This window comes from Stegostoma tigrinum, chromosome 17 (assembly GCF_030684315.1).
Source record: "Stegostoma tigrinum isolate sSteTig4 chromosome 17, sSteTig4.hap1, whole genome shotgun sequence".
Taxonomy (NCBI): domain Eukaryota; kingdom Metazoa; phylum Chordata; class Chondrichthyes; order Orectolobiformes; family Stegostomatidae; genus Stegostoma; species Stegostoma tigrinum.
In genome coordinates, this window is record NC_081370.1 from 61,528,973 (window position 1) to 61,601,061 (window position 72,089).

The window sequence follows — 72,089 nt, forward strand, 5'->3', positions numbered from 1 at the left end:
CTGAATTCACATACCTCACAATCTGTCCCGGTTCACCCCTGTTGATGCAATGGTCAAGAAAGCACAATATCGCATCTATTTCCTCAGGAATCTAAGGAAATCCAGTATGTCTGTAAAGACTCTTATCAATTTTTACAGTTGCACGATAGAAAGCATTCTATCTGGATGCATCACAGCTTGATATGACACCTGGAACCAGGTTCAGAAGAAACTGCAGAGAATTATGAACACAACTCAGTCCATTTTGCAAGCCAAATTCCATCAATTGACTTCATTTATACCTCCCACTGCCTCAGGAAGGTAGCCAATATCATCAAAGGCCCCTCCCATCCCCGTTATAATCTCTTCCAACCTCTTCCTTCAGGTAGAAGATACAAAAACTTAAACACACATACCAGCAGGTTCAAGAACAGCTTCTTCTTTTCTGGATGTGAGTTTGCTCGCTGAGCTGGAAGGTTCGTTTTCAGACATTTCGTCACCATTCTAGGTAACATCATCAGTGAGCCTCCAACGAAGCGCTGGTGTTATGTCCCGCTTTCTATTTATCTGGTTAGGTTTCCTTGGGTTGGTGATGTCATTTCCTGCATTGGTGATGTCATTTCCTGTTCTTTTTCTCAGGGGATGGTAGATTGGCTCCAAATCAATGTGTTTGTTGATGGAGTTCCAGTTGGAATGCCATGCTTCTAGGAATTCTCGTGCGTGTCTCTGTTTGGCTTGTCCTAGGATGGATGTGTTGTCCCAATCAAAGTGGTGTCCTTCCTCATCTGTATGTAAGGATACGAGTGATAGTGGGTCATGTCGTTTTGTGGCTAGTTGATGTTCATGTATCCTGGTGGCTAGCTTTCTGCCTGTTTGTCCAATGTAGTGTTTGTCACAGTTCTTGCAAGGTATTTTGTAGATGACGTTCATTTTATTTGTTATCTGTATAGGGTCTTCTAAGTTCATTAGCTGCTGTTTTAGTGTGTTGGTGGGTTTGTGGGCTACCCTGATGCCAAGAGGTCCGAGTAGTTTGGCAGTCATTTCGGAAATGTCTTTGATGTATGGGAGAGTGGTTATGGTTTCTGGGCCCGTTTTGTCTGTTTGTTTGGGTTTATTGCTGAGAAATCAGCGGACTGTGTTCATTGGGTACCCATTCTTTTTGAATACGCTGTATAGGTGATTTTCCTCTGCTCTGCGTAGTTCCTCTGTGCTGCAGTGTGTGGTGGCTCATTGGAATAGTGTTCTAATGCAGCTTCGTTTGTGGGTGTTGGGATGGTTGCTCCTGTAGTTCAGTATTTGGTGCGTATGTGGTGTTTTCCTGTAGACGCTGGTTTGAAGTTCCCCATTGACTGTTCGCTCTACTGTGACATCTAGGAATGGCAGTTTGCTGTTGTTTTCCTCCTCTTTTGTGAATGTTATGCCAGTAAAGGGTATTATTGATGGTCTTGAATGTTTCCTCTAATTTGTTTTGTTTCGTGATGACAAAGGTGTCATCCACGTAGTGGACCCAAAGTTTGGGTTGGATGATTGGCAGAGCCGTTTGTTCGAGTCTCTGCATTACTGCCTCTGCTAAGAACCCTGATATCGGAGATCCCATGGGTGTACCGTTGGTTTGTCTGTAGGTTTTGTTATTGAAAGTGAAGTGGCTGGTGAGGCATAGGTCCACTAGCTTGATGATGTTGTCCTTGCTGATGAGGTTGGTGGTGTCTGGTGTATGTGTCTTCGGTTCTTCTAATAGTGTCGTCAGTGTTTCTTTGGCCAGGTTGATGTTGATGGATGTGAACAGGGCTGTTACATCAAAGGAGACCATTATTTCATCCTCTTCTATCTTAGTGTCTTTAATGGTGTTCAGGAATTCTTGGGTGGAGCGAATGGAGTGGTGGGAGTCTTCTACTAGGTGTTTTAGTCTTTGTTTTCAGTATTTGGTCCATATGTGCTGTTTTCCTGTTGTTTCCATACAGATGAGGAAGGACACCACTTTGATTGGGACAACACATCCATCCTAGGACAAGCCAAACAGAGACACGCACGAGAATTCCGAGAAGCATGGCATTCCAACCGGAACTCCATCAACAAACACATTGATTTGGAGCCAATCTACCATCCCCTGAGAAAAAGAACAGGAAATGACATCACCAACGCAGGAAATGACATCACCAACCCAAGGAAACCTAACCAGATAAATAGAAAGCGGGACATTACACCAGCGCTTCGTTGGAGGCTCACTGATGATGTTACCTAGAATGGTGATGAAACGTCTGAAAACTAACCTTCCAGCTCAGCAAGCAAACTCACATCCAGAACCTCAACCTGAGCTACAAATCTTCTCAAAACTTGCTTCTTCCTTTCTGTTATTCGACTCTGAATGGGCCTTGCAAATTTCTAATTTAATGTTGACCTTGCTCTTTGTGCACTTTCTCTGCAGCCAGAAGGCTGTATTCTTTGCTCTGTTCTATTACCCTTATGCACATTGTATGGTATGATCTGCCTGTACTGTACACAGGTACAGTACCTAGATATATGTGACAATCATAAATCAAAACAAATCAAATCAGATCAAACCAAGTGTTGATTAGCTGAGTTGGCTGGACAGCTGGTTTACAGTACACAGTAATAGTAGCAGAATGGGTTTAATTCCCGCACTGGCTAAGGTCACATGAAGGACTCTCCTTCTCAAACCTCTCCCCTGAGGTGTGGTGACCCTCAGGTTAAACCACCACTGGTCATCGCCCTTTAATGAGAGAGTAGCCTGATGGTCTAATAAGGCTATGGTGATTTTACCTTTTAGAGTGGTCATTGTTTACATATGAAAAATGCATGCATTGTTATGTGGCTTTCCAAATGTGAGGAACTCTTCAAGAACTTTACAACCAAAGTGGTACTTTTTGTTTTAAACCCCTGTTGTAATACAGGAAATACGACAGATCTGTTGCATTCAGGAAGATTGTACAAACAACAATGAGGTAAAAATGAGATCATATTTTAATAATAATGGTTGAGGGTTAAGCATTGATCAATATACCAGGCCGACTCCTCTGCTTTTCTTCAATATTGTGGCACAGGACCTTTTACTGAACTGACAGAACAGATATATCAAATGATGGCTGCTCACCTGGGTACACCCCACAGGAACACCACCACCTTCAAGTTCCACTCCACGCCACTTTCCATCCTAACTTGGAAGTACATCGCCATTCCTTCAGTGTCACTGGGTAAAAACCCTACAACTCCCTCCCAAATGGCATTATGGACCTACCTATAGCACATGGATTGCAGCTGTTCAAGGTGGCAGCTTACCATCACCAAGGGCAATGAGAGACAGCCAGTAAATGCTGGCCCAGCCAGTAATGCCCATATCCCACAAATTTGTAAAAGAGAAACCTCCACCTGAGCAGCGTTCCCTCATTATTATTATTCTGGGGCTATCACCCCGCATTGTGTATCCAGGATTTTGAAGTGGAATCAAAAACCACAAGTGCATTATTCTCAAGTCACACCTTAAACCAGAGGGTTTGATTGTGAGTTTCCGAAAATGACTGGAGTTATGTTTGTTGTGTAGTGGGTGGACAGGGGGCTGAGGGGATGATGGTGAGGTGGCAACGGAGAAGCCAGAAAAGTGGAAGGCTCAGCCTAGAGTATTTCTGTCATTGTCTATTTACTTTTGAGCAGATGTCACTGGATAGTGACCAAGAGTGGAATAGTTAGCTGCTGAGAGCTCATATGACTAACTGGGAGGTCAGCGAATACAGCAATGGATCAGAGCTAAGTCATGCATGTTGCAAATCATTATTGGTGCAATGCCCCAGTGCAGTCCAGATTTACCTGTTCATTTTTAATCAGTGAATATGTGTCACATTGAGATGTGGAAACATCGTCATCATCTTCGAAGAATCAAGCATCTTTTGAATAGTTCAAACTGCAAACAAACTAATAATGTCACTCTTCAAGTTGAGGCAACAGAAACATTTTATGAATTTAATTATTATTCTAGCAATCGCATTTGAAGCCTGAAAAGGCCTGAGGGAAAAGATTATATTGCCATCTTTGTGGCTGTATTTCACAAGAATATCCCAGATTGTACTGAATGAATCATCGTGCAGCTTCCTCCTGCATCGCTGAAGCCACAATCAAACACAGACATCACTTCAAATTAGAAAGCAGATTCTTGGACTATGATTTCTTGTTTCATGCCATTTTCCAAAATGGCACAATTTTTCCCACTTGGGCTAAATATTCAGCACTATGTGAGCACAAGGCTTCAAAGAACGGCTATTGGAATTATACTGTAAAGCTGGGCATCTGATGCGGTTTCCTGATCACATGGTGACCAGTTTCTTCTGAACTTGCTCACTGCTGATATAGCTGCCAGATTTTACTGCAAGAAAATCCTGGAGCTTCTACTCTTTTACATTAGTGTCATCAAGAAAAAGGTCAATTAGAATGTTAATAATCCTTTGATCCTTCAGTCGTCCACAGCGTGTGATTTGGAAAGTCATTTTTCACCGATCTTACTGTAGATTTACAATATGCACCACAATGAGAGGGACTAAAAGTATGGCATTTGCCCAATATACACTCGCTGTCAGCTTTCTATAAGAAAATTCTGGAGGTCCAGTCACCTGCATTTAAGTTTTACCAAGAACAAGGAAAATTAACCCTGTGAGGGCCTTCAAAACTGCTTTCTTGTGTTTTGAAGAGGACAATTACTTTCAGAACAATTTGGTCTTATCCATCTCCTTTAATTTAGTTTTTAATTCCACTTTAATAAACACCAATTCCTCCATACTTGCAAAGATGTTATGGATTAGTTTAATGTCAGGATTTTTTTAATGGAATAATCATTGTTCTGTGAACACTTTGCTTTGTTTAAACATGGAATGTCTGGTCAGGACGGAAACAAGAAGAGTGATTGCAAAATGAATGTCTTCCTGTTTAAATCCCTTGCCCAGTCACAGCATCCAGTTGCCTCTGAAATGAGATTTTGCCTCCTCTACTGAACCCGGAAGACCATTCCAAATATTAATTATCCTGTGCAGTAGATGAATGTGATTCAGAGTTCAGGCAGCTTTGTACAGAAGTGATGTTGGGATTAACATCTGCATATATTGGGTATGCAAGACACTACATGAGTTTTAACAACATTCTTTTAACTATTTGTAATTTTTGTATAAGGTCCATGGTACTGGTATTTGCTCCAACTTTCTTAATTTCTGTCCATTGGCTTACTAATTTTCCCATTCTTTCTTAAAGATACTGATTGCTCATGGGTACAGAGTCCCAGTGTCTCAACTGCCTACCAATAAAATGTGAATAGGCTTTTCAGCAAGATAACCCAGCCGAGACTGTTCCCCTTCTCATCCAACAATTCTAGTTTGGCACTGTATGATAATCAACAAGGTCTCTCTGAGTCTGAGGTCGTGGCTTCAAGCCTCAGTCAAGGGACTTGCACTCATCATCTGGGATTGACTTTCTGCTTAACCTCCGTGAAAATGGTTGACTTGCAGCAGCATTAACCTGAGATGAGTTGATAAACTAATTGACCTGCTCGGATGAAATTAAGCTCTATCACAATTGGAAAATGATTTCCTTGGAGTTCCGGCCAATTGACATATCTTAATGAACATCATCAAAAATAGATCAACTGGTCTTTTTCTCATCTAGTTTGTGTGCACGTGTGCAAATTTGAGTGCAAAATGGTATCACATTTGTTTAAAAGCACTTTACCTCTATCTATTAATACAGCAGAGGAACTGACATTTAGTATTTAATAGGAATTCTTACTAAACAAATTGTCTTGTTAAGAAAATATAAGGATAATTTCACTTGTCTTAATTATTCACCCCCTGCACCACCGACTCACAGTGACAGCAGGATGGACCATCAGCAGGTCGAACTGTAGCTACTTGCCAAGTCTCTTCTAACAGCACATTCCAAATCCATGGCTCCTACCACCAGGAGAGAGAGGGGAGCAAGATCTGTGGGGCCACCACCAACTAATTCCCTCAGGGTCAAAATCCTGGAACTTCCTCCCCATCAACATTGTGGGTATCACTAAAGTGGTTGAAGAAGACAACTCACTGCAATCTTCTCAAGGGTAACTAAGGATGGGCAATAAATGCTATAAACAAATTGAATAAAATAAAAACAAACCTGACTTGATAACCAGATTGGGCAATGTGGAGGTCTCTCAATTGGCACTAATTCATATAAATCAAGGGACTCAAACTCGTACTGTAAGACCATTAGATATAGGAGCAGAGTTTGGCCATTCAGTCCTTTATGACTGTTCCACCCTCCCATTCTCCTGCTTTCTCCTGTAACCTTTAATCCCCTTAATAATCAAGAATCTATCGAACTCTGTCTTCAATACACTCAATATCTTGGCCTCCACTGCCCTGTGCAACAATGAATTAAGAAATTCCTCCTCATCTCAGTTCTAAAGAATTGCCCCTTAAGCCTGAGGCTGTGACTTTAGGTCTTAGTCTCTCTTCCATGTGGAAACATCTCCACATTCACTCTACCCAGGCCATTCAGTATTCTATAAGTTTCAATCAGATTCTATGATCTATGATCTATGATCCCCCACATCCTTCCAAACTCTATTGAACACTGACCCAGAGTCCTCAATAGCTCCTCATATGACAAGTCCTTCATTCCCAGGATCATTCCTGTAAAACTCCCCTGGACCCTCTCCTATACCAGCACATCTTTCCTTAGATACAGGACCCAAAACTGCTCACAATATTCCAAATGCAGCCTGACCAGAGTCTTGCATAGCCATAGTACATCCCTGTTCTTATATTCTTGTCCTCTTGAAATGAATGCTAACATTGCAGTTGCCTTCCCAACTGCCAACTGAATCTGCATGTTAGCTTTAAGAGAATCCTGAACTAGGATTCCCAAATCTCTTTGTGCTTCAGATTTCCAAAACCTTTCCCCTTTTAGAAAATAGTCTGCACCTCTGTTCTTGCTACCAAAATGTACAAGCTCACTCTTTCCAACATTGTAATCCACCTGCCAATTCTTTACCCACTCTCATAGCCTGTGTAGGAGAGTGTAACCTTCCATTTCTTCAACACCACCCAACCCTCTGCCTATCTTTGTGTCATCTGCAAACTTAGCAACAAGGCCCTCAGTTCCTTTGTCTAGATCATTAAAGTAAAGCATGAATAGTTGTGGTCCCTACCTGGGCCTATCCGGAATTCCACTAGTCACTGGCTGCCATCCTAAAAAAGACCCTTTCACCTGATGTTTTTCCTTCTGCCAAACAGCCAATCCTCTATCCATGCCAGCAACTTGCCCTAACACCATCTTGTCGTATCTTGTTTAGCAGTCTCCTGTGTTGTACCTTGTCAAAGGCCTTCTGGAAATTCAAACAGATCACATCAACTCAGGAGCACAAAAGCTGACGTTTCGGGCCTAGACTCTTCAGCAGACCCTCTCTGATGAAGGGTCTAGGCCCGAAACGTCAGCTTTTGTGCTCCTGAGATGCTGCTTGGCCTGCTGTGTTCATCCAGCCTCACATTTCATTATCTTGGATTCTCCAGCATCTGCAGTTCCCATTATCACAGATCACATCAACTGGTCTGTTTTGCCCATTACCTCCTCAAAAAATTCTAACAGATTTGTTAGACAGGACTCCAACCACACCGCACGCCCCCCCCCTCCCCGCCCAGCCCTTGAAGCTACGCTGACTCACCTCTATTTTACCATGAGTTTGAAAGTACTTTTGCGACCTGGTCCTTAAAAATGAAGTCGAAAATCTTACCAACGACTGAGGTCATGCTAACCAGCCGATAGTTTCCTGTCTTTTGCCTCGCTTCCTTTTTAGTCAGAAGTCACACAATACCTGAAAAGGGAGCAGAGCTCTGAAAGTTTGTGGTTTTGTATAAACCTATTGAACTGTAACCTGTCACAGAGATAGTGGGAACTGCCGATGCTGGCGAATCTGAGATAACATGATGTAAAGCTGGATGAACACAGCAGGCCAAGCAGCATCAGAGGAGCAGGAAAGAATTACATTCCTGTGCCTCTGAACTATAACCTGTATTGTGTAACTTATTGTCCGCTCTAGTCCAACACCTTTACGTCCATGTCAGCCCTCCCTTCTCAAAAAGTGGGGTTACATTAGAGATTTTCCAGTCGTCTGGGACCCTCCCTGGCTCCATTGATTCCTGAAAGATCACTACTAATGCTTCTACAGTGTTCTAATCTGTCTCCTTCACAGCCTCGGCTGTAAGTCCATCCGGTCCAGGTTATTTAACTACCTTCAGATCTTTCAGCTTTACCAGCACCTTCTCTTTCGTGATGGCCACTACATTCATCTCTGACCCCTGACTCTGGTACAGTTAGGTGGCCACTGAAAGTCACTACCCTGCCCTTATTTGCCACCTTCCAACCCACTTGCCACAATCCCACCCCCAGATTCCACCACCTCCCCACTTGCCCCCCATCCTGTAACAGCAAAAGTCCCACCTGAACAGTTCCTTCTTTTCTCAGCGGTGAACCCCATCTGGTGGCCTATGTATCAGTGTCCCAGACTCTGTACAGAAATAGACTCCACCATAGCTCTCCCCATTATTAGAGATGCTGCATTCTGATTGGCTGACAGCTCCAGGAAGTCACGGCTTCCTGCTCCAGGCTTCTAATTCAGGCAAAATGCCCATTGGCAGCCAATCAGTTGCCTGAATGCCAGAGAATCCTGTGAGCTTTCACAATTGAATCAGCCCAGGATTTTCCCTCCATTTCCTCTCCTGTTTCAGAAATGGAAAATCCTGGTTGTACATCCTGTACAATTAAAAACTCTAGATCTCAATATCTCAATGGCAATTGGTTTGGTTGTTCCCTTGTTGGTGGAGGAGATGTACTTTTTAATTTCCAAGCTTAACCTGTTCCCATTAGATTTATCCTTGATCAGAAACTGAGCTGGACTCACACTGGAAACACAATGGTTACGAAAACAGATTGGAGGCTAGCAACCCTGTAGCAAGTTAACTCATCTCTTGATTCCCCAAAACCTGTCCATCAACTACAAGGCACAAGCCAGGAGTGTGAGAGAATACTCCCCACTTGCCAATATGGGTGGAACTCCAATTACACTCAAGAACTATTCACTCCAGGAATACATGCAACCAAAATTGGAACCCTAGTGATTAAATTGGGAAGGTGGGATAAACAAGAAAGAAAATAGGAATGTAGAAACATTGGAACAGCAGTAGGCCATTCAGCCCTTCGAGCCTGATGTTAAAAGCTGCATTTGCAAAGTACTTAGAAAAAGCTTAGAAAATATACAAATAAATGGTTCAACTTTGAATCAGTTAAACATCTTAAAGACACCAATTGTTTAACTTAAGCATTATTTTGGGGGTCAATATAAACTGGGATTTTAAATTTGAGACTATTTTAAATCTTCCATAGGATGTGGGCACTGTTGGCAAGTCGGTATTTGCTTGTTCTTCCAGAAGGCCAGTTCGGTGTCAACCTCAATGTTGTTGGTCTGCAGTATGTAGGCCTGGCCAGAAAAGAATTGCAAATTTCCTCCCCAAAGGACATTGTGGGGTTTTACTAAAATAGTTTTATAGTCACCATGACTATGTTAATTTTAGATGTTGTAAATTGAATTCCACCAGCTGCCCTGGTGGGCCTTAGAGCTGCATTGCCAGAGGATTAACCTGGACCTTTCAGTTATTACTGAAGGGACTTCACCACCACATCACAAAAAGAACTGCCAGTGCTGTAAATCAGAAACATAAACAGAAGTTGCTGGGAAAGCTCAGCAGATCTGGCAGCATCTGTGAAGAGAAATCAGAATTAACGATTTTGGTCCAGTGATCCTTCCTCAGGACCCTTAATACTATGACAATCCCAATTTATGTTGAGAAAATTGAAATCTCTTGGTATACTTCCCTAGTAATCGCTGTTAGGCACCTCCGTGAACTGTCTACATACTTGTTCCTCTATTCCCCCAGTTTTGAGATAGGGTCATTGGACACAAAACATTAACTGCGATTTTTCTTCACAGATGCTGCCAGACCTGCTGAGCTTTTCTGGCATTTTTTGTGTTTGTTTCCATTATGTTACCACCTGAATATCTGCTTGGTATAAGACTTCCTTCTTTAAATATGTACTTATGTTGCACAATTTATGACTTCAAGATTTCTTGAAGGACTTTACAGCCAGTTAAATACTTTGGCAGTTTAGTCACTGTTACAAAGTAGGAAACATGGCAGGTAATTTGTGCAAAACATGATCCCAAACACAGCAATGAGATAATAGCAAAAGAGTTAAGAGGGTGTAGTACATGTTGGTCCGAATGATATTGAAAAAGCAAGGAATGAGGTCTTGCATCAAGAATTCAGAATCTAAGCAGGACCCCAGTGGTTGTAACCTCTGGATTACTCCCTGTACCACATGCTAACGAGTTTAGAAATAAGAAAATCAGGCAAATAAATGTATGGCTCAAGAGTTAGTGGAAGAGGGAGGATTTTAGATTCCTGGATCACCGGGGCCATTTTTGGGGAAGGTGGGACATGTACAAATGGGAACCACACTGAACCAGAACCACACTGGGACCAATGTCCTTACAGGTACTTTTGCTGATGATGTTGGGAGGAGTTTAAGCTAGTCTGGCAGGTGGAGGGGACACAGAATGTCAATGATACGGAGATGCATCATGCTAAGTCAAAGGAAGCAAGTCACAGTGAGTTCAGCTGTGTTGAGTGTCAAGAGGGTAAGGCAAGGCTGGATGGTCTTTGCTTTAATGCTAGCATTGTAATAGGTACGACTGATGAGTTAATAGCATGGATTGACACATTTATGATATTGTTGCCATCACAGAAACGCAGTTAAGGGAACAGGAGGGCTGGCAACTCAACATTCCAGGGGTATATGATCTTTAGGCTAGAGAGAGGAGGGTGTAAGAAGGGTGGTGGTGTAGTGCTATTAATTGAGGAGTCAGTTATTGCAGCACGGTGGCTCAGTGGTTAGCACTGCTGCCTCACAGCGCCAGGGACCAGGGTTCAATTCCAGCCTCAGGCAACCTGTCTGTGTGGAGTTTGTGTGTTCTCCCTGTATCTGCATGGGTCTCCTCCAGGTGCTCTGGTTTACTTCCTCAGTCCAAAGATGAGCTAGGTTAGGTGGATTGGCCATGCTAAATTGCCCATAGTGCTCAGGTATGTGTAGGTTGGGTGAGTTTTAGGGGGATGGGTCTGGGTGGGGTACTCTGAGGGTTGGTGTGGAATGTTGGGCCGAAGGCACACTGTTGCGATTCTAAGATAGAAAGGACGTAACAACACTAGAGAGGGTACCGAGGTGGCTCACCAGAATGTTGCCTGGGATGGAGAAATTGAGCTGTAAGGAGAGACTAGATAGACTTGGACTATTTTCTTTAGAACAAAGCAGACTGAGGGGGAACATGGTTGAGGTGTATAAGATTATGAGGGGTGCATACAGAGGGAATAGAGAGCAGCGGTTTCCCTTGGTTGAGGAGGCAATCACAAGAGGGCATTGTTTAAGGGTAATGGGCAGGAGATTCAGAGGAAATTTGTGAAAAAAACATTTTCACTCAGAGGGTGGTGAGAATCTGCAATGCACTGCCTGGGAAGGTAATGGAAGCCAGAAACCTTACAACCTTTAGAAAATATTTGAATGAGCACTTGAAATATCATAACATTTTAAGAATATGAGACAAATGCAGAAATTGGGATAAGTGCACTTTTAATCGCAGTATTGCAAGTGTAGACTTGATGGGCCAAAGGGCCTTTTCTGTGCTGTACAACTCTATGACTCAAACTTGATTTTTCAGCAATGATGTTGGTCAAAACTCTAGGCATTGTCCTCCTGCTTTGTTTTAGAATAGTGGCCATGGGATACTTGGTGTGTACCTGAGAGATAAAGCTCATTTTATCTCTGATGGTACAGCACTCCGTCAGTGTTACAATGGAATGTCAACCTCGATTCTATTCCTGTGTATTGAGACCACAAGTTCAAAACACATTATTAAGTAATTGCTCTGCTGCAGTTGCCAATTCTAATGGCATTTTTTTTCCCTGGAGGTCTAATCACTTAACTTATTGCCTTCAAACATCCCATGCAAACAGTCATTGCTTTTCATTGCCTATATTTTTGTAACTAGTAACCCCAAGCATATAAAGAATAAAAAAAATCAATAAATGTCCCTGTGATTTCCTTCTAAATTTGTCTGCAACAGTGCCCAGGAGATAAATCTTTAAATGTTAGAGACCCGAAGACAGTCAGGTAGGGTGGCTAGGTAACCTTGAATTGTGACCATATCAACTTCAATTTGGAGAAAACAGACTTGGAAGGTCTGAACAAGAAACAGAAAACATCCACCTTGCTGATTCAAGGCGCTGTGTTATCAGTGTGTTGTATTGAGCCAATAGAATCATGACTGATGTTATAATGGAGTGAAAGACTGATTGTCAAAAGGTCGGTCAGCACTAAGTAGATCTTTCCTTTCCATGTTTATCTTTGGACAGCTGGCAAAGGTTTCAAGGGAAAAAGAAACCGCAATGGTTTTGTTTGCAATGCTGAAGATGTGGAGGAGGGGTGTAAACTTTAGAAACTTGCAAAAAAAATGCAAACTGACTAGCAGGTACAGCTTACCAGGGACTATACAAAAAGCACCAGTGCCTTGTTCTCTTTTACATGGGAACAATTACATAACGCAGTTCAGAAATGATTTATTTTAAGATATGCTAAAGCTGTGTTTAATCAAATCCTTCTTGTTGCATTAGATCCATTTCTTTTCTCTTGATAAATGTCGTAGTTTTGTGAGATCTGGAAGCTGGGTATAGTCTTCTGTAATTGGACAAAGTGCGTGTGAAACATTCTGAACTCGATGACCTTTCCATGAAATGTTCCAAGAATTGTTGAAGGATTAAAAGAAATAAGATCTAAAGTTAGCTTGAAAACCAGTGCCCTAAGGAGCAGGGAAGAAGGGGTTAATTATACCTGCAACTGCAGCAGGTCGGTTATTGCAAAGTAGATATAGGTCAGTTCTTTTCACAAAAAAAGGGCAGAATTCTGGAAATACATTTGTTATTTCTGATCTAAGTAAGTCAGTTCTGCACTCTCGATGTATTGAGTTCCCAAAGGTTTATAGTAACTTAAGATGAATAGATGTTTTTATATACCTTCTTGACAACAAGTGAAAATTCATAGCATACCTGTGGCTGCCCTAAGCCAGGGAGGGAGTCATTATCAGGCCATGGGAAAACTATAGTTCCACATCCCTCACCACTCCTACTTTCTTCCCATATATGAATAGAAGCACTTTCAACAAGACATTCAAAAGCATGTAAGATTATCAGAATTTACATGAAAGGCTTGATGAAACTGGCCACACTGCCATGGAACTCCCCTTTTCCGTCAGTGTGAAAGTGTCACCTTTACAGCAGATCAACAATAAAAACTTAAAACAAAACAGTAAGTTACAAGATTGATGTGGTTTCTTTTTTTTTAAACTGAACCTTCCATGCAATATGATGAATGATTGATGCATTGTTCCTACAAGGCTCTTTTCTTGCCAGGTGCTTAAATATAAAACAACAAAAATAAGCCCTTGCCATTCTGCTTCTCAAAGCATTTCTTTGCAGCATTTGTTAATGTTATTTTGGTGAACTAATGTTTACAAAGGTTAGTCGTAGCCACACTGCCATTAAAACAAAAGCCATCACTTCTTTGAAATTGTTTTGAAGGTTTAATAGAATACAGCGTGTGGTTTGGTTTGTGTAATGGTCCTGATTTATGTTGTAATTCTGATGACGATGCAATGGTTGGACCTGTTTTAGAAAAGAAAGGATTCACATTCACGTGCAGTTTTCCCTTCCCCTCCTGAATTTCTCACAGCTCCTTATAGCCAATAGAGCACTTTAAAAATGTGGTCACTGCTGTAATGTAGGAAATGCAGCAGCCAGTCTCTGCACAGCAAGCTCTTACAAATAGCAATGAAGTAAGTGGTAACTAATGTAGTGATACACTCTATTCCCACCTAGTGTTTACTGCTTATCCCCTGCCCCCAATCTATTTTCTTCATATAAATTGACATTTTCGGAACTACCAGGAGGTCTGAGGAACAAAGAACAAACAACAAAGAAACCTACAGCACAGGAACAGGCCCTTCGGCCCTCCAAGCCTGCGCCGATCAAGATCCTCTGTCTAACCTGTCATCTATTTTCTAACAGTCTGTGTCCATTTGCTCCCCGCCCATCCATGTACCTGTCCAAATATATCTTAAAAGACACTAACGTGTCTGCATCTACCACCTCTGCGGGCAACGCATTCCAGGCGCCCACCACCCTCTGTGTAAAGAACTTTCCATGCATATCTCCCTTAAACTTTCCTCCTCCCACTTTGAACTCATGACCCCTAGTAATTGAGTCCCCCACTCTGGGAAAAAGCTTTTTGCTATCCACCCTGTCTATACCCCTCATGATTTTGTACACCTCAATCTCCGTCTTTCTAATGAAAATAATCCTAATCTATTCAACCTCTCTTCATAGCTAGCACCCTCCATACCAGGCAACATCCTGGTGAACCTCCTCTGCACCCTCTCCAAAGTATCCACATCCTTTAGGTAATGTGGCGACCAGAACTGTACACAGGAAGGGCTATTCAACCCGAAACATTAACTCTGATCTGCTGAGTTTTTCTAGCAATTTTTGTTTTAATTTCTGATTTAGTAGTTCTTTCAGTTTTTATTTGTTAATTTAGTGGTAGAAGTTTAGGGGTAAGTCTTGGCCAGGACAGCAGTGAGAGCTCTGTTGCTATTCTCTGAGTTGCTTTTATATCCACTTTCAAGCAAAGAGTTGACCTCCAATGTTCCCTCAAAGCTGCATGGCTGGCCATGTACTTCCAGAGTCCATCAACACCATTCCCAGCATTGGTTTCCAGTTTCAGACGTCACTGCTGTGTAGAAGGTAAAAACATGAGAGGGAACTGAGATGGCCTCAGCTTGTCATTACAAGCAAAAGGCAGAACATTTGTTGCAACAGCACTGGGCTGTCAGCCTGGAGCTTGATCGGGAGGCAGGGAGAAAACAAAAAGTAGGAATTAATGGAACTTTTTCAAATTGGCAGGCAGTAACTAGTGGGGTACCACAGGGATTGGTGCTGGGACGCCAGCTATTTGCATTATATATCAATGATTTGGATGAGGGAACAAAATGTAATATTTTCAAGTTTGCAGATGGGTGGGAGGGCGAACTGTGATGAGGATGTAGAGATCCTTCAGCATGATCTGGACAGGTTGGGTGAGTGGAGAAATCAATGGCAGATGTGCATAATTTGGATAATTGTGACATTATTCACTTTGGGAGCAAAAACAAGAAGGCAGATTACTACCTGAATGACTGTAAATTGGGAGAGGGGAGTATGCAGCGGGACCTGGGTGTCCTTGTGCACCAGTCACTGAAGGTAAGCATGCAGGTGCAGCAGGCGGTAAAGAAGACAAATTGTATGTTGGCTTTCATTGTGAGAGGTTTCGAGTACAGGACGGGGGTGTGTTGTTGCAATTATACAGGTTCCTGATGAGACCGCACCTACAATATTGTGTGCAGTTTTGGTCTCCTTTCCTGAGGAAGGATGCTCTTGCTCTCAAGGAAGTGCAGCAAAGACTTTCCAGGTTGATTTTGGGGATGCCGGGTCTGACGCATAAGGAGAGATTGACCACATTAGGAGTGTTTTCACTGGAGCTCAGACGAATGAGGGGATTGATCTCACAGAGACTTATAAAATTCTAACAGGACTGGATGGGGTAGATGCAGGGAGGATGTTCCAGCTCCTCTGATGCTGCTTGGCCTGCTGTGCTCATCCAGCTCTACACCTTGTTATCTCAGGTTGTTCCTGATGGTGGGTGTGTCCAGAACCAGGGGTCACAGTCTGAGGATTTGGGGTCGACCATTTAGGATGGAGATGAGGAGACATTTTTTCACCCAAAGAGTGGTGAGCCTGTGGAATTTGTTACCACAGGAAGTAGTTGATGCCAAAACATTGAACGTATTCAAGAGGCAGCTAGATACAGCACTTGGTGTGAATGGGATCAAAGGTTATAGGGAGAAAGCAGGATTAGGCTATTGAGTTGGATGATCAGCCATGATTGTGATGAATGGTAGAGCAGGCTCAAAGGGCCAAATGGCTGCCTGTCTCTATGTTTCTCTGAGTACTTGGGCCATTCCTATGATAAAGTCAGAAGTTATGCAATGCCAAGTTATAGTCCAATATGTTTATATCAAATCATAAGCATTTAGAATACTGTTCTGTCATCAGGTGAAGGGGCAGTGCTTTGAAAGCTTGTGATTTAAAATAAACCTGTAGGACTATAACCTGGTGTCATGTGATCTCTGATTTTGTCCACCCAATCCAACACCAGCACCTCCATATCATATCTATGATGACAGCAATACATACTCAAAACCAACTTTTCCAGCTGAAGATTTTCAGTTCATTATCACAGTTTTTCTACTGCAAAAACTTTCGTCCATTAAAACCACTTGCTAAACAGCTCTGGATTCAATTCATATCATTGCAGCAACCTGGGTGAAAGATTCCATGGGAGAGTATGTCAGAAATAGCTGAAGTTAAGGAGACACTCCTCATTTTTTCATTCTCCTCCAAGTACTTTATCTTCAATTTTCACTTAAGACAATCAGATACCTTAGATAACAAAGAAAGGCAGTTTGCATAATCATTCATGTCAAGGTGCCAAAATTCCACTGGGGCAAGGTGCAGGGTTGACCTCACATTGTTAATCGACAGTCCAAAGGCTGATGCCTCAGGATTTAAACAGAAGGCTTGTACTGTTTCTATCATACTAGTAGTGCTACACCAGCCAATGTGAGTCTATATCAGCCCATGTACAACTGTCCTTTCACAAGGTAATGAAATTGCTACCCATTCAACCTATTTCATTTTGGATAGAATTACATAGTTCTTCAAAAAAAACTTCTTCCTAATGAAAATGCCATACGTCTCTGCAGGTTGTCACAAAGATGTTTGGAGTTATCCCTGAGAATCCTTATATAGAACACGATACACAATGAAATTAAACTCATTGATATAGAACATAGAACAGTGCATCTCAAGGATAGGTCCTTCAGCCGACCATATATATGCTGGCCATTATTCCATTCTTAACCATTCTTTCCTTGATGTTCCTTAAGGGCCTCATCTGATTGCAGCTTCCTAAACCTTTCATATTCTTCTGTTGTCTTTTTTACTAAACTTTCAATATCTCATCTCATCCAGAGTTCCTGACTCTTGCCACCCTTATCACTCATTCTAACAGGAACATGCTGATCCTAAACTCTGATCAACTGTCTTTTAAATGACTCGCACATGTCAGATAACTATTTACCCAGACAGTTGCCCCAAATCTTCCTAGTTCCTGCCTAATAGTGTTGTAATTAGCCTTCCCCCAATTAGCACTTTCACCAAAGGGCCAGTGTTATCCTTATCCATAACTATCTTAAAACGGACTGAATAATGATCACTGTTCCCAAAATGTTCCTCCACTGAAACTTGGATCACCAGGCCTGGCTCATTCCCCAATATAGGGTTTAAGACAGCCCCTTCCCCAGTTGGACAATCTACATATTGTTTGAAGAAAGCCTCCTGGATACACCTAACAAATTCCACCCTATCTAAGCCCCTGGACTATGGTAGTCCCAGTCAATGTTAGGGAAGTTAAAATCACCCACTGAAACAACCCTGTTGTTTCTTACTTCTTTCCAATGATCTACTTCCATATCTGTTCCTCTGTCTCCCACTGGCTATTGGGAGTCAAATTGAATAACCCCATCACAGTAATTACCCTTTATTTTATCTGATTTCTGCCTATTTGGTCTCACGAGGTGAACCCTTCAATATGTCCTCTCTTAGGGTAGTTGCAACATTCTCCTTAATCAATTAAGCAACTTCCCCACATTTACATTCTGCTAAACTCTGCTTTCTTTCTGTTGATGGTGCCAGACCTGCTGAGTTTCTCTAGCAATTTTCTTGATGTTTCGGATCTCCAGCCTCTGCAGTTTTTATTTGCTTTATTCCTTTTACGTTCCTCTTTCTCATGACTGAAGCATCCAAACCATCTAATAAAGGAAGGATATGATTATACTGGATGGGGTGCAGAAGAGATGTGCCAGGATGTTACCTGGGATGGAGCAGTTTAGCGATGAAGAGAGGCTGGATAAGCTCAGGTCGTTTTCTTTAGACAAGACTGAGGTGCGACCTGATAGAGGTGTGTAACATTATGGTGGGCATGGACAAAATGAGTAGAACGCAACTGTTCTCCTTAGGCGAAGGATCAATACAAACAATCATAATTTTAAAGTGAACAGCAGAGGTTTGAAGGTTTTTGTGGAAAACGCTTTTAGCCAGAGGTTGAAGGAGGTCTAGGCATCATTGCCTGGGAGGGGAGTTGAGGTGAAAAACCTCACAATCTTTCAAAAATGCTTGGATGGGCTCTTGAAATGTTATAACATTCAAGGCAATGGGCCTAGTGTGGGAAAGTGAGACTAGTGTTGGTCATACTATATTTTAGCAGTACAGACATGATAGGTCAAAGGCCTCCTCTGTACTGTATGATTCTATGATTCTATTCTATGAATGGCATATTTAAACGTGGCCTGCACTTTGGCTGGGTGAGGTGCTGGGCGCGCTTTGCAAGATGCATTGGATTTGGGAAATCTTGAACAGCCACCATCATGGAGGAGAGTTTGCTCCAAGGCTTGTAGACGTGGCACTGACTGAGGGCGGAGGTAGCCTGTATCAGGGAGCCACATAGACATTCAGAAGGCAATGGGGTGCCTATGGATATGGTAGGTAATCCCTAAGGGACTAGACACAGCATCCAAAACATTTAAGAACCTTGCACGCGACTTCACGGCCCATGCATGCACCTTCAAAAGCCATTCCCTGCCAACTGCAGCACTGGCCTCAACCAGTCATCAATTTACTCCAGCCCTGTCCCTCACTGACCAACAATCTCTATCGGTTAGGATTCATCCCTGATCATCATAGACATACACAGCCTCCTCAAACATTAGCAGCACTGCAACACACAGTGACACACAGACAAACACACACACACACACACACACACACACACACACACACACACACACACACACACACACACACACACACACGTACACATGCATGCACACTGACATACATACACACGTTTTAGCTTTTATCCACTGCCAGCTATTCAACCATGACAGCCACACCAGCTAAACAGTTTACACAGCACCAATTGATACACAACTCTGGCTCTCACAGAATAAAGTAAACATAATGAGAGAGACAACAGTGCCTGTATATTTTGAGATGTATGAAGAAAGCAATGTTGACTATTATTGGGAATGTCATTTCTGGTGCCATGGCCATCAGAGGCCCTCAAATCATTTCAGGTGATAGCATTCTCAACGCTAATCCTTCCTCTTACATCGTAACTTCCCTTCAATCCACACTTTCCTATGATCTCCAAGCTACAGTTGGAGTAAGCAGGCACCTCTCTCTCCTTCCCTACCTTTCCCATGCCATAACCTTCTCTGATTCTCTTTGCAGATACACAGGCACTGTAATCTGTCTGGAAAACGGGAGGGTAACAAGAAGCTAATAATGATGAAGACATCAGACAGTGGCTGGAATAACAGAGATAACAAAGTGTAGAGCTGGATGAACACAGCAGGCCAAGCAGCACCAGAGGAGCAGGAAGGCTGATGTTTCGGGCCTAGACCCTTCTTCAGAGCAGGTTTACTAGATGAGACCAACAAACTGCTCAGCGGTTCATGGGCCCTGGCAAAAAATCAGTGCTCAATACTGAGGGGCATGAAAATCAGGCACCAACTTGGCATTGAGTTTTTCCCAGGGTTTGGAGCCCATCCTTTCACTTACCGCCCAGTTCAGCATAACACCAGCAGAATCTGCCATGTCTTTGCTTCTGTTCCAGCCAAAACAGCCCCTACTAAAGCTGGAGGAGCTAGTGGCCTAATGTCACTGGGTTAGTTATCTTGAGCCTGGGGATAATGCCCTAGGAGCATGGGTTCAAATCCCACTGTGATAGCTGGTAAAGAAGAAGTTGCTGGAAAAGCTCAGCAGGTCTGGCAGTTTCGACGAAGAAAAAGTCAGAGTTAATGTTACAGATCCAATGACCCTTCCTCTGTTTTGAGTATGCTTTCAATGGTGCATCTGCAGAAGTTGGTGAGGGATGCTTTGGGCATGCCAAATTTCCTGAGCTGCTTGAGAAAGAAGAGGTGTTGTTGTGCCTTCTTGACTGTCGCATCTATGTAGGAAGTGCAACACAGGTCATCAGTTATCATCACTCTAAGGAACTTGATGCTCTTCACTCTCTCAACCTCGGGTACATTGACGTAAACGGGGGGGTGTTCTCTTTCCTTCATTCTGAAGTCAATGATTAGTTCATTACTTTTGCCGACGTTGAGAGAGATTGTTTTCATTGCACCATGTCACCAGGCCCTCTATCTCCCTTCTCTACTTTGACTCATTGTTGTTAGATATCCATCCCACTACGGTGGTGTTATCAGTGAACTTATAGTGTTCATTTGGAACTTGGCAACACAGTCAGAGGTCTAAAGGGAGTACAGTGGGGGGCTGAGGATGCATGCCTCGGGGGGTTCCAGTGTCGAGTGTTATTGTGGTGGTGGCACTGTTACCTTTCCTCATGGACTGCAGTCTATGTGTCAAAAAGCTGAGGATCCAGTTACAGAGGGCGGAGCCAAGAACAGGGTCACGCAATTTTGAGATCAGTCTGGAAGAGATAATGGTGTTGAAGGTGGATCTGTCATCAATGAGCAGGAGTCTGATGTAGGTGTCTTTGTTGTCCAGATGTTCCAGGGATGAGTGTGAGGCTAGGGATATGGCATCCGCTGTGGATCTGTTATAGAACATAGAACATAGAGTTTAGAACATTACAGCACAGTACAGGCCCTTCGGCCCTCGATGTTGTGCCGACCTGTCATACCGATCTCAAGCCCATCTAACCTACACTATTCCATGTACGTCTATATGCTTATCCAATGACGGCTTAAATGTACCTAAAGTTGGCAAATCTACTACCATTACAGGCAAAGCGTTCCATTCCCTTACTACTCCCTGAGCAAAGAAACTACCTCTGACACCTGTCCTGCATCTTTCACCCCTCAAACAAAAAGCTATGCCTCCTCGTGCTCGCCGTCACCATCCTAGGAAAAAGGCTCTCCCTATCCACCCTATCTAACCCTCTGATTATTTTAGATGTCTCAATTAAGTCACCTCTCAACCTTCTTCTCTCTAATGAAAACAGCCTCAAGTCCCTCAGCCTTTCCTCGTAAGACCTTCCCTCCATACCAGGCAACATCCTAGTAAATCTCCTCTGCACCCTTTCCAAAGCTTCCACATCCTTCTTATAATGCGGTGACCAGAACTGTACACAATACTCCAAGTGCGGCCGCACCAGAATTTTGTACAGCTTCACCATAACCTCTTGGTTCCAGAACTCGATCCCTCTATTAATAAAAGCTAAAACACTGTATGCCTTCTTAACAGCCCTGTCAACCTGGGTGGCAACTTTCAAGGATCTGTGTACATGGACACCGAGATCTCTCTGCTCACCTACACTACTAAGAATCTTACAATTAACCCTGTACTTTGCCTTCTGGTTACTCCTACCAAAGTGCATCACCTCACACTTGTCTGCATTAAACTCCATTTGCCACCTCTCAGCCCAGCTCTGCAGCTTATCTATGTCTCTTTGCAACCTATAGCATCCTTCGTTACTATCCACAACTCCACCGAACTTAGTGTCGTCTGCAAATTTACTAACCCATCCTTCTACGCCCTCATCCAGGTCATTTATAAAAATGACAAACAGCAATGGACCCAACACCGACCCTTGCGGTACACCACTAGTAACTGGTCTTCAGGATGAACATTTCCTATCAACTACCACCCTCTGTCTTCTTTCAGCAAGCCAATTTCCAATCCAAACTGCTATATCTCCCACAATTCCATTCCTCCGCATTTTGTACAATAGCCTAATGTTGGGAACCTTATCGAACACCTTGCTGAAATCCATATACACCACATCAACCGATTTACTCTCATCTACCTGTTTGGTCACCTTCTCAAAGAACTCAATAAGGTTTGTGAGGCACGACCTACCCTTCACAAAACCATGCTGACTATCCCTAATCAATTTATTCTTTTCTAGATGATTATAAATCCTATCCCTCATAACCTTTTCCAATACTTTACTAAAAACTGAGGTAAGGTTCACTGGTCTATAATTACCAGGGTTGTCTCTACTCCTCGGCAATCTCATCCCTGGCTTCCCAGAGGTTCCGAGGGTAAATCCCATCTGGCCCAGGGGACTTATCTATCTTCACCCTCTGAAGGATTTCTAATACCTCTTCCTTGTGAACCTCAATCCCATCTAGTCTAGTAGCCTGTATCTCAGTATTCTCCTCGACAACATTGTCGTTTTCTAGAGTGAATACTGTTGAAAAATATTCATTTAGAGCTTCCCCTATCTCATCTGACTCCACACACAACTTACCACTACTATCCTTGATTGGGCCTAATCTTACTTTCGTCATTCTTTTATTCCTTAAATACCTATAGAAAGCCTTAGGGTTTACCCTGATCCTATCCGCCAACAACTTCTCATGTCTCCTCCTGGCTCTGCTGAGCTCTCTCTTTAGGTCTTTCCTGACTACCTCGTAGCCCTCAAGTGCCCTAACTGAGCCTTCGCATCTCATCCTAACATAAGCCTTCTTCTTCCTCTTGACCAGAGATTCCACCTCCTTCGTAAACCACGGCTCCCACACTCTACAGCTTCCTCCCTGCCTGACAGGTACATACTTATCTAGGACACACAGGAGCTTTTCCTTGAATAAGCTCCACATTTCTAATGTGCCCATCCCCTGCAGTTTCCTTCCCCATCCTATGGTCCCTAAATCTTGCCTAATCTCATCGTAATTGCCTTTCCCCCAGCTATAACTCTTTCCCAGTGGTATACACCTATCCCTTTCCATCACTAAAGTAAACATAACAGAATTGTGATCGCTGTCACCAAAGTGCTTACCTACTTCCAAATCTAACACCTGGCCGGGCTCATTACCCAGTACCAAATCTAATGTGGCTTCGTCCCTTGTTAGCTATGTACATACTGTGTCAGGAAGCCCTCCTGCACACTCTGGACAAAAACTGACCCATCTATAGTACTCGAACTATGGTGTTCCCAGTCAATATTTGGAAAGGTGAAGTTCCCCCATGACAATTACCCTGTCTCTCTCACTCCTATTGCGAATCATCTTTGCTATCCTTTCCTCTACATCTCTGGAACTATTCGGAGGCCTATAGAAAACTCCCAACAGGGTGACCTCTCCTTTCCTGTTTCTAACCTCAGCCCATACTACCTCAGTTGACGAGTCCCCAAACATCCTTTCTGCAACTGTAATACTGTCCTTGACCAACAATGCCACACCTCCGCCCCTTTTACCGTCTTCTCTGTTCTTACTGGAACATCTAAATCCCGGAACCTACAACAACCATTCCTGTCCCTGCTCTATCCATGTCTCTGAAATGGCTACAACATCGAAGTCCCAGGTACTAACCCATGCTGCAAGTTCACCCACCTTATTCCGGACGCTCCTGGCGTTGAAGTAGACACACTTCAAACCAACTTCTTGTTTGCTGGTGCGATTTTGCTTCCCTGAAACTTTATTTCGGACCACCTTACTCTCAACCTTTTCTATAGTCGAACTACAATTTTGGTGCCCATCCCCCTGCTGAATTAGTCTAAACCCACCCGAATAGCCTTAGCAAATTTCCCCCCCAGGATATCGGTACCCCTCTGGTTGAGGTGAAGACCATCTTGCTTGTAGAGGTCCCAGCTACACCAGAAAGAGCCCCAATTATCCAAGAATCCAAAACCCTCCCTCCTGCATCATCCCTGTAGCCACGTGTTCAACTCCTCTCTCTCCCTATTCCTCGCCTCACTAGCACGTGGCACAGGCAACAAACCAGAGACAACAACTCTGTTCGTCCTAGCTCTCAGCTTCCATCCTAGTTCCCTGAATTTCTGCCTTAAATCCCCATCTCTCTTCCTATCTATGTCGTTGGTGCCAATGTGGACCAGGACTTGGGGCTGTTCCCCCTCCCCCTTAAGGATCCCAAAAACACGATCAGAGACATCACGCACCCTGGCACCTGGGAGGCAACACACCAACCGTGAGTCTCTCTCGTCCCCACAGAACCTCCTATCTGTCCCCCTAACTATGCAGTCCCCAATGACTACTGCTCTGCTCCTCTTCCCCCTTCCCTTCTGAGCAGCAGGGACAGACTCTGTGCCAGACACTTGTGCCCCACTGCTTTCCCCTGGTAAGTCGTCGCCCCCAACAATATCCAAACGGTATACTTATTGTTGAGGGGAATGGCCACAGGGGATCCCTGCACTGCCTGCCGGTTCCCTTTCCGGCCCCTGACTGTAACCCATCTGCCTTTTTCCTGTACTTGAGGAGTGACTACCTCCCTGTAACTCCTCTCAATAACCCCCTCTGCCTCCCGAATGATCCGAAGTTCATTCAGCTCCAGCTCCAGTTCCCTAACGCGGTTAACGAGGAGCTGGAGTTGGGTGCACTTCCCGCAGATGTAGTCAGCAGGGACACTAGCGGTGACCCTTACCTCCCACATTCTGCAGGAGGAGCATTCAACTGCCCTGACCTCCGTTCCCATTATTCTAAATTCCCAAGACTTTAAATTAAAGAATAAAAAATAAACTTGTTACCTTACCAATCAGGCACACAGAACTTTTTTTTGGTTAGAGGAGGAGGGAGACACTACCCGGGTGGTGTTTCGGGTAACACAACCACACAAATATATTACCTCACTCACTCACCAGTCCCGTGTCGGCTCCTGCTCAGCGTACCTCCGCCTATTCACGAGGTAAGCTTTTTAAAGATTCAAAAACACTGACTTACCGGCTTCCCGACAGGCTCCTGCTCCAAGCTCCCGCTCGCGCTGCTGCTGCAACCATGTCAGTAGGCAAACAGTAGGGGATCAAGGCAGGTAGGGAGACTGGAGTTGACATGTGCCATTACCACCTCTCGAAGCACTTCATTATTATTAAAGTCAGAGCTAGTGGGTGGTAATCTTGAGGGTGGCTTCTTGAAGCAGGAGGGGACTTCATCTTGTAGGAGCGCGAGGTTGAAGATGTCAGTGAATGCCTCCGCCAGTTAGACAGCACAGGGTCTGAGTGATTGGTGAGGGACATTTTTAGGCCTTGCCACAGACAGCAGGAGCCTCCCTCATAGTTCTGGGCCTCCAACTTGGTCCAGCACTCCCTCTTGGCATTTAATTATATATTCAGAATAAATATACCTATACATAGCACCTGGAGATACAGCAGGCTTTAATCTTGCTGTCACATTATTGAAAGATTATTCCATAAATGCTATGCCTAATGTGAATCAGTTTACTCTACACATTCTGTAGATATGTTTCTCACTTAGCAAGATTTCAGGCTTACACCTGGCTTTCTGTGTGTTTCTGTCTCTCCTCTTAACTCCACCCACAATGTATTATTTCTGCCCCATGAGGGGCAGACTCTGATATCACCACAAGGTTGTTCCAGTCATCCAAAACTCTTACACAGCACACTGCATTGGACAACTAGGACAGGCAAAGATACACGCAAAACAAGCATTCAGAGAATGTATACATCTCATTGTTTGGCTCTTGTGTGCAGTATGGGAAAAGTTGATTTATTAACTGCAGTGCAGGACAAGTTGCCAAACAACATAAACAGCAACTGATTGAAAGATTAACCTATTCCATAGGCAATTGCTCAGATCTGTGCCCTGCAGTCATGCTGTATAAAGTCATGAACAGTCAACAAATTTTTACATAAAATACTAGAAATAACCCCATCCTCAATGATGGAAGAGTCCAGCATATCAGTGCACAAGATAAGGTTGAAGAATTTGCAAATATTTTCAGTCAGAAATACCAAGTAGATTTTCCATCCCAGTCTCCTCCCGAGGCTCCACAGATACCAGTCAGCAGCCAATCCAATTCATTCCACATTGTATCAAGAAACAGTCAGAGACACTGGATTCAGTGAAGTCTATGGGCCATAACATCATTCCAGCAATAGTACTGAAGTCTTGTACTCCAGAATTTGCTGCTCCCCTAGCCAAGCTGTTCGAGTACAGTTACAACAATGTGGAAAATTTCCAGGTCTGTCTGGCACACAAAAAGTAGGATAATTCCAGCCCAGCAAATTACTGTCCCATCAGTCTACTCTCAATCTGATGGAGGGTGTCATTGACGGTGCAATCCAGCCCTATAACAGTGAGCAAAAACCAAAATAACTGCGGATGCTATAAATCAGGAACAAAAACAAATTTGCTGAAAAAGCTCAGCAGGTCTGGCAGTGTCTGTGAAAGAGAAAACAGAGTTAACATTTCGCTTCTGGTGACACTTCCTCAGAACTCATAAGAGGTTAACTCTGTTTTCTCCTTCACAGATGCTGCCAGGCCTGCTGAGCTTTTTCAGCAACATTGTTTTTGTTTCTATAATAGTGAGGTCATGCAGCGTGCAGCAGCCTGCTGTGAGTTCACTAACAGTCCGGGTGGCTGTAGAACCTTCACTCTGCATGTTGTATCTTGGCGCACAGGTTGTGTACAACAAAGTGAACTGAGACCCCCAGTAGCACTCCGGTTTGCTTCATGGCTCAAATGCAGCTGCCACAACTAACGCTGCTGGAGAAGGTATCACAGCTGCTATCCAGATACTGGGCATTAAGCGATGATATCCCTGGGTGTGTAGCCAAGCAACTTCTGTACATCGTGGGAGTGGAGCCCCTTTTGGATGCCAGGCAGAATTGGGATGCCCAAAAAACAGCGTACCTGCAGTTAATGGAATCATAAACCAGGAGCACTCCTGTAATCCGAGTGAAACGTTTTTTATTCATTCATAGGATGTGAGCATTGCTGGCGAGCCAGCATTTATAGCCCATCCCTAATTCCCCAGAGGGCAGGTAAGAGTCAACCACATTGCTGTGGGTCTGGAGTCACATGTAGGCCAGACCTAGTAAGGATTGCTGATTTTCATCCCTAAAGGGTATCAGTGAACCACATGGGTTTTTCCTGACAATCAACAACAGATTCACGGTCATCGTTAGACCAGGTATTTATTGAATTCAAATTCCACCATCTGCCTCAGTGAGATTCAAACCCATGTCTCCATCACATTACCCAGATCTCTAGATTAACAATCTAGTGATAATACCACTCCATCACCTCCACGTATGTACCATGATTGTGCCTTCTGGCCAGGGAGAATGAAAAGCAGTTAGCTCCTAATAAATGGAGAGGCTCAGTGACCTCACTCATACGACAAGGGTCAGCAAATAGCAGGATGCCACTGATACCTCCAGCTCTAGTCTGTGAGAAACCAGCTACATCAAAGCCCATGCTTACTGCCTCCTTCACACTGCCTGGTGAAATTGTCCCTGCCCTGCTCTAGAATTGTAGTTGTCACTTCAGTGTGTGGCATATTTCAGTCAGGATGCCCTTTCTAATGAATAAATGTTGCATTTATTGTACTGCACTAAGGTCAGGGAGAAGAATTGTTCCTCCTACATCCTGCTAAAATGCTGCCCTCCTCTGTCTTCCAGCAGCTTGTCCTGCTTTGCAAAGTTTCTAATTCATTCTCCAGGTCCCATTGCTGGTCCAAAAGGACTGTCTGCTGGTGCCACTTTGACTAAGAGTAGCTTGTTAGCATGAGGTCCTAAGGTCAGCAAAGATTTTTTGGGCACATGCCACATCACTCCCCGTAGATCATTTCAATGTTAAATAATAATAAAATAAAATAAATAGAAACAAAGCAACACCCAGGTAACAAACAACGAGCAATTAAATTGCGTGCAGTTAATGATTTTCAAATAATGTGAACAAGGGATTTTCCTGAACATTTATTCAGCACAGTAACATTAAAAGAGCGTGTATCTTTGAACTTTTGAGGTCCAGCTTGATATCTAAGACAATAAATGAGCATTGCATGCTGAATGAAATCATGGTTTGTTTGTTCTCTTGAAAGCAGTGTGCCCAAGCTAACTCTCACCAATGTCACATCTGAGCTAATTCACCTGAGAACCACACTGTTACACTGCCAACCCCATGTTGGATACCAACCATCGTCCATGGCTATCAAACAATGAGCATTACTAATCTCATTCACATGTACTAGTACACTGTAGAGTTTGCTCATTCAGTGCAGTCACAATCTCATATGAAATGATGAACTCAGATACATTACTTCAACTGGCATATCTTCAGGCTCTTTGCTGCATTTAGTTCTTAACAAAGGTTTATGCAAATACTGCATACTTTCAAGTATTTGCCTGTGCTGACATAGGCTTTCTTAGAGTCATGAGAAGCTGTATAATTATGCCTTCGTTGTCATCTGCTCTTGTTTGTACTGGTATTGAAAGATAATTTACTTATAATTATAAAAATAGGTAAAATTGTTAACATGGTTTTGACTGATGACCATTCTGTAAAACTGTGAAAGGCAGTTCTTATACTAGTTCCAAACACCCCAATTGTCCATCTGTATTCAAATCCTCCAACCTGGTTTACATCTCTCTGTCAGGCAGACGAACTAAGATTTTGAAGGAAGTTTGATGTATGTACGGTGGAAATTTCAATCTGCAGAACAAATATTCTTTTATTAATAACAATGCACAAAACAGTAACACAAACTAAGTATTTTAAATAGGCCAAATGAGAGATAGAGCTGGGAAGTGACAGAGCAAAAAGGTCAGAATCTGTCTAGTGCAGTGTTCCCATAAACTGTTGTCACTGCATTTCGAATCCAGCTCAGAAAAGCAACCAATACAATTCAGTACAGCTTTTCATTTCCCACACTCTGTGTCCTTGATACTTTTCTGTGTAAGGCTGCTGAGTTATTGCCAGTTATGCCAAATTTGGAGGCAATTTTAGGCTGTGTTTGCACGTCCATTGGGGACTGGATTAAGATAGCTGAAGCAGATAACATTTAGTGCACCTTAACAGCCAGAAAAGAGATGTTTAATATCCCACTGTGGGCTGGGTAGAAAAACAATTAGGTTGGGGGTGGGAGGCATATTACCCTACACCTCAGCCAGTGCATAGTTAAATTCTCTCCTCCCCCTGTGAGACTTGCCCCTTTCACAGCATTCCCAAAGACCCAGCAGTAACCAGCAGGACATGCATGAAGGATGGGAGAGGAGTCTTTCTTCAAATAAACAGGCACTGTGCAAAAGGAACTATGTCATAGTGATGCAAATAAAACTGGACTGAGGCATGGGATTTAAGACGGGGTGAGGAGGAATTTCTTCTCTCATAAGGGAGTGAATCTTTACCACAGAGGGCTGTTGAGGCTGGGTCATTAAATATCTTCAAGATTGTGATTGACTGATGTTTAACCAGTAAGGGAATGAATGATCATGTGGAAAAGGCAGGAGAATGGACTGGAGGATGATCAGATCAGTCATGATCTCATTGAATGGAGGAGCATGATCGGTGGACTCTTACATTTTATTGATCTGTAGGGTTCCAGTTAAGATGGCTTCTCTTATTATCCTCTGTATGTAATTATATTCAATAAAGGCTGATGATCTCCACTAAGGTAAGTGCAGACCTCATTTTATTACAAATGGGCTCAACTGCAATCTTAAAGCAGAGCCTATGAGGGAGGGGTGAGGAAAAGAACATTATCACTTCCCCATCAGACTTGACCCATCAGCAAAAGGAACAAGAGGCAGTGACAAAGCCTAGAGATGTGAATTTATTTTAATTTGCTTCTATTTCTTTGTCCATGCTCCAGTAGGACATTGTTTGCACAGGATTTCCCTTCAGCTCTTCCTCTCTTGCACAATTACAACATTTAGAAGGCAACTCGATAAGTACATGAGCTGGAAGGGTTTTGGGGTATATGGGCCAAATGCTGGCAAATGGGACTAGATTAATTTAAGATATCTGGTTGGCATGGATGAATTGGATTGAAGGATCTGTTTCCATACTGGACATCTCTTTGACTCTGTGCTATATTTGAGCCTACCCGATCTGCCAGCCTAGCATTATTGCCTCAACTGTCATACCCCAAAAACACACTCTCCTGGACCCACTGGTTTTGGCTTCTAAGTTCGAGTGGAACACTGTAAATGAGGCCGGGGGCTAAAATCTCCCTGCTGTGAGAGTGCAATCTTGAACTGCAGCTAAGCTAATTCTCAATTAAAATACAGCTTTGTTTTCCAATATTGTATTAATTCAGATGATCACCCGCCCCTCTGAGTTTGAAAAATCAATGGTTCAAATTCTGCTCTGAATCTTGAGCTTATCATCGTGTCACATCAGTGCAGTGCACTACTGCACCACTGGGGACACTGTCTTTTGAGGTTTACTTTAGACTGAGTCTCCATTCACTTTCTCACATGGACATGAAAGGTCTGGCACTATCCGAAGAACTGGTGAGTACCCCCTGATAATAGGTCACCAGCCTGAAAATTGACTTTGGTTTCTGTCTCCACAGGCACTGCCTGAACTGGCAGCAAATTTTTTTTTAATTTCAAGTTTCCAACATCCACAGTATTAAACAGAAATTAAAATAGCTCCAGCCTATTGAACCCATGAGAGCCCTGTGCAGAAACAGCCTGGCTGGTCACAGTCTCCAGCCTCCTGCTCATTGCCCTGCAAATGTTTCTCCTCAGCATTGACCCAATTCCCTTAAAAGCACAATTGGATCTTACAGTGTTGCTCTTTCAGGCATAGTCCAGGTCATCTTGTCTTTTGCCATTCGGTTTAAACAAATATCCTGTAGTTCTTAGCACGTTTATATATTGAAAGAGTTTTTCTGTTCATGCTTTTAAAGACCTTCACACAATCTTGTTAATTGATTCACAGGCTGTGTCACTGTTGGGGCTGACCCTGTTTGCTCCTGTGGCTCATTAGGATCTTTTGAGTTAGGAGCCACGTATATGTTGGACAGGGGAAGGATATCAGATTTGCCTCCCAAAAGGGCAGAACTGAACTAGAAAGGATTTTTTTAAATGACTACCAACGGTGGATGCACAGTCAGAGCAGCTAACTTGTAATCCCACATAGTTTTATTCATTGAATTCAAATTTCACTATTTGTCACAGTGAGATTCGAACTCTTATCCCCAGAGCATTATCCTGGGATTTTGGATTGCCAGCCCATTCTCACTACAGTACTAGCTTCACTAGGGTAGGGTTTGGAGAAGCTAGAGCTGCTCTCACCAAAGTAAATTGCCGCAGCTTCTTCAGTCCATCCTTGTTACTGAAGTCTCTCATTCGTACTGCAATGTTTGCTCTTATGCCCCAGCGTTTTACACTCAGAAGCTTATTCATGGCATTGCGTCCGGCATCTTCTGGACACCTGAGATCTGAGGGAGGGTCACTGGACCCACAATGTTACCTCTGTTTTTTCCTTCACAGATGCTGCCAAACCTGCTGAGTTTTTCCAGCAACTTTGTTTTTGAGCTTCTGGATATCCATGTACAACATCATTAGCCTCACATCAATCCTCTCTGTGAACTAATCAGAAAGAAACACAACCACATGAGTTAAACATAATTAACTGTTCAAACAAAGTCCATAATGGCACTCCTTAAATAAGCAATACTTGACCAAAAAACTAATAATTTAATGGGGATTATAATTTCATTTCTCACCATGAGATTTAAATGACTGACATGTAGTTGATGGGTTTATCTTTTCACCCACTTTTAAGTATTTTCCCTCCTTTTTTAATCTGCTCATTGTTGTTTGTATGACTTTGCTGAGCACAAATTGACCACCTTTTATTCACATTGCAACAATGACTACGCTTTAAAACAACCTTATCAATTGCAAAGGGTCCAGACCCAAAATGTCAGCTTTCCCACTCCTCTGATGCTGCTTGGCCTGCTGTGTCCATCCAGCTCTACACGGTGTTATCACTAAAATCAATCTTGAAGGTCTCTTAGATATTTAAAGACCATAAAAACTCATTATATTCACTGTAATTGCTCTCTGTGCAATGCACACTATACACACAGTACAACCCTATCAATACTGTATGCATTATATGCACTATGTACATTGTATATGCCATATGTATATTATAAGTACTTTGCATGACACACTTTACATGTGTATTGCACAGGGTATACACTATAAATACTATACATAATATGTACTCTCTGTACTGTGTAAGTGCACTTTATACATTGCACACATTCTACACATACAAATATTTCTTTCAGACAAAGCTCATCCACTTCCATCAGCTTTCTTTCTCTTTCTTTCCATAGTTTTACTTCTGCTCTTTTTTTTGTTTCATTTTATATGTTCTTTTCTTTTTAAGTTTGACAGTGAGGCATGAAGGAGGAGGACTCTGGAGCAGCTCCACCCCAGCTCCACTCCCAGCGAGCAAGGAACTGGTCCTGGGCTGAGCCCCCTGATCTGGACTTTCAAGCTAGGGCAAGGCTCCAGGTCCACAGCTAGGCCTGGGCACCTGAAGAAGGAGCAAGGAGGTCTCGGCCCAATGTGGCAGTCCCCTGCAATGATGGTCTTGTCCCAGCATGGAGGTTTAATTCATCTTCAATGTCCAGTTATTTCAGCGAGCTGACAGGCAGTCTCAATCAGGAGTGGTGGTCTTGGTCCAATGGACAGTCTTGTCCAGGAGTGGTGGTCTCGGCCCAATGGACAGTTCCGTCCAGGAGTGGTGGTCTTGGCCCAATGGATAGTCTTGTCCAGGAGTGGTGATCTCAGCCCGATGGACAGCCTCGTCCAGGAGTGGTGGTCTCAGTCCGATGGACAGCCTCGTCCAGGAGTGGTGATCTCGGTCCGATGGACAGCCTCGACCAGGAGTGGTGATCTCGGTCCGATGGACAGTCTCGTCCAGGAGTGGTGGTCTCGGTCCAATGGACAGTCCCATCCAGGAGTGGTGTTCTCAGCCCAATGGACAGCCTTGTCCAGGAGTGGTGGTCTCGGCCCAATGGACAGTCTCATCCAGGAGTGGTGGTCTCAGCCCGATGGACAGTCCCGTCCAGGAGTGGTGGTCTCAGCCCGATGGACAGTCTTGTCCAGGAGTTGTGGTCTCGGCCCGATGGACAGCCTTGTCCAGGAGTGGTGGTCTCGGCCCGATGGACAGTCCCGTCCAGGAGTGGTGGTCTCGGCCCGATGGACAGTCTCGTCCAGGAGTGGTGGTCTCGGCCCGATGGACAGTCCCGTCCAGGAGTGGTGGTCTCGGTCCAATGGACAGTCTCGTCCAGGAGTGGTGGTCTCAGCCCGACGGACAGTCTCGTCCAGGAGTGATGGTCTCGGCCCAATGGGCAGTCTCGACCAGGAGTGGTGGTCTCAGTCCGATGGACAGTCCCGTCCAGGAGTGGTGGTCTCGGCCCGATGGACAGTCTCGTCCAGGAGTGGTGGTCTCGGCCCGATGGACAGTCTCGTCCAGGAGTGGTGGTCTCAGTCCGATGGACAGTCTCATCCAGGAGTGGTGGTCTCAGCCCGATGGACAGCCTTGTCCAGGAGTGGTGGTCTCAGTCCGATGGACAGTCCCGTCCAGGAGTGGTGGTCTCGGCCCGATGGACAGTCTCGTCCAGGAGTGGTGGTCTCAGTCCGATGGACAGTCCCGTCCAGGAGTGGTGGTCTCGGCCCAATGGGCAGTCTCGACCAGGAGTGGTGGTCTCGGCCCGCCATGGTGATCTTCTTCGACAGAGGCGACTGGCCTAGGATTGCAGCGGCTTGGTCTGGTGATCTCATCCCAGCTGCATTTTCAGGGTTTTCCATTGTTCCTTAATCAGCTTCTTCCCAAACTCCAGGGCCCATGAACTGAATTGTGACAAACTTTGTCTTAATTTTGCTCTTTTTTATTATTAGCTATAACTTCTGTCATTGATGTACGTACCGCAGTGAGGCAATTTATAAAATTTTTCACTGTATTTGTCACATTAAAGTACACATGACAATAAAGTTCTATTCTGAAAACAAATAACCAGGGCCTTATTGTGTAACAAAACCAGGTTAAAATTCAAATTGGAGTGAAGAGATCAGATTACTAAAAGACAAATAATTTACTTGTATTTATCTAAGCAACCTCCTGGTCTTCAGTGAGCAGGAAAGAACAAAAGACGATTCAAATAATGCCACAACACCTGCAAATGTATCATCTGCGTTATTACTAATAGCCTTATAGTGGCCAGGTATAAACAAGTATAGGACCCCCACGGATCAGTCCCAAAGACTTTTCCCTTCTGATCTCTGATTTCACATCGCCCACGCCTGTACTGTTATCCTGCGTGATGTGCTCTGAATTGTATACGGTATTTGCAGACATTAAATTAAATTCCACTGCAAGTAAACAACACTTTGAAAACTTGTGAGAAAATATCTCTCCAGACTTAGTAACAAGAAATCCACATCGTTTCTTTATCTGTTGGCGTATACGGTGAATGTTTCTAGCCATTCCTTGAGTCCACCAAATGCAGACAGGGCATCTGCCAAAGCAATGACCTTCCTCACATCGTTCCTGAATTCCATTTGCACGTGGCTCTCTCTGACATAGCTATCAGCAAAGGGACAGATGGAATTCCTTTCCAGCTACGGGCACTAATTAGCAAACATTTTATAGACTAGCGATACCTACGTGGTCAAAGAATAACTTCTGTATGAAGGGTAAAAGTTAATCTGACAACAAAAGCCTCTTCCAGCATTTCAAATTTACATTTAGTAAGCTTTGCTTTCACTCTCACTTTTGAAAGGAAATGAATCTGAGACAGTGAGGTTAGGGGGAAAGGAAGTCCAACTGCGATAGCTATTGAACTTCTGGCTGAACAAGCTGCGCAATCAGTAACAACCTGCATTGATATAGCACCTTAAAAATGGTAAGAAATCCCAAGGCATTTCACAAACATGCCACCTATGCCATAATTCAGTCACATTTCTGCACAAAATATCCATACACACAATGGTGAATTCCTAACAGCAGCATTATGACAAACAACAAGAACTTCCATTGTGGGAATGTTGGACAATGAATGGAAAGACAGTTTGAGAACTTGGTATTCACCATCTCAAAGCTAATTTAAAACCCACATTGGGAGATCAAAAGGCACAATCCCAATGCTCAACTTTTTGGTGGAACAGAATAAGGCTATTCAGTCCCCGGCAGCTGTTCTACCATTTAATTTTGATGTAGTACAGCTAAACTCCATCTAACCTTCTATAGCTGTTAAAACACTTTCCTGAGAGAAATAAGTGTTGGAATCTTTAAATGAACCATTAAACCTTTCTGATTTTTCATGAGAATGCGCATGATCCAAGGGAAATGTTTCCACACAACATTTATCTTTTAGTCTAAACCATAAGTAGATTAACTGGAAAGCTATTTCAGCACAGTTTGTGGAAACTTGCTGGACACAAAGTTGTTTCAGAGATAGTAGGAACTGCAGATGCTGGAGAATCTGAGACAACAAGGTGTACGGCTGGATAAACACAGCAGGCCAAGCAGCGTCAGAGGAGCAGGAAAGCTGACGTTTCGGGTCGAGACCCTTCTTCAGAAATGGGGGAAGGGAAGGGGGTTCTGAAATAAATAGAGAGAGAAGGGGAGGTGGATAGGAGATGAATAGAGGAGAAAATAAGTGGAGAGGAGACAGATGAGTCAAAGAGGCAGGGATAGAGCCAGTAAAGGTGAGTGTAGGTTAGAAGTTGGGAAGAAGATAGTTCAGTCCAGGGAGGACGGACAGGTCAAAGGGGCAGGATGAGGTTAGTTGGTAGGAGATGGGGGTAGGGCTTGAGGTGGGAGGAGAGGGTAGGTTGCAGCCCAATGGTACCAATGTAGATTTCACAAGCTTCAAAATCTCCCCTCCCCCCACTGCATCCCAAAGCCAGCCCAGCTTGTCCCCACCTCCTTAACCTGTTCTTCCTCTCACCTATCCCCTCCTCCCACCTCAAGCCACACCACCATTTCCTACCTCCTAACTTCATCCCACCCCCTTGACCTGTCCGTCCTCCCTGGACTGATCTATTCCCTCCCTACCTCCCCACCTGTACTCACCTCTACAGGCTCCATACCGATCTCTTTAACTTGTCTGTCTCCTCTCCACCTATCTTCTCCTCTATCCATCTTCGATCAGCCTCCCCCTCTCTCCCTATTTATTTCAGAACCCTCTCTCCATCCCCCTTTTCTGATGAAGGGTCTAGGCCCGAAAAGTCAGCTTTTGTGCTCCTAAGATGCTGCTTGGCCTGCTGTGTTCATCCAGCTCCACACTTTGTTATCTGGGTGGGAGGAAGAACAGGTTAGGGAGGCGGGGACAAGCTGGGCTGGTTTTCGGACGCGGTAAGGGAGGGGAGATTTTGCTTGTTGCTGGGTTTGGCCGTAAAGTGCCAGCAGCATAAACACACTCACTCTCCTTCAATACTCTACACCCACAGCTGTGTGTGGTAAGGAGTTCCAAAGACTCTCGACCCTCTGAGAGAAGAAATTCCTCCTCATCTCAGTGAAATCTGCTGGAAATCTTCAGTGTGTTCTAATGAAGATCAATGCAAGCTCAAGGAACAGCACCTTATTTTCCAAATGTGCTTTACAGCTTCTGGACTCAACATTGAGTTCAACAACTTCAGTACATGAATTCTGATCAGCACAACTATCACCCCAACCCTCTCCGCACCACCCACCCAATTCCATTTTGTTTGTTTCATTTTCCATGTCCTGATATTAATCTGGATTTTGTGTCTTTGCCTTCACTTGCAGCACTTTGTTATTCCTCCAGTCGTACCAACTCTGGGCCAATCTTTGCTGTAACCACGACCACTCCCTTTCCCTTTTGTACCGTGAAATCTTTTCCCGTTAATCTTTCCCAGTTTGACCCATTCTTCCGTTGTGTTTTCTATCTTTTCCTCCATTTTTCGTCAAGGCCTACAACATTTTTACCTTCCTCCTGTTTCAAAGCAAGATTCCATGCCTGAGATATTCACTCAGTTTCTCTCTCCATGGGTGGCCCTTTTTCTGCTTCTATTCCTGACGTTTTTTCCCGCAAACCAACTTTGTCCCTGAACCTGAGATAATGGGAACTGCAGATGCTGGAGAATTCCAAGATAATAAAATGTGAGGCTGGATGAACACAGCAGGCCAAGCAGCATCTCAGGAGCACAAAAGCTGACGTTTCGGGCCTAGACCCTTCATCAGAGAGGGGGATGGGGGGAGGGAACTGGAATAAATAGGGAGAGAGGGGGAGGCGGACCGAAGATGGAGAGTAAAGAAGATAGGTGGAGAGAGTGTAGGTGAGGAGGAAGGGAGGGGATAGGTCAGTCCAGGGAAGACGGACAGGTCAAGGAGGTGGGATGAGGTTAGTGGGTAGCTGGGGGTGTGGCTTGGGGTGGGAGGAAGGGATGGGTGAGAGGAAGAACCAATTAGGGAGGCAGAGACAGGTTGGACTGGTTTTGGGATGCAGTGGGTGAGGGGGAAGAGCTGGGCTGGTTGTGTGGTGCAGTGGGGGGATGGGACGAACTGGGCTGGTTTAGGGATGCAGTAGGGGAAGGGGAGATTTTGAAACTGGTGAAGTCCACATTGATACCATTAGGCTGCAGGGTTCCCAGGCGGAATATGAATTGCTGTTCCTGCAACCTTCGGGTGGCATCATTGTGGCAGTGCAGGAGGCCCATGATGGACATGTCATCTAGAGAATGGGAGGGGGAGTGGAAATGGTTTGCGACTGGGAGGTGCAGTTGTTTGTTGCGAACTGAGCGGAGGTGTTCTGCAAAGCGGTCCCCAAGCCTCCGCTTGGTTTCCCCAATGTAGAGGAAGCCACACCAGGTACAGTGGATGCAGTATACCACATTGGCAGATGTGCAGGTGAACCTCTGCTTAATGTGGATTGTCATCTTGGGGCCTGGGATAGGGGTGAGGGAGAAGGTGTGGGGACAAGTGTAGCATTTCCTGCGGTTGCAGGGGAAGGTGCCGGGTGTGGTGGGGTTGGAGGGCAGTGTGGAGCGAACAAGGGAGTCACGGAGAGAGTGGTCTCTCCGGAAAGCAGACAGGGGAGGGGATGGAAAAATGTCTTGGGTGGTGGGGTCGGATTGTAAATGGCGGAAGTGTCGGAGGATAATGCGTTGTATCCGGAGGTTGGTAGGGTGGTGTGTGAGAACGAGGGGGATCCTCTTGGGGCGGTTGTGGCGGGGGCGGGGTGTGAGGGATGTGTTGCGGGAAATACGGGAGACACGGTCAATGGCGTTCTCGATCACTGTGGGGGGAAAGTTGCGGTCCTTGAAGAACTTGGACATCTGGGATGTGCGGGAGTGGAATGTCTTATCGTGGGAGCAGATGCGGCGGAGGCGGAGGAATTGGGAATAGGGGATGGAATTTTTGCAGGAGGGTGGGTGGGAGGAGGTGTATTCTAGGTAGCTGTGGGAGTCGGTGGGCTTGAAATGGACATCAGTTACAAGCTAATAAAATGTGAGGCTGGATGAACACAGCAGGCCAAGCAGCATCTCAGGAGCACAAAAGCTGACGTTTCGGGCCTAGACCCTTCATCAGAGAGGGGGATGGGTGGAGGGAACTGGAATAAATAGGGAGAGAGGGGGAGGCGGACCGAAGATGGAGAGTAAAGAAGATAGGTGGAGAAGGTGTGGGTGGGGAGGTAGGGAGGGGATAGGTCAGTCCAGGGAAGACGGACAGGTCAAGCAGGTGGGATGAGGTTAGTAGGTAGCTGGGGGTGCGGCTTGGGGTGGGAGGAAGGGATGGGTGAGAGGAAGAACCGGTTAGGGAGGCAGAGACAGGTTGGACTGGTTTTGGGATGCAGTGGGTGGGGGGGAAGAGCTGGGCTGGTTGTGTGGTGCAGTGGGGGGAGGGGATGAACTGGGCTGGTTTAGGGATGCAGTGGGGGAAGGGGAGATTTTGAAACTGGTGAAGTCCACATTGATACCATTTGGCTGCAGGGTTCCCAGGCGGAATATGAGTTGCTGTTCCTGCAACCTTCGGGTGGTCCAGGAACTCCCCACCTATGTCCGTGACACCACCCACGCCCTCCACCTCCTCCAGGACTTCCAATTCCCTGGCCCCCAACACCTCATATTCACCATGGACGTCCAGTCCCTGTACACCTGCATTCCGCATGGAGATGGCCTCAAGGCCCTCCGCTTCTTCCTGTCCCGCAGGCCCGACCAGGCCCCCTCCACCGACACTCTCATCCGCCTAGCGGAACTCGTCCTCACACTCAACAACTTCTCTTTTGACTCCTCCCACTTCCTACAGACTAAGGGGGTGGCCATGGGCACCCGCATGGGCCCCAGCTATGCCTGCCTCTTTGTAGGTTACGTGGAACAGTCCATCTTCAGCACCTACACAGGCCCCAAACCCCACCTCTTCCTCCGGTACATTGATGACTGTATCGGCGCCGCCTCTTGCTCCCCAGAGGAGCTCGAACAGTTCATCCACTTCACCAACACCTTCCACCCCAACCTTCAGTTCACCTGGGCCATCTCCAGCACATCCCTCACCTTCCTGGACCTCTCAGTCTCCATCTCAGGCAACCAGCTTGTAACTGATGTCCATTTCAAGCCCACCGACTCCCACAGCTACCTAGAATACACCTCCTCCCACCCACCCTCCTGCAAAAATTCCATCCCCTATTCCCAATTCCTCCGCCTCCGCCGCATCTGCTCCCACGATAAGACATTCCACTCCCGCACATCCCAGATGTCCAAGTTCTTTAAGGACCGCAACTTCCCCCCCACGGTGATTGAGAACGCCCTTGACCGCGTCTCCCGCATTTCCCGCGACACATCCCTCACACCCCGCCCCCGCCACAACCGCCCCAAGAGGATCCCCCTCGTTCTCACACACCACCCTACCAACCTCCGGATACAACGCATTATCCTCCGACACTTCCGCCATTTACAATCCGACCCCACCACCCAAGACATTTTTCCATCCCCACCCCTGTCTGCTTTCCGGAGAGACCACTCTCTCCGTGACTCCCTTGTTCGCTCCACACTGCCCTCCAACCCCACCACACCCGGCACCTTCCCCTGCAACCGCAGGAAATGCTACACTTGTCCCCACACCACCTCCCTCACCCCCATCCCAGGCCCCAAGATGACATTCCACATTAAGCAGACGTTCACCTGCACATCTGCCAATGTGGTATACTGCATCCACTGTACCCGGTGCGGCTTTCTCTACATTGGGGAAACCAAGCGGAGGCTTGGGGACCGCTTTGCAGAACACCTCCGCTCAGTTCGCAACAAACAACTGCACCTCCCAGTCGCAAACCATTTCCACTCCCCCTCCCATTCTCTTGATGACATGTCCATCATGGGCCTCCTGCACTGCCACAATGATGCCACCCGAAGGTTGCAGGAACAGCAACTCATATTCCGCCTGGGAACCCTGCAGCCAAATGGTATCAATGTGGACTTCACCAGTTTCAAAATCTCCCCTTCCCCCACTGCATCCCTAAACCAGCCCAGTTCATCCCCTCCCCCCACTGCACCACACAACCAGCCCAGCTCTTCCCCCCCACCCACTGCATCCCAAAACCAGTCCAACCTGTCTCTGCCTCCCTAACCGGTTCTTCCTCTCACCCATCCCTTCCTCCCACCCCAAGCCGCACCCCCAGCTACCTACTAACCTCATCCCACCTGCTTGACCTGTCCGTCTTCCCTGGACTGACCTATCCCCTCCCTACCTCCCCACCCACACCTTCTCCACCTATCTTCTTTACTCTCCATCTTCGGTCCGCCTCCCCCTCTCTCCCTATTTATTCCAGTTCCCTCCCCCCATCCCCCTCTCTGATGAAGGGTCTAGGCCCGAAACGTCAGCTTTTGTGCTCCTGAGATGCTGCTTGGCCTGCTGTGTTCATCCAGCCTCACATTTTATTATCTTGGAATCTCCAGCATCTGCAGTTCCCATTATATCAGTTACAAGCTGGTTGCCTGAGATGGAGACTGAGAGGTCCAGGAAGGTGAGGGATGTGCTGGAGATGGCCCAGGTGAACTGAAGGTTGGGGTGGAAGGTGTTGGTGAAGCGGATGAACTGTTCGAACTCCTCTGGGGAGCAAGAGGCGGCGCCGATACAGTCATCAATGTACCGGAGGAAGAGGTGGGGTTTGGGGCCTGTGTAGGTGCGGAAGAGGGACTGTTCCACGTAACCTACAAAGAGGCAGGCATAGCTGGGGCCCATGCGGGTGCCCATGGCCACCCCCTTAGTCTGTAGGAAGTGGGAGGAGTCAAAAGAGAAGTTGTTGAGTGTGAGGACGAGTTCAGCTAGGCGGATGAGAGTGTCGGTGGAGGGGGACTGGTCGGGCCTGCGGGACAGGAAGAAGCGGAGGGCCTTGAGGCCATCTCCATGCGGAATGCAGGTGTACAGGGACTGGACGTCCATGGTGAATATGAGGTGTTGGGGGCCAGGGAATTGGAAGTCCTGGAGGAGGTGGAGTTCTGTAGCAAGTGGGAGGAGTCAAAAGAGAAGTTGTTGAGTGTGAGGACGAGTTCAGCTAGGCTCTGTAGGAAGTGGGAGGAGTCAAAAGAGAAGTTGTTGAGACTCCACCTCCTCCAGGACTTCCAATTCCCTGGCCCCCAACATCTCATATTCACCATGGACGTCCAGTCCCTGTACACCTGCATTCCGCATGGAGATGGCCTCAAGGCCCTCCGCTTCTTCCTGTCCCGCAAGCCCGACCAGTCCCCCTCCACTGACACTCTCATCCGCCTAGCTGAACTCGTCCTCACACTCAACAACTTCTCTTTTGACTCCTCCCACTTCCTACAGACTAAGGGGGTGGCCATGGGCACCCGCATGGGCCCCAGCTATGCCTGCCTCTTTGTAGGTTACGTGGGACAGTCCCTCTTCCGCACCTACACAGGCCCCAAACCCCACCTCTTCCTCCGGTACATTGATGACTGTATCGGCGCCGCCTCTTGCTCCCCAGAGGAGCTCGAACAGTTCATCCGCTTCACCAACACCTTCCACCCCAACCTTCAGTTCACCTGGGCCATCTCCAGCACATCCCTCACCTTCTTGGACCTCTCAGTCTCCATCTCAGGCAACCAGCTTGTAACTGATGTCCATTTCAAGCCCACCGACTCCCACAGCTACCTAGAATACACCTCCTCCCACCCACCCTCCTGCAAAAATTCCATCCCCTATTCCCAATTCCTCCGCCTCCGCCGCATCTGCTCCCACGATAAGACATTCCACTCCCGCACATCCCAGATGTCCAAGTTCTTCAAGGACCGCAACTTTCCCCCCACAGTGATCGAGAACGCCATTGACCACGTCTCCCGTATTTCCCGCGTCACATCCCTCACACCCCGCCCCCGCCACAACCGCCCCAAGAGGATCCCCCTCGTTCTCACACACCACCCTACCAACCTCTGGATACAACGCATTATCCTCCGACACTTCCGCCATTTACAATCTGACCCTACCACCCAAGACATTTTTCCATCCCCTCCCCTGTCAGCTTTCCGGAGAGACCACTCTCACCGTGACTCCCTTGTTCGCTCCACACTGCCCTCCAACCCCACCACACCCGGCACCTTCCCCTGCAACCGCAGGAAATGCTACACTTGTCCCCACACCTCCTCCCTCACCCCCATCCCAGGCCCCAAGATGACAATCCACATTAAGCAGAGGTTCACCTGCACATCTGCCAATGTGGTATACTGCATCCACTGTACCTGGTGTGGCTTCCTCTACATTGGGGAAACCAAGCGGAGGCTTGGGGACCGCTTTGCAGAACACCTCCGCTCAGTTCGCAACAAACAACTGCACCTCCCAGTCGCAAACCATTTCCACTCCCCCTCCCATTCTCTAGATGACATGTCCATCATGGGCCTCCTGCACTGCCACAATGATGCCACCCGAAGGTTGCAGGAACAGCAATTCATATTCCGCCTGGGAACCCTGCAGCCATATGGTACCAATGTGGACTTCACCAGTTTCAAAATCTCCCCTTCTCCTACTGCATCCCTAAACCAGCCCAGTTCGTCCCCTCCCCCCACTGCACCACACAACCAGACCAGCTCTTCCCCCCCACCCACTGCATCCCAAAACCAGTCCAACCTGTCTCTGCCTCCCTAACCGGTTCTTCCTCTCACCCATCCCTTCCTCCCACCCCAAGCCACACCCCCAGCTACCCACTAACCTCATCCCACCTCCTTGACCTGTCCGTCTTCCCTGGACTGACCTATCCCCTCCCTACCTCCCCACCTACACTCTCTCCACCTATCTTCTTTACTCTCCATCTTTGGTCCGCCTCCCCCTCTCTCCCTATTTATTCCAGTTCCCTCTCCCCATCCCCCTCTCTGATGAAGGGTCTAGGCCCGAAACGTCAGCTTTTGTGCTCCTGAGATGCTGCTTGGCCTGCTGTGTTCATCCAGCCTCACATTTTATTATCTTTGTCCCTGAACCTGCTTGAAACCACCCTTTAACTTAGCATTTGGTCCTCTGTTTTTTTTTCCTGCTCAGAATTAATTTCATTTGACCACACTTCTGTAAAACATCTTTGGCTGTTAAAGTTGATATGTAAATGCAGGTTGTTGTTAGGCTTGGGGAAAGTACAGATACAAAGTTTAATTAATGACTCAGCATAGCATTTCCCACAGATTGAGGAGCTTGTTCAACACTTTTGCGGAATATGAATTGAAACAAACAAAAAGAGCCAAGTGCTGCAGTGGAATGTTTGGAATTTGAGTCAAGTATCAGAATACCATGCAACGTAAGAAACAGGGGCAGGAGTAGGGCACATAACCCCTTGACCCTGCTCCACAATTCAATATAATCACAACTGATCCAAGTCACAACTCCACTTTCCCACCATCCACTCCACACATCCCTCAAAGATCAACCTTAAACATACTCAGTGATGGAACATCCACATCTCTCTGAATTAAGGAATTCTGTGCACTCACACTCTCTGAATGAGAAGATTTCTCCTCCTCTTAGCCTTTTCTTAATATAATCATGCCTGGGTCTTGGGTGTGAGACAACAAGGTGCAGAGCTGGATGAACACAGCAGGCCAAGCAGCACCAGAAGAGCAGGAAGGCTGACGTTTCAGGCCTAGACATGGGTATCACTGGCTTGGCTAGCATTTATTCCACCATCCCTAAGGGCAGGTCAGAAAAAACTACATTGCTATGGGTCTGAAGTCACACGTGGCCCAGACCAGGTAAAGATGGGAGACTTCCTCCTTTGAAAGGCATTGATGAACAAAATGGAGTTTTACAACAATTGACATTGGTTATATGATTATCATTCAGCTAGTTTAATATTACTGAATTTAATCTTTAATCACCTGCCAAGATTTGAATACACGCCCACAGGATATTAGCCGGTGGTTCTGGATTGCTAACTCAGTGATCTCATTACACCACCTCCCAGTGAACGACCAGCCCCTTATCCTGTAATTACAACATTTAAGAGGCATTTGGACAGGTACATATTTAGTAAAGGTTTAGAGGGATATGAGCCAAGGGCAGGCAAATGCTACTATTTAAGTTTAGGAAGCCTGGTCAGAATGGACAAGTGGGCTGAAGGGCCTGTAAATATGCTGTATGACTCTATGGCTCTGCTGTGCCCTCGTGTTTTAGACTTCCAGCCAGAACAAGGAACCTTCCAGTACCTACCCTAAAAAATTCCTCAAAATGAAAATCATGAGATAATATCATAAGAAATAGGAGCAGAAATAGCCTATTTGGCTCATCAAGTCCACTCCATCATTCAATAAGATCATGATCTGATTAGGGACTTTCTTGTCTGACACTTAAAAGCATTGAGTTCCTTGTCAATTACAAAATCTATCTCATTTTTGAAATATATTTGATGAGCCAACCTGCACTTGTGTGTTTCAATGGGACCTCTCTCGTTCTAGTAAATGTCACAGAATAAAGGTCCCACATCCTCAACTTCCCATCCCACTAAATCCACTGAACATTAATGGTAGGACTTCTAATGCAGGAGAATGGAGTATCACAGACTGCCTCGATAAGAACATTTTTCATGGCAAGTCCATTTCTGAGGCAAATTCCCAGGAGTGAAACCATGCATTGCCCAGTAGAATAAACAGCAACCCTGTTTAATTTGCTTTCCCATTGAACGGGATGCTGATTTGCTATCAGCTCATTTTGTCTGACTAATATTGAACAACTTTGTGCCTTCAAATGAGAGGGTATTAACATTGTGATGTAAATGATTGCAGACACAGAATGAGTATTTTGTGAACATAACTGTTGGACTGCACCGATCCTTCATTTAAAACTCACAATCGGTACATTCAAATTTGTGGTGAATAGGCTTTTGTTAGGTAGTGTTAACAGGAAACAAGGAGCAAAGATAGAAAGAAGTTAAGATTTTTCCATTCCGTTTTAAATGCATTTCACATAATGATAAATATATTAATTAGTCGAAGTAACCTCTCTGGCCCTGAAAACTAACCTTTACAATCATAGAGTCTAACATCAACAGATTTTTAACAACTATTTCTCTCTTTGTCTTTTGTGTCTCTCTTTTTAAATACCACCTCTTTTTCTCACTTTATTTCTCTTCATCTTTCTGTAGCAGACATTACATTGACCTTCTAATTTACAGCATGTTCCAGAGCAAAAGGCCATGGAAAATATTTTGGAAAGTGCAAATGCTGTGCTAGATTTGTGTTATTTCTTTGCTGCTGAGATAAATACAGAATTGACTGATAATTAAAGAGTATTCAGATTCACAGGAGTTGTAGTGTAGAGCCAGTTAGGACACTGAAGGAGACCATTCAAACCTTTGGTTCATGCTGGTACTCTGTGGACCAAACTAGATTGCCCCACTCAATCCTCATACCTAAAATCATACAATCCCTACAGTGTTGAATCAGCGAGCCCACACCGACCCTCCAGGCAGGATCCCACCCAGAGCACCACCCCACACCCCCAACTGTATCCCTGTAACCCCGCATTTCACATGGCTGACCCCACCTAGCCTAAACATCCCTGGACATTACGGACAATTTAGCATGGCTGATCCACCCTAGCCTGCACACCTTTGGACTGTGGGAGGAAACTGGAGCAGCTGGAGGAATCCCCTGCAGACACAGGGAGAATGTGCAAGCTCCACACGGACAGTTGCCCGAGGCTGGAATTGAACCCGGGTCCATGGTGCTGTGAGCAGTGCTTTAAACCAAGGAGACTAGGTGAAGATGTGGCTGTAGTTTACACATTTACTGGAGAACACTTTGCCTTTCCCTGGAACAGTGAGAGCAAATACAGACAGAGCAGAGCTGATTGATACTGAACTGAGGAACAACTGCTTGACAGCCTGTTTTCATTGGCTCCTGACCACGCGATGGTGGCTGGTGTGGAGGCATTGCAGCAGGAAACATCGAATCTGTGAAGAGAAAACCAAATGAATCTCTTTCTGTCCAGTTATTAACGCCTTCAATAATAAGTAGTTGGATTCCTCTCAGTTCTCTTTTGCTCATCTCTTATTGAAGGAGGAATAAACACCTTCAGACGCAGAGAAAGGGCAAATTTTCAACCAGTGAGTAAAAAAACTGAACATCAGTTGCAAACGGCCAGAATCAACATCAAAGAATTGAAAATGAGTGAAAGAAAGCAAGTAATCAAATCCTGTGACCTAGATTGGTGGCATTGAACTGTGTTTCCCTGAATTTATTTTCTCTCCCACCTTTAGCACTAATGTCTTGCTTGAATTTGTGTGACTCTCTGTTTGTAAATGGGTCCTTTATGAAGTTTAAACTATAGAATAATACATTAGCGTTACATATTTCATTTTTGCCATTGGTTAAGGACAATTTGTTTGCAATAAAGTTATTTTCTTGTTAAGTACAGAAAACTGGCACATGCTTTCTTTTAGAGATAACAGGAACCGCAGATGCTGGAGAATTCGAGATAACAAGGTGTGGAGCTGGATGCAGCACAGCAGGCCAAGCAGCATCTTAGGAGCACAAAAGCTGACATTTCGGGCCTGGACCCTTCATCAGAAAAGGCTTTTCTCAGGTGACTGTCTGTGCGGAGTTTGCACATTCTCCCTGTGTCTGCATGGATTTCCTTCGGGTGCTCCGGTTTCCTTCCACAGTCCAAAGATGTGCAGGCTAGATGGATTGGCCATGCTAAATTGCCCATCGTGTTCAGGGGTGTGTAGCTTAGGTGGGTTATAGGAGGATGGGTCTGGGTGGGATGCACTGAGGTTCAGTGTGGACTTGTTGGGCCAAAGGGCCTGTTTCTACACTGTAGGGATTGGATTCTATTCTATTCTAAAACAGAATGCACAATATGGTGTTACAGCTACAGAGAAGGTGCAGAGAATGATCAACTCTAATAAATGAGAGGTCTATCCATAAGCCTGGTAACAGTGAGGAAGAAGCTGTTCTTGAATCTGTTGGTACGTGTTTTCAAATTTTTGTATCTTCTGCCCGATGGAAGAGGGTGGATGAGAGTATAACCGGAGTGGGAGGGGTCTTTGATGATGTTGGTTGCTTTCCCGAGGCAGTGGGAAGTGCAGACAGTGACGATGGCTGGCCGTTGCGATGGACTGGGCTGTGTTCACGACTCTCTGGAGTTTCTTACGGTCTTGGGCAAAGCAGTTGTGTACCAAGCTGTGATACATCCAAAAAGAGATAATAGGAACTGCCGATGCTGGAGAATCTGAGATAACAAGAGTAGAGCTGGATGAACGCAGAAGGCCACGCAGCATCAGAGGAGCAGGAAAGCTGACATTTCGGGTCTGGACCCTTCTTCAGAAACATTTTTCTGAAGAAGAATCCAGACCCGAAACATTAGCTTTCTTGCTCCTCTGATGCTGCTCAGCCTGCTGTGTTCAGCCAGCTCTACTCTTGTTATCTCATACATCCAGAAAGGATATTTTAAATGGTGCATCTATAAAACTGGTAGGAGTGATTGTGGATATGCTGAATATCCTTAGCCTCCTGAGGAAGTTGAGACGTTGGTTTGTTTTCTTGGTTGTAGCATCAACATTGATCGTCCAGGACAGGTTGTTGATGATTTTTACTCCAAGGAACATGAACCTGTCAACCACCTCCACCTCAGCTCCAGTAATACAGACAGGGGCATGTCCTCCACTCCCCTTCTTGAAGCCCATGACCAGCTCCTTCGTTTTGCTGATATTGAGGGAGAGATTGTTGCCTTTACACCATGTCACTAAGCTCTCTGTCTCTTTCCTGCACTCTGTCCTGTCATTGTTTAAGATCTGACCGACTACAGCGGTGCCATCAGGAAATTTGTAAATGGAGTTAGAGCTGAATTTGATGCGTGCATGAGAAGTTCAGTTTGCAGCCTTGCAGGGCCCCGGTGTTGAGGATTATTGCGGAGGTGATGTTGTCGCCTATCGTCACTGATTGCAGTCTGCAGATTGGGAAGTTGAGGATCCAGTTGCTGAGGGTGGAGCAGAGGCTTAGGTCTCAGAGTTCGGACGTAAGTTTTGTTGGAATTATGGTGTTGAAGGCAGAGCTAAAGTCAATTAATAGGAATCTGACATTATCCAGATGTTCCAGGAGTCAGTGTAGGGCCAGGGAGATGGTGTCTGCCGTGGACTTGTTGTGACAGTAGGCAAATTGTAGTGTATTGAGGTGAATTATAGTAGATACTGGAGTTGATGTAAGCTATTACTAACCTCTCAAAGAGCTTCATAATGGGCGGTAGTCATTAATGCACCATGTCTGATTTTTCTTTGGTCCCAGGATCTCCTTGTAGTACATTGGAACCTCACATCTACATAGGAAGAAGTTATAAATGTCTGCAAATACTCCCACTAGCTGGTCCATGCAGGATCTGAGTGCACGGTCAGAAACTCCATATGGACGTCATCCTTACACTTTCATTACTATCGTGAGCAGTGAATTATCATGAAATATAAAAAAAATTCTTTCTCACATTCTCTTTTGCCCAAAACATTAAATCTGTGGCAACTTGATAAATGGCCCATTAAAGTCCATCAGAGTTGCTATTTTTTTCTGGCACATCTCTCTGATTTCCCTCTGATTTCAACATACCTATCCCTAATCTTACCACCATTTGTGTCCTTCTCAGTGAATGTCAATGTGAAGTAATCATTAAGGATCTTATTCACTTCCTCTGGCTGCACACAGAAATTCCCTTCTTTGTCCTTCATTGGACCTACCCTTTCCCGAGTTACCTTCCTGTTCCTTATGCATGTAGAAAATGCCTTGGGATTCTCCTTAATCCTTGTTGCCAATAGTATTTCATGGCCCCTTTTAGCACTCTTAATTCCTTGTTTACGTTCTTTCCTGTTTCCTTTATGTTCCCCAAGGGTCTCATCTGATTTCAGTTTCCTAAACCTTACATATGCTTCCATTTTCTTTCTGACTAAACTTTCATTATCTTTTGTCATCTAGGTTTCTCGAATGTTTTCATCCTTAACTTTCATTCTCACAGGCACATGTTGGTCCTGAATTCTTATCAACTGGCCTTTAAAAATCTCCCACATAGCAACCACCCTCAATCTAATTTTTCCAGTTCCTGTCCAATACATTTTACCCCTTCCAAGACCAGTATATCCTTCCTCACATGTGGTGCCCAGATCTGCTCAAAGTACTTCAAGCGTGGTCTGTCCAGGTTTTTGTATCACTGAGGACATGAACAGATCAAAAACGCTCTGTTATGTGAAAAACACCTATCTCTGTTGAAAGTGTTCATTTTTGTCCACTTTAGCTGATGTACGCTGTCTCAATTACTTTCTCTGCTGAGATGAGCAAACCACAGGCTGAGAATGAAATGTGGATGTGTGCATAGCTCAGTTAATAACATCCTTTATTTATATAGAGATATACAGCATGGAAACTGACCCCTCAGTTCAACTTGTCCATGCCAGATATCCTAAACTGATCTAATTCCATTTTCCAGCATTTGGCCTGTATCCCTCTAAACCCTTCCTACTCATGTAGCTGCCCAGATGCCTTTTGTGTGTTGTAACTGTACCCACCTCCACCACTTCCTCTGGCAGCTCATTCCATACACACAACACACTCTGCCTGAAACTGTTGCTCCATTGGTCCCTTTTAAATCTTTCCCCTCTCACCTTAAACCTGTGCCATCTGGTTTTAAACTCCCCACCCTGGTGAAAAGACCTGTCTATTCACCCTATCAGTGCTCCTCATAATTTAATAAACCTCTATAAGGTCACCTCTCAGCCTCTAATGCTCCAGGGAAAATAAACCCATCCTATTCAGCCTCTCCCTATAGCTCAAACCCTCCAACTCTGGCATTATCCTTATAATTTTTTTCTGAACCCTTTCAAGTTTCACAACATCCTTCCTATAGCGGGGAGACCAGAATTAAATGCAGTATTCCAAAAGTGGCCCGTCTAATGTCCTCACAGCCGCAACATGACCTCCCAACTGCTATACTCATTGCACTGATCAATAAGGGCAAGTATGCCAAATGCTCTCTTCACTATCCTATCCAGCTGGAAATCCACTTTCAAGGAAAGTGAGCCTGCACTCCAAGGTCTCTTTGTTCAGCAACACTCTCTAGGACCTTACCATTAAGTGTATAAGTCCAGCCCTGATTTGCCTTTCCAAAATGCAGCACCTCACATTTATCTAAATTAAAGTCCATCTGCCACTCCTCAGCCCATTGGCCCAACTGATCAAGATCCCATTGTACTCTGAAGTAACCTTCTTTGATGTTCACTACACTGTGTTTATAATTAAACATCCCAAGGTACTTCACAATAGAAATGATCAAACAAAAACAGACGCCGCACCACTGTGTGAGATGTTAGGAGAGACGGCTAAACACACGATCAAAGAGGTAAATTTTAATGGCAGAGGCAGAAGTGAAAGCCTAGCAAAAGTAGAGAGGAATTAACAGAGCTAAGGGCAGGGTTTCACAAATTGTGTCCATGACCCATGTGGGATCACAAGCCCAGAGTTTGGGGTTGCTATATCCAAAGTAGTAATAAACCTTCTGTCCATGTTTCTGCTCTTGCTCTGACAGACCGTCCCCCTCACAGTTCTCATCCAGGGGCTGTGACAATTTTCAAGCCTGAAAATGTAGCCACAGTGGGAGAGGTTTTGCGAAACATTGGTTTACAGCCTGTAAGGCGGGTGAAGGTAAAGCCAGCAACTGTGCAGCTATGTAATGGGCATCGATTAGAAGATGACAGACATCTTTGAGGGTATTCGAGCCAGAGATGATGGCAACCTGAGCAAAATATGGCATGTGTGGCTGATGTTGAAGAATATTGTTGCTTATTGTTAAACATTATATGATGGGCTTCTGCAAAGTGTGTTGTTCCTCTGTTCCTGAAATAAGCTTTTATCTACACTGATGCTTGCTTCAACAGCTGTCACGTACCTGAGAAAAGATTAAATACTCTGCACGTCAAATAAAGGCTTCAGGTTAATTGCATAAATTAGACCTTCGCAGTGAACCTAAATACATGAGATCCACCTGAGCCAGTGGCCCTGGATCATTGTAAAGGAAAGCTCATAACAGTAAAAACAAGAAATCCAAGAAGCTTTTAGAAGGGAAGAGCTTGGGGGTAAATACCTCTTCAATGAAAGCCTTATTTCTGTAATGCATTGAATGTCAATACAATGTGCAGATGAACTTCTACACCACTTCATTGCCGGCGAAATTGTTTCTTTGTCCAGTAGCCTTTCGGTTGGTAGATCTCAGACATTAAGTGTGCTTATGTTGGGAGCAATTTCCATTGCATTTTCACATTTGAGGAAGGAAGGAATAAGGCTGATATGTTTACTTTTGATCAGGAAGAAAAGAATTTAAAGCAATAACAACCGCACAAGACTCTGAATGTCAAACAATGTTTCGTGGTTAGATGGACAAACCATGGCAAGAGTTTGGCCTAGCTCTTTGAAAGTTCAACTCAAGTAGTTGCACTCCCCTGTTAGTTCACGTTGGCAAAGCACTGCTGGATTTGCACCTCGCCATTTTCAAGCTTTAAAGCTGGTACTGATGCTCCTTTACTTGGGCCATATTAATAGAGAACTTCATTCAGTCACTCAAGCCTGCTCCACCACTTAATTAGATTGTTGCCAATCAGTTCACTGCCATAATACTTAAAATTGCAGGAAATTCTAGGAGGGCTTATTTTTACTTGTGGCCCTCCACCTGTATTGAACTGTTTTACGCATAAGAATCTTGCTTGACACCTTTCTGGAAAGGATGTTGCACAGGAAGGGTACATTGGCATGTTCCCAATCTGTCTCAGTTAGACACTCACAAACACAGAAAATACGAACAGGATTGGGCCATTCAGCCTGTTAAACCTGCTCCACCATTCAATATGGTCATAGGTGATCATCCAACTCAGGACCCTGTTTCCCTGTTTCTCCCATTTCCTTTGATCCAAAACAGCTATATTCAACTCCTTCTCAACATCACGCAATGTTTTTGCCTTGGCTCCTTTCTGTGATAATGAATTCCACAGGCTCAACACTCTCAGACTGAAGAAATGTCTTCTCATTTTAGACCTAAATAGCCGACACTGTGACCCTTTTTCTGGAATGACCTCACTCCCCCCACCATTAGGAGCCTGCCAAAAGAGTCACCAAGCATGATTAATAAAAACACATGGATTCAAATTTCCAAAGCTCTTAATCTGGCTTTCTTAAAAGGAAGTAAGGACACGCCACTTGACCTAAAAGCATGTCATACAAGTTTGGGCTACGTCTAGTGCAGTGCATTAATAATGAGGCTCAATAATGGTCCAATTAATACCCTGTCATGCCCAATCACACCCGAATTCAGTGGTAGTTTAGGGATTACATGAGGGTGATTCCACTTTCTGTAGCTCTTAAAGGCATTCCCAGGTGAGAGAGCAGGTCTCTCTCCCAAAGGAACTTAGTGGCCCATCAAGGACACTGGCATTAGGACAGGATTGTTACTGGAAGCCTCCCAACTGTCCTTTCACCTTCCTGATGAACCCCTCACCACCACTGTACAACCCCCACCCCCCACCACTCTACCAGTTAACACCACATCATTCCGCTTTCATTTACCTCTCACCTGCTGATGGCTAGGTATCTCCGTGGGTACATTACAGGTTGGGTCATTCAATGGGGATTACCTCCATAATGGCTCTCCAACAGCTGAACTGAACCCAGGCCAGTTACAGTAAATGCCTCTGAAAACGATCTTCACAAGGATTTCAGTGAACAAGGTAAGGAGTGTAACTCATGATATTTGCAGCTCGTTACTACATCACAACCGACACAGTGACTTAACTTGCAAATTTCTGTTTCCTTTGCTCCTCGGGTGTTTCTGTTTTTGTTTTGGTTTCATACAACTGGTTCCCCAGCATTTACACTGCAAGACCCAATGGTCTTACATCAGACTGTAGATGCATGAAAATGGGATTCATGGGATTTAAGCAATTTTTAATAGTGGCAGACTTGTAAACTTGTGATTCTGAAATTTCTAAATCTTTTTCTAAACCAGTGTTTTGAGAATCAGGCTCTGCAATTGCCATCCATTTGTCATCAGACCCATTGGTTTGTAGTCAGTGAATCAACTAAATGTTGATTTTACTACATGGGTTTTGGGGGTTCTTTTAGTAATTGGGGCTTATTTCCACAATACCAACTATTTTTGCATGAATATTGCAAACCTCACATCCATGCTGTTACCACACAAACACCTTCAGCAAAGTATCCATTTGCCCATTCTCCTGTTCAGCTTTATCAGGTTACAATGGAATTTATGATAGCACTGCATCTGCCTGGAGAGGGGATCCGGTTTCTTGACTGACTTGGCATACAGCAACGGGGTTTGAAGTACCAAAAAACAAATGCCTTGTGAAATGATTGTCAGTCTTTATCAGAGGATATTTTTCTTTTCAATGTTAACTTACCATGAAACATATAAAACATAAGTTTTATGCTGGTTAACATCGGTGCCTGATTCACACGCAGGTTATAAAATGATACTAACAGTTACTGATGCTACCCACTATCTGCATAGTCACATCAGAATCACAGAACTGTAAAAGTGTGGCTCGAGACAAGTCAACGCCTCCTGTTTGCTGCACCAACTCTCTGAACGTTTTGACTTAATGGCAATCTCCTGGCTTCTCCTCTTGGCCCTACACGCTATCTCTGTTTGAATCACAATCCATCACACCTCCATCACATCTCCAGGCAGTACTTTCCAGACCCTAAACACTCACTCCATGCAAAAGGTTTTTCTCAACTTACGTTTAATTCTTTCCCAAAACACTTTAAACTTGCCCACGGGTTCTCAATTCTTTTACATCCAGAGCTGGTTTCTTCCTATCTGTTCTTTCCAGCCCCCACATAATACGTAAGACCTTGATCAAATCACTTCTTAGCCTTCTTCTCTCTTAGGAAAACAGTCCCAACCTCCCTCATGTATCCTTCCTGGTGTACATTCTCATCCCTAGAGTCATTCTTGTAAACCTCTCCTGCAATTACACATTTCCTATAGTGTGGTTCCCAGAACTGTACACAATATTCCAGCTCAAGTCTAAATGTACAGGTTCAGCATAACCTCCCACTTCTGTACTCTGTGCCCCTAACAATGAAACCTAGAATACTGTGTGTTTTATTAACAGCTCTCTGTACCTGGCCTGCCACCTTTAATGACTTATACACATATACACCCAGTTTCCTCTGCTCCTGCACACCCTTTAGAATAGTATCCTTTAATTTATACTGTCTCTCCATGTTACTAAAGTACTAAAGTGCATCACTTCACTGCATTGAACTTCATCTGCCACCTCTCAGCCATCTCTACGAACTTGTCAATGTCCTTTTGAAGTTCTGCACTGTCTTTCTCACAGTTTATAATTAACCCAGGCTCTGGGATGCTTGACCACAGATCCCAGAGGTGGCAATGCAGGTTCAGGTGGGATATGGGATTACATGAGCAGCAAGGTCATGTTGGAGCTATACAGAACTTTGGCTTGGCAACAGCTGGTGGACTGTGTGCAGTTCCAGTCACCGCACTGTAGGAAGGATGTGATTGGACTGGAGGGGGTGCAGAAGAGTCTCATCAGGATGTTGTCTGGGATGGATTCATCTATGAAGAGAGACTGGAAAAATATACGTTATTTTCTTTGGAGCAGAGAAGGTGGGGCTTGATAGAGTTGTATCAGATTATGAAGGGCATGGTCAGGATGGATAGAAAGAAAGTTTTTAAAAGATTTGAAAAGAGTAGGAAGAAGCTGTTCCCCTGAGTTGAAAGGTCAGTTTTAAGGTGAAAGGAAGAAGGTTTAGAAGGGATTTGAAGAAAATTTTTGTTACCCAAAAGATGGAGGGGTTCTGGAATGCATTGCCTGGGAGGGTAATTGAGGAGGGAGGCCTTTCAACCCTTAAGAAGGAATTTGGATGAGCACTTGAAATATCGTAACATTCAAGGCTATGGGCCAGCAACCACCATGGCCCAGGAGTGAATTTAAAAAAAAGTTTGTCAGATGGTTCTTTTGCAGTTGTGGCACTTGTAAGATCATGAGGCTGGGGAAAGAGTTTGCCTGATGATGAATTCTGAGAATTAAATATTTATAACAATGCTAACAACTTGTGCAGAACACCTTTAATGGTGCTTTACAAAATTTGACAGTGAGCCAATCTCAGACAAGTGATTAGAGACTTTGTGAAAGTGCTGGATTTACAGTTAGGAGTGATTGAGTGAGAGCGAGAGCAAAAGAGATTCTGGTCCTTTAGGCCAAGGGAATTGAAGGCACAGTGGCCAAAGGTGAAGCATTGAAAATCTGCAATGACTACAGTGCTACAGTGTACACTTTTCGGAGGGTTGTAAGGTTTGTGGAAAGAGCTTAATTATTGTGCCATTTTACCAAAGTCTTCTGTACCTGTTGCACTTTGCATAAATCTACAGAAATCAACTGATGACATAGAAACATAGAAGAAAATTGGAGCAAAATAGGCCATTTTGTCCTTTGACCTGCTCCGCCATTCAATATACTCATAGCTGGCCAACCAATTCAGTTTTCTGTTTCAACTTTTGCTCCATAACCCTTCTGCCCTAAGAACTATCTCCCTCTCCCTCTTGAAAATATTCAATGTTTTGCTCTCAATGACTTTCTGTGGCAGAGAATTCCACAAGCTCACCACGCCGTGGGAGAAAACATTCTTTCCATCTCAGTCCTAAATGGTCCATCCTGTATCCTTAAACTGTGACCCCTAGTCCTGGACCAATCAACAGGAACATTCTTCTTGCACCTGTCTAGTTGCTGCACTCCCTCTGTAGCCAGAGCATCCTTCATTTGATAAGGAGACCAGAACTGCACACACAATACTGCAAAAGACATTCCTGCTCCTGTACTCCAACCCTCTTGCTATGAAGGCAAATGTACCATTCCTCTGATGCCTTCCACTTTATTGACAATCTCCAATTCCCTGGCCCTAACTGCCTCCTGTTCACCACGGATGTCCAACCCCTCTACATTTCCATTCCACACCAGAATGGTCTGAGACCTCTTGACTTCTTCCTTGACTAGAGGCCTGAACAGTCCCGATCCGCCACCATCCTCCTCTGCTTGGCTGAAGTTGTTTTCTCAGTGAACAATGTCTCCTTTAGTTCATCTCATGTCTGCCAAGACAAAGGAGTGGCTATGAACAACTGCATAGTTATGCCTGCCTCTTTATGGGGTATGTGGAATGATCCTTGTTCCAGTCTTAGCCCCCTCCTACAACTCTTTTTCTCAGTATATCGACAACTGCTCCAGTGTTGCTTCATGCTCCCACCAGGACCTTGAAAACTACATTCATTTTGCCTCCAATTTCCATCCTCTATTACTTTCACATCATCCTTTTCTTTGACCCCTCTGTCTTCATTTCAGGGAATAAACTGTCCCCTGCAATCCACTACTGACTCCCACTGATTCCCATAGCTACCTTCGCTACAGACAATCACACTCCATGTCCTGTGAGGACTCCGTCCCATTCTCCCAGTTCCTGCGCCCACATCACATCTGTTTGGATGATGCCACCTTCCAAGCCAGCGCAGCTGACGTGACTTATGTCTCCCATAACCCACTGTGGGTGACAGGGTCCTCAAGCACATCGGACCCATCACCCGTGCTTCTGTTCTTGCCCCTTCCCATCACTCACAACACCGCGATCGCGTTCCCCTTGTCCTCACCTTTCATCCCCCCAGCCTCCACATTCAAGGGATCACTCTCTGCCATTTCAACTCTGTCAGAACACCACCACCAAACATATCTGCCCCTCACTCCCCTTGTCTGCATTTCACAGGGATCGTTTCATCTGGGGCACCCTAGTCTATTCCACAATCTCCGACACCAACCCCCACTCCACAGCACCCTCCAATTTAACTGCAGATGGTGCAAAACCTGCCCCTTCACTTCCACTGCTCACCATCCGAGGGCCTAAACAGTCTTTCCAGGCGAAGCAGCATTTCATCTGTACCACCTCCAATCCTGTGTATTGTATTCACTGCACCCAATATGGCCTACCCTACATTGGAGAAACCAAACGCAGACTAGGTGACCACATTGTGGAACACCCCTGGTCGGTGCACAAGCGTGACCCCAACCTTCCCATAGCCAGTCAGTTTAACGATGCATCCTGCTCGCATGCCCACATGTCTCTCCTCAGCATTCTGCAGCGTTCCAGTGAATCACAGTGCAAAGTGAAGGAGCAATGTCTCATCTTTGGGCTAGGCACTTTACAGTCTTCAGGACTTAATATTGAGCTCAGCACCTTCAAATTGTGAACCATTTCTTCCTTTTCTTTTAAAAGTCCTTCCCTCCCCCATCCCCATTACTGTCCTTTCAAGTCTGGCAGGAGACACGCCTTTGTTCTGCCTTTCTCACATTCTGGTCACTTAATCTGAATTATTAACATCTTTCCTCAAACAGCACCCTACATCCACTATCCCTACATCTGCACCACCTCCCTCCGCCTCAACACTATAGCATAAATGCTGACCCTTCCACACTTCACTTCAACTCATATGAAGAGTCATCTAGACTTGAAACATTAGCTTGCTCTCTCTCCATGGGTGCTGTCTAGCCCATTGCTTTATCCAGTATTGGCTGCTTTTAATACCATTTGCCTTCTTCATTGTGATCAATGCACATCATAAAGGCTGTAACCTAAGCATTTGATGATCGAGTAGTAGTTATGAGTTTGTATTTTACTTGGAAAATGCAGTCAATAATAATGTACATCTCCATAAACACTGCTGCAGTATTAACATTCTGACTTCTCTCCATTAGCTGTCAAACCATGTTGAAATGGAATGGGATGGGACAAAGCTGTTTGACAGCAGTTTTGTTTGACTGTCACTGAAGCAGAAAAGCCTGATGGATAAAACTAGTTAAGACTATACTAGATTGTAAGAGAGGGTTGGGTAAACCAGGACCTCGTCATAGCTTCGACTGCTGACATTTTGAGATTTAATCATATGGCCTGTCATGTTTTCTCAGAGGTTGCCACTATCATCTTTGCCAATAACATTTGTTACCTAAAAGTTCAAATTACTATTTTTGATTTAGAAGCTGTTCTCTATCTACATTTTTTTTTTAAAAAACCATCATTAAAATGATTGATCTAAAATATTAAACAAGTGCCCTAAGCCTTTGTTCCAACTAGTAACAAAAATGTTCTTTTTTATTGTTTGGCCAGATAAGTGCCTCACATGCATGAAAGGAAAAGCAATCAACGTGCTTAGAGTCTCCAAACTGAAGTACTGAGAGATTTCACAAGTAGGTTTTCTGCTTGTCCAATATTTAAACTCTTTCATTTTGATTAATTCAATATACATGTATCGACATTTACTGCCTTGTAAAAGACAATATACATTGAGCCCCTAAGACTTCACCTGTCTGCCATTTCCAATGCTGGGTATTGCAGCACTGTTAAAGTATATCTGGTCTTTGGGATTATTTCTGTGGGAAAAGAATAAAGTTTTGCCACTTTTCTGTTGAGGCCCACTTGTTTCTTAAAACTGTAGTCTCCTTTTGTACTGACCTGCATGGTGCCTGTTCAAGTCCCTGAAACAGTGTCAAACTGAAACTGACGAATGCAGTGCAAGACTCTCTTTAATTATCAAGTTCTAAAGCTGACAATAGCATCAAATGCATGTGGATGTGGGTGTTATCTGGTGCAGGTCACAATTTCCTTCAGGAATTGATCTTCATTTCTTTTGCAGCAAACTCTCACAAGCTAATGTTCTGCTATAATTGGATGTTTGAGATATCTATAAAACCTCCATATCTCATGAGTGTCCCATGGATGTGACTATTTTCATGAGTGAATGAAAATGTGCTGTCAATGTCTTATCCTCCATATACCCTTGTATATTGTTGGCTCATAGGTAGTCCACTGAGTAATGTGGTTAAGTGGTCATCCTCATCCCAATGGCACAAATAATCGTGAATTCCAGCACTTCCAACTTTTCATATTGAATCTGTGCTAATGCTTCAGTGTGCTACACTAAGGCAGTAAACTAGGTTATCAACTTATTCAAATGAACTTAAAAAATGAAGAGACTGGAGGTCAGGAGGTGGTGGACCTCCCACTGTGATAGCCAATACTCTTCTCTCAGTCAACAACACAGAAAAACAGGTTAAATGGTCATTCATTTTCTCGTTATTTTTGGAAGCTAACTGGATATAAATTAGTTGCCTGGTAAACAAAGTGCAAACATTTTGGAAGTAATTCATTGGTAGCAAAGTTCTTTGTGAGATCTGTGGTCAAGAGAGGCATTGCATAAATGCAAATCCCTGGCTTTCTAACTTTAACAGCTTCAGAATTGTTTAATGGTCTGGTTCTATGTTACTTTGTCGGGAAAATAATAGTTTGATAGCAATGATTGAGTATTGTTGATTCTGCGAAAGGACAACATTTACCGTATAGTCCTGAGTGAGCAAAGATTGACACAGACAAATAATTTAGGATTGTCTGTTGGGCTATCAGTGTGGATCAGTTATGTATAATGGATTAGTTTTGGGAGTCAGTTAACTGAGTTGGCTGGATGGCTGCTTTGTGATAGAGTGAAATTGATAATTTTGCAATTTGTCCCACAACATACAGAACAACCATGGTTAACAATGTTTGCCACAAACATTACATCGGACAGACAGGAAGGAAACTAGCCATCAGAATACTTGTATATCAGCTATTAGCAAAGCGGCACGATGAACTTTCTTTCACATCAGTACGCTCAGATAATGAAGGCTATCAATTTAACTGGGACAAAGTAACCATCGTAGCCCAAGCCAAACATAGACATGCATAGTATATTCCTAGAGGCATGGTTTTCCACCCATGCTTCAATCAACAAACACATAGAATTGGACCTCATATATAAGCCCATAAAGATCAAGACCGGAAATGGCAGGACTCACCATAACGGACCAGACAGTATAAATTCCAAGCAGAGTAGAAAACGTCACTTCATCAGAGGCACCACTGATGATGTCACCTAACAAGGTGACAAAACGTCTGAACAAAAACAAGCTAGCTCGGTGAGCAAGTCAATAACCTCATCCACAACTCAAGCTACAGATCTTTGCCAAAACTTTAAAGGCATCAAGAGACAGAATTTATAAGTAAATGATCAAAATATCATACAACTGATGCGAATGTATTGAATAAACCTAAAATAGCTAGCTGACCCCTTCCTGTTAAATCATTAATCAGTTAGAAAAGAAATGTAGGTTTCAGTTGACTAAAATAGGATGTGCTGAAGGCTGCAAAGAATATGGTATAATGTTGGTAGGTGGAGGGATGAGGTCCTGAATGGAGATTTCAGGAAGTTTGTAGAATCCCCACAGTGTGGAAAGAGGCCATTGTGCCCATCAAGTCTTCATTGATGCTCCAAAGAGCATCCCACCCAAACACAGCTCTCTACCAAATCCCTATAAGACCACATTTACCATGGCCTCTCCACCTAACCTGCACATCTTTGGACTATGGTAGAAAACCAGAAGACCCAGCAGAAACCCACGAAAACACAGGGAGAATGTGCAAACTCCACACAGACTGTCACCCAAGGCTCAAATCGAACTTGTTGTGAGGCAGCTGTGCAAATCATTGAGGTATCATGCCACCCTTAGGTTACACAGGAAATTATAAAAGCAGGACCTCAACAGCAGCAATCTCTGGATTCTTCCAGTGCCACGTGCTATCAAGCATGAGAAAAAGAGGATCACCAGACAAGTTACACTTTAATGCAACTGAGACTGATATCCACAAGGGGAGATTTGCTGATCCTGTTGGGGTTGGTTTAAACTAGCTTGTTGGGGGGGATAGCAACCTGAGGGATAATTCAAATTGGAAAGAATATAACTTGGTAACAAGAAGTCAAAAAACTGCAAGAGTGACTTGAAAACAGGAAAACAAAGCCAAGCTTCAAGACTGCTTAGAATGTGGATTAATGTCAAAAAGACAAAGTTAAAGGCACTCCACCTGAACATACACATTGTTCATGGCCTAGCACTGAAATGTCAGCCTTCCTGCTCCTCTGATGCTGCTTGGCCTGCTGTGTTCATCCAGCTCTACACCTTGTTATCTCAGATTGTCAGCAGCTGCAGTTCCTACTATCCCCTAAACATCAAGGAGCAATGGTCAGAGTTCTTTTCATGCCATCAAATAGTAGTGGTAGTGTGGGACATGGTATTAGTTAGGAGAATAAGCATCGGACAATCATATTGTATGGACAACACAATTATCCTGGGTCACCTCAATCTACATACTGACTGGGTAAGCCAACTGCACAAAAACAATGTTTGTGGAAAAGCTCAGTAGGTCTGGCAGCATCTGTGAGGGGAAAAGCAGAGTTAACATTTTGGGTCCAGTGACCCTTCCTCAGAACTAATGCTGTAAAAGACAAGGTTCTGGATGGTTTTCTAGGGCAGAATTTTGATTTGATTTATTATTGTCACATGGATGTAGGTACAGTGAAAAGTTTTGTTTTGGCTGAAGTACAGGCAGATCATGCCATACAAAGCACATTAGTGTAATAGAACAGAGTGAAGACTGCTGCAGAGAAGGTGCACAAAGAGCAAGATCAACATTAACTTGAAAATTTGACAGGTCTATTCTGAAGTCAAATAACAGCGGAGAAGAAGCTGCTCTTCAATTCGTTGGTACGTGTCCTTAAGCTTTTGTATCTTCTGTCTGACAGAAAAGATTGGAAGAGATTATAACCAAGGTGGGAGGGAACTTTGATTATGCTGTCTACCTTCCCAAAGCAAGAAGTGTAGATGTAGGATCCAAGCGGAGAATATGCTATTTTAGATCTAGGTAATGAAAAAGGGCAATTTTATTGTAAAAGAACATTTATGAATGAGTGACTACAATATGTATGTGACATAATGTTTGAAAATGAGATAGTTCAATCTGAAGCAAGGGTTTTAAATTTGACTAAGGGAACCTATAAAAGCATGAAGTACAAAATGGCTGAGGTGGACAAGGATAATTCATTAAAAAGCATGACTGGACATAGTCATTGGATAGAGTTTAAAAACTTATGACATGTCATACAGCATCTAACCATTCCTTCCATTGCAAAGACCCAAAATAGATCACTCAACTATGGCTTAAAAAGGGAGTTCAGGATTGTATCAGATCAAAAGGCATATAACATTGTCAGATACAGCAGTATTTCTTAGGGTTGGGAGGTTTATACAATACAACAAAGGAAGACCAAGAATTCAATAAGGAAAAAGAAAATAGAATATGAATGCAATCTCAGAAAAAAAGACACAACCAGACTGTAAAAGCTTCTATTTATATGCAAAAAGGACATATTTGAAGAAAAACAAATATGATTTTATTATAGAAAGAAGCAAGAGAAGAGTGAATAGAGAAATAACAGAGAAGCTAAATGATTATTTTATGGTTATTTTCTCTGAGAAATCTCCCAAAAATAGAAATCCAAGAACCAGGTGACAATGAGGAGTTGAAGGAAATTGGCATCATTGGGAAGATTGTCCTAAAGAAATTAATAGGGCTGAAAGAAGATAAATCATTAGATCCGATAGTCTCTATCCCAGAGTGTTAATGGAGGTGACTGTAGAAAACTTCAACGCATTAGTGATTAACTTCCAAAATCCTATAGAATTCTGAGATGATTCCTGCAACTGGGAAGGTGGTAAATGTGACACTATTTTTAAAGAAGGGAGTGAAAGAGAAAAAAGGGAAATACAAACCTATAAGCCTTGCATTAGGAGTTGGGAAAATACTGGAATCAATTATAAAGAATGGGATAAATAGGTATTTGATTGACAATGGTTTGATTGGGCAGCATGCATGTGCAAAAGGGAAATAGTGTTTGGTGAACTTTTTTTAGTTAACTGAAACTATTACTAACAAAATTGATAAGGGAGAGCTGAAGGACATAGTGAACTTAGATTTTTGGAAGGTTTTTGAGTGCCCTACAAGAGGTTCGTTAGAAAAATTAAAGCAAATGGGATAGGAAGTACCACACTAGCATGGGCTAATGATTGGCTAATGGACAGAAAACAGTGTGTAGGGATAAATGGGTCAATCTCAAGTTTATAGGCTGTAACTGGTGGGAAAGAACAAAGATCAGTATTGGGTTCCCAACTGTTCACAATATATCAATGATTTGGAAATAGGACAGAATGTAATAGCGAGTTTTGAGAAGATTTGTAGCTCAAGTTGAGTTTCTGGATGTGAGTTTGCTCGCTGAGCTGGAAGGTTAGTTTTCAGACGTTTCGTCACCATTCTAGGTAACATCATCAGTGAGCCTCCGACGAAGCGCTGGTGTTATGTCCCGCTTTCTATTTATCTGGTTAGGTTTCCTTGGGTTGGTGATGTCATTTGTCATTTGATGTCACATCACCAACGCTGGAAATGACATCACCAACCCAAGGAAACCTAAACAGATAAATAGAAAGCGGGACATAACACCAGCGCTTCACCGGAGGCTCACTGATGATGTTACCTAGAATGGTGACGAAACGTCTGAAAACTAACCTTCCAGCTCAGCGAGCAAACTCACATTCACAGAATGTAACATTTCCAAATTTGCAGGTGATACGAAGCTAAGAGTGATGTGTTGCGAAGAAGGTGTGAAACAGTTTCAGGAGGGCTTGGGCAGGCTTAGTGAATGGGCAAGACAGGGCAGATGGAATTTAATGTGGAAAAATGTGAGTCATTCACTTTGATCAGAGAAACAGTTGTGATGAGTGTTTCTTAAATGGTAAAAGATTGGAACATGCCAATGCACAAAAGGGCCTGAGTGTCCATGTCAATAAGTCACTGAAAGTTAACAAGGAGCTGCTGCAAGCTACTAGGAAGGCTAATGGAATGTTAGCCATTATTGAGGTGGGTTTAAATACAGGGGTCTTGCTTCACTTATAGAAACTTAGATAGACCACACGTGGAGGACTGTAGGAGGTTTTAGAGCTGGCGGAACACAGCACGCCAGGCAGCATCAGAGGGGCAGGAAAGCTGATGTTTTGGGTCAGGACCCTTTTTCAGATAAAGGGTCCCAACGCAAAACATCAGCTTTCCTGCTCCACTGATGCTGCCTGGCCAGCTGTGTTCCTCCAGCTCCACACTGTGTTATCTCAGGCTCCAGCATCAGCAGTTCTTACTATTTCTGTAGGAACTTTTGGTCTCCTTATCTCAGTAAAAATATTACTGCTATAGGAGTAGTGCAATGGAGGTTCACCAGATTTGCTTCTGAGATGGTCAGACTGTCTTGTGAGGAGATTTTGGGTAAACTGGGCCCGTATTCTCTAGAGTTTTGCTGAATGAGAGGTGATCTCATTGAAACCTACAAAATACTTAAAGGGATAGACAGGGTAGATGGTGGTAAGATGTTTCCCCTGGGGAGAGGGCATGGGGACTCCAGGACCGGGGTCACAATTTGAAAATAAGAGGTTTGGCACTTCAATCTGAGATGAAGAGTTTTTTTTTAAACTTGGGGGGTTATGAATTTTTGGAACCATCTACCCCAGTGGGCTGTAGAGTTTCAGTTCTTCAGTACTTTTAAAATGGAGATTGATAGAATTCCTATAAATGATTTGGTTTCATTTAAATAATTTATTATCAGTCCCTTAGTACAGTGAAAAGGTTTGATTTGCATGTGATATAAGCAGATCATAGCTAAAAAGGATGAACAGATCATAGGATGTTTAGACAGACTGAGGCATGCAGGTTACATCTGCATAGGAGGTACATAAAGCAAGATCAACTTTAAATTTGAAACTAGAGAGGTCTTTTCAGCAGGAATAAGCTGCTCTTGAACCTGTTGGTGCGTGTGTTCAAGCTTCAGTATCTTATGCCTGATGGAAGAGGTTGGAAGAGAGTATAACTGGAGTTGGGGGGGGGGGGGTCTTTGATGATGTTGGCAGCCTTTCTGCAGCCGTGAGAAGTGTAGATGGTGTCCATGGGTGGAGGTTGGCTTTTGTATTGGTCTGGATAGTGTTCACAACTTTCTGTAGTTTCCCACATTCCTGCACAGAGCAGTTGCCATACCAGGCCATTATGCACCCAGATGGTATGCTTTTAGAGATGCATCAGTAGAAGGTGATGAAGTTTGTCTTATGGACATGCCAAATTTTCTGAGCCACTTGAGGAAGAAGAGACATTGTTGCGTCTTCTTGACTGCTGCATCTACATGGGTGCTCCAGGACAGATTATTGGTTATCGTCACACTGCACAACAGCAAAGAGGATTAAAGGGATTGGGTTGGTAAAAAGCATTGAAGGGGTGGGGGAGTCCAAAACTAGAGGGCATAGGTTTAAGATGAGAGGGGAAAGATACAAAAGGGACGTAAGGGGCAACTTTTTCATGCAGACGGTGGTGTGTGTATGGAATGAGCTGCCAGAGGAAGTGGTGATGGCTGCTACAATTACAACATTTAAAAGGCTATGAATAGGAAGGGTTTAGAGGAATATGGGCCAGATGTTGGAAAATGGGACTCAATTTATTTGGATGGTTAGCATAGATGAGTTGGGCCAAAGGATCTGTTTCTGTGTTGTATATCTCTATAATTCTTTGACTCTATGTTCAGTCAGCTATGATTGTCTTGAATGGGAGAGTAGGCTTGATGGGCTGACTGGCTCATTCCTGTTGCTATGTTCCTTGGAAGTGTCACCAGTGCCATTTCTGTGCCATGAGCAGTGTTAGTTTGTGGCTGTTGTGCCTTTATGCTGGCAATAAAGGGCAACTTTGTGCTGTCACGTGGCATTAGGTAAGAGGGGTGCCATTGAGACATGGTAATTAGGTAAAGAGGCAAATTTGGGCAATAGCACCAGAAATCTCAGTTGATTTTGTTCAAAGACCACCCCCCCCCCCGATGAAACTCCACAAAAATAATTATTTGCCGATACGTGGTAAGACTCAGCTCTATGTCTCATCATTACAGACACAACTACCCTACTTCAAACATGCTCAGTGTCAATTACTGCTGATCACCATCTTTCAGACTGGAAATTAACTATAAAAGTGTGGAATCTATTACTTCAAGTTTTAACATTTTCAGTGATGTTTTAAAACAGTAAGAGGTTACATTAAATTTTTGTTCTCAATTTTCCATGTTGCCTTTTTCTTTCTCTCACTTTATTTCACTTCCTGTGCCTTACCCTATGTTAAATTCATCTCCTAAACTCACCTTCATTATCAGTTCACATTGTAGTTACCCTCCAACACTTAAATCAGAATAGTTACACGGATATCTTATTGCTTACTTTATTCACTCAGATGCCAGCTGCTTGTTTCCCTTTGTAAAACAGTTTTAGACCGTTTTTCCTTATTGTAACACTGCAGTTTCCTAATTAGAAGCAATTTAAATAGCCAATGTAAAGGCAAAGTCATCATAGTCCCAGAAGACTGATTTCTCATGAAAGGCAATGTCCCCAGTAGTCGTACCAGACCATAAGGCTGCCCTGTCATTAGAGAGGGAAAGATGACTGGTGGTGGTTTAACCAGAGATCCACCATGCCTCAAAGAAGGGGAGAGGTTGAGACTTTCATGGTAACCACAGCTGGTATAGGTATCAAACACACACTGACGGCAATGCTCTGTATCACAAACCAGCTGTCCAGCCAACTAAGCTAACTGAAGCCCAATATCAATAACCAAAGCTCCAGTCATTAATAGGTCAAAACATCAAATGACACTCTTAACCAGACATTTGACATTCTTTTTTACGTATTCAGCATAGTTTCAAGCTGCTCATCATTTCTGATTGCAACCCAAACCTTGTAAGCACATGTCAATCTATAAAGTTCCTTGACCCTAGCAACAAACTCTGATTGATGTCAAGCTCTGTTTACTCAAACCCTGCAGTGCTCCTGAGATGGGAGCAGGAATAACTGTACTGGCCGAACATCAATGGGGACAGGTTGAATGACACAAAAAATTGCATGTTTAACTCAGAAATGTGGGGATTCAGGGTAAATCTTAGGAAAGTATTTTTAAAAACCTGGCTGCAGAGTTGAAAGCAAAGGCTCAACTTCTGTTGAGCATTGAAGCAAAGGCTTTTGCCCTTTGCATGTAAACATTTGCCAAAAGGCTTTGCAAGCTTGCCTGGTGTAACTGAAACAATTGCACATTTTATCTAACATTGTTTCATCTATATGGGGCCTAAGGCACAGATGCATAGAACAAGCAGCTAAGAGACCCCTCAACTAATTACAGTGAAGTAGCATAGAAAATAGGAGCAGAGGTTGGCCATTCAGTTCTGCTAAATGCCTGGCTGTTCAATGTGATCGTGGCTGATCATCTAACTCAGTAACTTTTACTCAGTAAAACATCACCACCCATAGGCTCCCCTCCAAGCCACACACAATCCGAGCTTGGACATATATCACCATTCCTATACAGGTGTCATGTCACTCTCGACTGTGCGGAGTTTGCATGTTCTTCCCGAATTTCTTCCGGGTGCTTCGGTTTTGTCCCACAGTCCAAGGGTGGAATCAAACCAGGATCTCTGGCGCTGTGAGTAGCAGTGCTAACCATTGGGCCACTGTGCTGTAATGGTTGAGCATGTTAAGCATTGAATCTACAAAGATAGTGCAGGCTAGGTGCATTAGCCACGGGAAACGCAGGGTTACAGCGATAGGGTAAGGGGATGGGTCGAGGTGGGATGCTCTTTGAAGGGTCAGTGTGGACTTGATGGACCAAATAGCCTGTTTCCACACTGTAGGGATTCTATGATTACAGAATAATGAAAAGATAAAGCGACAAGAAATGTGGAACAGCAGAGTTCAGTCGGAGAAGTCATTCAGAAAGAATACAACACCTCTAGTGGAATTAGAGTAACTGTCATCCAGTTTAACACCTTGAAACATAAGGGAAGTATTGAACTTTTAACTAAAATGTCCCACAAGGCCACCCTCGCAGAAAGCAGAATTTATGTCATGTCCTTCACAATCTAAGGTTGTTCCAATGCATTTGACAGAAATGCTGTGCTTTTTATTGTGATGCAGTAAATGTAACAGCTAATTTGTGCAGACGAAAGTCTGAAAACAAGTAACATCATAACGACCAGGTAAGCTACTTGTCAGTGTTGGTGAAATTAATAGTGGTCAGGAGCTCGTGTTACAGGTCAGTGCCTTGAGAAACGATAGGGTGGACTTTTAAAGAAGATGTCTGATTGGAATACAGATATATGCATATAATATAGAAAATGCTACAAAAATATGTTTCTGCAAAATGCAAGCCAAATAAGAGGATAGGACCAGAAGTTGCAGATTTAAAGTAATTAAGAAAATAACCTATCAAGAAATTTGGCACAAAATGAAGAATGCAAATTTTAAATGGCCTTTTTAGTTGAAACTGAGGAGATAAAAATCTTAAAACATTTTAGTGAAACAATTAGATGTCACAATTGCAATCTTTGGGGTCTTTTTAGTAGAATGAACTAAGACAAACAACATGGACTTTCTCACCAGTAAATAATAATTGACGCAAATGACACAGAACCATGGAAGTGGAATATGCAATTAGCATACAGAAATCCAAAGCAAATAAAAGTTAAAAAAAAATGTGACTCAGTCCACCCTCTGTTGTATAAATGATGCATTAGAAGCACAATTCTATTGTAAAACATTTCCAAGAATGAGATGAAAGGCTTCACTGCCATATTATTGGCATTATAATTGCACTTTGAACTGAGTTATCATTCTACAGTTCAAATCAATAACACTAACAACACAGTGATTAAATGATATACATCAGAGATGCCGAATTCCATGTGTCAACAAACACCTCCCATGTGCTGAGTAAGCCACAAGGCCACTGAGACTGATTCATTTATGGCAGTGATGGAACTGCTTTTGTCAAGGTACAAGCTGTGACGTATTTATCTATTGTGGACATGATGGGAAAATATTTTGGAAATAAACAATTGGACATTTGTCTTAGCTGCTTATTGCTGAATATCAAGCTGTGTCTGACCAAAGGCTATGCTTTGTCAAGCCGTGAAGAGTTCTGATGTTCTTAAAGGTATATGTTGTAAAATTGACAATAAATCAGTGAGCAGCCAGTAATGTTAATAATGACTTACCCACCCTTGAGAAGCCAAGGCAAAGGCCAAGCTGATGCAAGATTGCATGCAGTAAACCTGAGAAGTTTATAAAATCATGAGGGACATGGATCGGGTGAATAGCCAAGGTCTTTTCTCTGGGTTAGAGGAGTCCAAAACCAGACAGGATAGGTTTAAAGTGAGAGGAGAACAATTTAAAAGGCACCTACAGGGAAACCTTTTCGCACTGAAGGTGGTGCATTTACGGAAAGAGCTGCCAGAGGAAGTGGTGGAGGCTGATGCAATTACAACATTTAAAAGGCATGGGTAAATGAGAAGGAAGGGTTTAGAGGGATATGGGCCAAATGATGGAGAATAGGAATATATTAATTTAGGATATCTGGTTTGTGTGGACAAATTGGACTGTTTGGTCTGTTTCCATATTATACAGTTCAATGACACTATAACAGGCAAGATAAATCAGAAAGCAATGATTTCTTATTGCCAAGGATGGGTTTCAAAAGCTTTTCGAAAAAGCTACAGGAGGTAGGCTTTCTTTCGAAATTTAAAAAAAATTAAAGTAACAAGCTGTGCAATGAGTTTGATATTTGAAACCTGTTGGTTGGAGGGACCATGGGGCTTAGAATAGTCACAGTTTAAGAACAAGCAATAAAGATTGAGAACCGTACAGTATCTTGGAATCAACGAATGCAAGAAAGATAGGAGGCATTTTTGAATTAACTTGCTCAAAAATATTATGATACCTCTGGAACAGCTGGTCCTAGAATCTAAAACAAACATGGAATTGGTGGAGAAACTCAGCAGGTCTAGTAGCATCTGTCAAACAGAAACAAAATTAATGTTATGAGACCAGTATGACTATTCTTCATAACTGAAAGTGTTGAAAAATTGTTTATTTCATACTTATGCCAGAGGCAGAGGCCTAATACAATCTATTATCTACCAATTTTATTATTAATAATATTTATAATTATTAATAAAGATTATTAATAATTTTATAATCTATATAATCCATAACCAAATCTATATGGCTGAAGCTAAAAAACAAAAAGGATGCAGTTATAGGCCACCAATTACTGTAAAAATTATGTAAGAGCAAGTTTGCAAGAAAATTGCAGGAAAGTGCAAGAATTATGGAGGAGATACACCAAAGAGTTTAATATCTGAGTAATCATAAAATCCCTGCAAGGTAGAAGTGGGCTATTCAGCCCATCGAGTCAACACCAACCCTCCGAAGAGCAACCCACCCAATCTCTGTAACCCTGCATTTCCTATGACTAATCCACCTAGCCTGCACATACCTGAACTCTAAAGGGCTATGTAGCGTGGCCAATCCGCCCTAACCTGCACATGTTTAGACCGTGGCAGGAAACTGGAGCACCTGGAGGAAACCCACGCAGATTCAGGGAGAATGTGCAAATTCTTCGTAGACAGTGGCCCAAGGCTGGAATTGAACCCAGGGTCCTGGCACTGTGAGGTACCAGTGTTAACCACTGAGGCTCATGTATACTGAATATATACTGAGAATGTAGAGTGTTTTTAATGAAGTTTTCTGTTGCAGTATATTTCTAGTCTGATGAGAAAGCAGGCATAGCAGGAAGTATTCTTGGGACTGAGTTGGGCCAAGTCAATACGAGTCAGTTAGGAATCTTTAAAAGATAGTGATCATTTTATTATAAAGTTTAGGTCAGCTATGGAAAATGACAAGAGCAGTGTAGAGTAACTTGGGGAAAGCCAACTTCAGCGTGGTGAGAAAGGATCTGCTCCAGACAAATTAGAATCACAAACTGACAGCAAAACTATAAGACAACAATGAGTTGTCATTGAGTGGAGGGTGAGTTAAAATATAGTTAAAAGACCAAATGTGATGTGTCCAACCATAGTGAAGGAAGTGGAAGTGGAAGGTGGAGTTGCACTGTCCATAATGTTTCACTCTTCCTTTGACTTGGGCTGGTGCCAGAGGACACGAGAGTTTCGAATATTATACCCATATTCAGCAAAGGATGTAAGCCTGGCAATTACAGGTGGGGAAGTTTAACATTGATGGTGGGAAGCCTTATAGAAAGATTAAATTAAAAACTAACGGTCAAGTGAAAATGTGAGTTAACACTGGAAATCTAGCATAGATTTGGCAAACCACTCTTTGTATTCTCACCAATCATCCAGCCTGCCACTCATTTTTGTGATCTTACATGTTTATTTCCCTTTGGTTTGATGCTTTTCTTTTTTACCTCACCACAGATGGTGGGTCCCTCCTTTCGAATCTTTCTTTCTAGTAGGAATATACTTTTGAGTATTTTGAAATAATGACATCCAGTCTCTGGGTCATTTCTTAGGCAATGCCATGACCTATCAAAATTAGCCTATCTGACTTAAATGTGAACAAAGGTTGGCTACTAATTTTCAATCAACATCGAACTGGAATATTTTCCATCACAACAACTCTATCAATCAGAGTCCTCTTCCAAGCAACCAGTACCGTCTCCTCATACGGTATAAAATATCATTCCTCTTTATACTGACATTCTTGTGAAGTGCCCTGGTGAGGTCAAAGCACAAAGCT